General features: G+C 34.6%; 2 protein-coding genes across 4 annotated transcripts; one reads left to right on the forward strand and one right to left on the reverse strand.

Annotated features, from left to right (window-relative positions):
- Nucleotides 1-14453: 14453 nt before the first annotated feature.
- On the reverse strand, nt 14454-21613 carry LOC110896063 (glutathione S-transferase zeta class). Of its 2 annotated transcripts, XM_022143496.2 has the most exons (11): nt 21441-21613; nt 21302-21358; nt 21056-21141; nt 20899-20970; nt 19892-19945; nt 19736-19811; nt 16660-16721; nt 15768-15827; nt 15555-15673; nt 14619-14640; nt 14454-14581 (listed from the first exon to the last, which is right to left on the reverse strand). In XM_022143496.2, exons 1-9 carry the CDS (start codon nt 21529-21531, stop codon nt 15572-15574), a joined length of 660 nt encoding a protein of 219 aa, XP_021999188.1. In that variant the 5' UTR covers nt 21532-21613; the 3' UTR covers nt 14454-14581; nt 14619-14640; nt 15555-15571. The 2 variants fall into 2 exon arrangements, with proteins under 2 accessions (XP_021999188.1, XP_021999187.1); XM_022143495.2 differs by having other exon boundaries at nt 14454-14640.
- A 2393-nt stretch (nt 21614-24006) lies between these two features.
- Nucleotides 24007-44444, forward strand: LOC110896062 (alpha-glucan water dikinase 1, chloroplastic). Of its 2 annotated transcripts, none has more exons than XM_022143493.2 (33): nt 24007-24154; nt 24256-24523; nt 27212-27256; nt 27402-27502; nt 27606-27684; nt 28718-28809; nt 28897-29050; nt 29955-30293; nt 30391-30498; nt 30724-30822; nt 30943-31080; nt 31462-31550; nt 31679-31813; nt 32481-32643; nt 32856-32945; nt 33174-33359; nt 33835-33897; nt 33963-34022; nt 35334-35393; nt 35501-35653; nt 35732-35815; nt 36600-36776; nt 36858-36964; nt 37866-38079; nt 38732-38835; nt 39493-39625; nt 40374-40499; nt 40587-40697; nt 41126-41224; nt 41765-41938; nt 43226-43318; nt 43423-43538; nt 44107-44444. In XM_022143493.2, the coding sequence occupies exons 2-33, from the start codon at nt 24335-24337 to the stop codon at nt 44309-44311; spliced, it is 4086 nt and encodes a 1361-aa protein (XP_021999185.1). In that variant the 5' UTR covers nt 24007-24154; nt 24256-24334; the 3' UTR covers nt 44312-44444. The 2 variants fall into 2 exon arrangements, with proteins under 2 accessions (XP_021999185.1, XP_021999186.1); XM_022143494.2 differs by having other exon boundaries at nt 27215-27256.
- Nucleotides 44445-72089: the final 27645 nt, after the last annotated feature.

A 72089-nucleotide genomic window follows, 5' to 3' on the forward strand; every position in this document is an offset into this window, starting at 1 on the left:
AGTATTCTGGAAATATAAAAATCTCAGATTTAATTTGAAAACCCGAAAACGCCCTTAAATCGCATATTTAGCGTTTTAAGCGCATAGTAAGCGTTATACTTGTTTTAAACATATAAGACCTATACCTACTGATGTGTTTAGCATATTTTCATATAAAAACAGTAAGTATAAGTATATGAACTCAGACTTCCAGTTTTGGCACTTTTAGCCCTTGTGAAATTACTAAAATACCCCTACGGTGCATAGTTTGGTTTTAAATGATAAATTTGATATATGGGTCATACCCTACTGATATAATATGTTATATTAAGTATATTTACTGTATGAGCCAGACCCGAAACTCAGATTTCTAATTTGACTCTTTTATTATCTTTTAAATGACCAAACTGCCCTTCTAAGGCATAAATTGGGTTTAAAATTATTCCGGGCAATATAGAACATAACTTACTGATATTATATCATATTTAAAGCATATTATATCAGAAAACTTTCATTTGAATCATTTGTCTACCCGTATCGCCCTTTTTTCGTTCGGTTCGGTTTACGTAACTAGTTTGCGTAAATTGACCGAAACGGGCCAAACGATATCATTTTTATTCCAAAATCCAGAATGTATTTAGTATACCCATATTATACAAGTAGTCAAACTTGTCGGGTCTAAATCACATTCTATCCGGTCTTTCGCTTAATCGTGCGTAAACCGTATCATTCTTAAAACTAACCGGTCAAAGCTTAGGCTTAAATAAAAGACCCGTTAGGAATCTAATAGGTTAATTATAAACCTTTGTTCCAGATTAGGAGGCCCGGTAAAAGCTACCAACACTTATCATTTGTGACTTATACTTGCTCAGGTAAATACATTTTGACTTATTTTCCCTATACGGGCTTGGGGTACGGTATTTAAAATACCGCTTGATCGGGCGCACAAGTCCTGCGCCTTATGGGTGTACAGTCTTGAATAGCTTGTGCGACTTCGTTTAAACAGTCTTGTCTTACTTAAAGGCTTTGGGGGGTTATTGACCGTGTCCCGGATATCCTTGGCATTATCTTACGAGATGGCCACGACCAGAGCACGGGGTGTAGGCGTACACTCGTCGTGTATAACTCTTTAATGTGGTGTGTCATTTAATTCTTAGCCCGGACAGCAGATCCCGGGCCACCAAAGATACGAGTGCATGTAAATCGTTCACAAGTTTATATTATATAATTATCCCAAGTTAATAAAAATATTTATGCCTTGTGCATTTAAATAAATTTTCAATCATTTTCAAAATGAGTCGGTTGATTTGTATTTACCAGTGTAAACTGACGTATTTTTCCTAAAAGGTTAAGTGCAGGTACTATACGAAAATAGGCTGGCTGTTTCCTAAGAGCGTCCACTATAGTCTCGCAAGCTCGGACGACAAATATCTGTTGAACTATTATTTTATCTTATTTTACTGATCCGCCTGTGGATCCGTTTCAACTACTGTGATATTATTATTGCACTTTATTTTAAAGTTGAAATGTATCTATTCTGCTTCCGCTGTGCATTATTATATTGTGTTGATTGTCTATGACGATGCCAACTACGTCACTGTACCCCACACCGGGCCCACCGGTGACACGTGGAAATCGGGGTGTGACATGTTGACCCAAGTCCGATTATCTGGGGGGTACTATAGTCTGGAATGAACATATTTATTATCCGTTAGAGTGTATACGGGCCAAAGGTTAGTCCCTTTAGATATGACCCAATACTTAAGAATAGGTTCGCTAGATTAAGCATATACCGAATAGAATGTGGTTTAAACCCAACAAGTACTAAGACTTGTATAATATGGGCAAACAATGTACATTCTTGAATTTGAGATAAAAAGGATAAGAATTGACTTGTTTCAGTAAACTTACGCAAATTCGTTACATAAGCTCAACCGTACGCATATAAGCGATATCGGGTAACTGGATGAGTCATAAACAAGTTCTATATGCCAATATACCTTAAATATGTTACCAAGTCAGTAGGTAACCAAGGTTTTATAAACAATATGGTTTAAAATCAGAATATGCACCATAAAGGCATTTTAGTCATTATGTGACATAGTTTGAGAACTTGCATAAGAATCAGAGTTATGATCAAATACCTTTTGTGAAAACACTTTAGTTATGTTATAATATCAGTAGGTATTAAGTTTTGAATGACAGTTATGGTTAAAAACCATACTATGCGCCAAAAGGGCGTTTTAGTCATTATATAACATAATTTACAAACTTATATAAAAAATCAGGTTATGAACCGGTTTTAAATACCAAAATATGTTAGTTATAATAACATATCAGTAGGTAATAAATTTTGCAAGTTCATCATTGATTAAATTAAGTAGCTAACTATGCTAAATCAGGTCAGAATCGAAAGTCAAAACAAAAGTCAAACTGCTCGACTTTCGGCTACGAACCGACCCTTAAACTGGAAATGATGAGCCGAACATGTTCATACATGTTCTAATATTTATTACCAACTGATTAGGTGTCAAAAATATGGTTTATAACATTTATAAGATCAATTTATAACATTTACGAAAAACTAACATTTGACTTTTTACATAACAAAACTTTGACTCGTCATTCGACCTAGTTAACATGATTTTCCGGAGGTGCCCTTTTGAGGGATTAACACCTACCTAATTATGATCACGAAGCTATGTTCTATTCGAACAATGGCTAGACCATAATGGTCTAAACCGAAAGTCAAAGCAAAAATCAATTTTGCTTGACTTTCGGCTATAAAAGCCTATAAAACGTAAAAGAACTGGAAAGGAACACTTACAAGTGATCCTAGGAAGAGACTTGAACTCAAGGAAGCTCCCAAAATAATCAGGAACCTCCAAAGTAGAATATAGAAGAGAAAGATGGAAAATGAGCTAGTGTTCAAATGAAACAAGCTTGCTATTTATAGTGATTAGGAGCCCACAAGATCAAGTGTCCAACATGTGTCATGATCAGAGGGGGGGGTGTTAACGCATGTCAATTGAAGGGAAGAAGCTGGAAAAATCGAATTCTTGGGGACTAAGTGTCGCAACCCCCGACCCCTGCCCCTGGAGGTGGGCGGCCGCAGTACTCGTTGCGCAGAGCGGGTGGTATCGATGTTTATTAATTTGGCAGCGGAAATGAGACATCAGGACCGTAGTTAGGAAATATTTTATCAGAGTTAAAACACCAAACTTTTTATAATAAATAAATGGGATAAAACCCAAGTTTCCATTACAATACATTTATAGGGGTAAACCCTAGTTTATTGAAAACAAAAACTCATTTTTATTTAGGTAACTTTTATAGCCACTTTTCCAAGCCTTCAGTGCTCTCCAGCTGGCTTCTATTAGCTTCACATTAAGTTACCTGAAACGCGTTTTAAAAAGATTTTATCAGCAAGAAATACTGGCGAGTGCATCCCAGTTTAATCAAAACAGTTTTGCAACTTCATAGTATTGAGAGCATCCGCATTTACATTGTTTATATCTATCCAATTACCCCTTTGGTGCTGTCAATCCCGACTTGTGGTCATGCTACTATTTGCAATAGTAATGAGTTTCAAGTAATGTATACAAAACCCCAATATACCGGCAGTAATTGTAGAATTACAAATACTCAATTACTGTTAAGTGTAATTTAAAACATTTGAGATTTTGGTAAAAGGGTAACAAAAAGTAAGATGTACTCATAAAACAAAATTATAAAAGAGGAATGACTCACATTGTTTACTTAGGTAAAACTAAAGCTTCCTGTTGAATCTCCTGGTTATTATCTATTAAAATTAAACAATGCACACGTGTTAGTAAAATAACCCAAATCACATTCTCCGTACAACTCGAGACAGAACTCCAATGACTGAGTCAGGCAGTGCCTTGACATGCATTACGGAGTCCTAGGTCAATCGGGTGTAACACGAGACAGAACTCCAACGACTGAGTCAGGCAGAGCCTTGACATGCGTTACAGAGCCCTAGATCGATCGTGTAGGGTAACAAATAGGGCTATAATACTTACAACGAGGCAGAGCTTCGCTTTTATAGGGGTATTATTCCCGAGAGTTTATACTAACAGAAATTGAGAGAGAATATCAGAAAATGAACGAGGAACAAATGAGGCCTGAGGCCCCTTTATATAGGCCTGACGAGAGGCGACTCGCGGCCCATGAAGCCCCCTCTAACTCTCTCATGGCCCGCGAGAAAGTAGGGTAAGATCGAGCCTTAGTTACTCAGCGAATATAGCCTTGCCACGTCTTGACACGTGGCGTCTATGTGTGTCCGGCAAGTTACTGGGCCTCGTGCCCCGCGACAGACCTTGAACAACGGGTCGATGCCCGCGACAACCCCATTTTTGGGTTTTTATTTGATTTTTAGAAATATTAAGGTATTATAGGTCCGTTTCTCGTATACGGGGTATATGAGGAACGTTTAGGGTGATGTTATGGGTTTTAAGGAGGGTTGTTGTATCCTCCCCACCTTGTTTTAGATCTCGTCCTCGAGATCTACTGGAACAGGTGTGGGTATTTTCTTTGCATTTCTGACTCAAGCTCCCAAGTATATTATGGTTCTCTCTTGGAATCCTATTTCAATTTGACCAGAACTAGTCTCTTGTATTTAAGATTCTTGATCTTTCTATCTTCAATCTGAATGAGTTTCTCTACAAACTTAAGTTTCTCATTTACCTCTATGTTCCACCCCACCCCCCAAAAACCTTAAAAAAAAACTAAACACCCCCCCCCCCATCCCACCCCACCGCCCAAAAACCAATTTTTTTTTTTTGGGTGGGTGATAGGGGTGGAGGTTTAGGTTTTTGGGTGGTGGTGGGTGTTTAGTTTTTTTTTTTTTTTTTTTTCGTGAAGTGAATTTACTTTTAGGAACCTTTGTACACTTTTTATTTTTAGAAGCCTTTGTATTTGATCGTAATTCCATATGTTTATAATCTTCGAAAGAAAATAATAATAATAATAATAATAATAATAATAATAATAATAATAATAATAATAATAATAATAATAATAATAATAATAATAATAATAATAATAATAATAATAATAATAATAATAATAATAATAATAATAATAATAATAATAATAATAATAATAATAATAATAATAATAATAATAATAATAATAATAATAATAATAATAATAATAATAATAATAATAATAATAATAATAATAATAATAATAATAATAATAATAATAATAATAATAATAATAATAATAATAATAATAATAATAATAATAATAATAATAATAATAATAATAATAATAATAATAATAATAATAATAATAATAATAATAATAATAATAATAATAATAATAATAATAATAATAATAATAATAATAATAATAATAATAATAATAATAATAATAATAATAATAATAATAATATGAAAGCCTGGTTTTGCCGATTAGACTTTGTGAATTACAAACACGCCAACGAGTTGCTAATTCACATATTGAAGGGTTAAAGGCTAACAAAATTGACCAATTGATGGTTAATTTGGTCATCTGGTAATTTGAATAATCTGTGTACTACTTGACTTTGTGTACATTTTAAATGAATATTCCAACTACATAAATTATTCCAATTGATGCATATTATAAACTAACTTCATGTTAACATATAAATTAACTTCATGTTATAATATTATAGACAAGTAAATATTAATATTACAAGCAGGGGCGGAACCAATGTAGAATGAGTCGTAGCACGGGCTACGGCTCAACACCATATTCGTATTAGCAGTGTAATTTTTTTCGGTTTTATACATAGCATACCCAAAAACATATACGAGGTAGGGGTGTCCAAACTGCTCGGCGCTCGAAGATCGTTCGACGATCGTTTGGAAAAGCTCGGAAATTTGGTCGTTCGATTCCTTGCTCGGTTAAAACCGAGCCGAGCAGCTCGGTTCGGTTTAAAAACAAGCCGAGCACGAGCATAGGTACGCTCGCTCGTCGCTTGTTCGGTTTCGATCGAATTTATTTTTATTATTATATATATATTATATTTATTAAATATATATTATATTTATTGTTTATCTATACACGTTCAACTTCAAAGTTTGATTTAGTTATACATAATAATATCCAGCATATATAAAAAATTATTTTTCTAATTTCTCAATTTTGTTGACTCCCGGTTACAGGTGACACTTTTTGTTCATATGATTACATGATAGATCAAGATATGTGGACAAATTTCTGCACCTAAAAGAGCTGAAAGATAGGTGTTTTATAGGTTTGAATTGATGTTATTGTATCAAATTTTATGTTTTGAATTCAATTTTTGATTGAAGATGTCTGGAATGACTTCAACGCGTGTTTCTGAAGTTATTTTGCATTTTTGATGTTCTTAAACATTAAACATTTGGATGACATTTTGTGTTTATTTTTGTGGGACTTTTTATGTTTGTATTTTGTTAAACTGTTAAAGTGTGTATGAGATATATAAGTTGGTGAATTTTGGTGAATGAATGGCTATGTAGGAATGCTAAATAAAACTGAGCAAAAGCGAACCGAACCGAGCGGCTCGGTTCTAAACCGAACCGAGCACGAGCATAAGATTTCCGCTCGATTTCCTAAATCCGAACCGAACCGAGCGGCTCGGTTTCAAACCGATCCGAGCATGAGCAGACCTCCGTTCGGTTCGGCTCATGAACACCCCTAATACGAGGATACCCCTAAGAGAAAATTATGAAACTTGATATTATTCATTAAGCCCAAAACTTGTTTAGTAACAAAGCCCAAATAATTAGTTTTATGATAATGAAGCCCAAATTGTAATAACTAATAATGCCCATATAATAGAATAAGTGATATTGCGCATCTTATGGTTGAAATGGAAACACATAGTTCTTGTCCTTTGGTTTATCGGGTAGTGTAGCTAGCTTTGGTTTTACCGGTTGCAACCGCAGCCGTTGAAAGATGTTTTTTGAAATTGAAGATTATCAAGACTGATTTACGCAATCAAATAGGCCCGAAATTTTTGAAGTGCGGTCGAAAAGGATTTTTTTCATAAAGTAAAAGATGACGATGTGATAGAACGATTTCAAGCTATGAAAAAAAAAAGAAGATGTCAAATTTATTAGGTATTTGTTTACTTTATTTATTTATTGTCGGTTTTTTAATATTGTATGATTGCACGGTAAAAAAAATTGGAGATACCCTTGATTTAATGAGCTAGTTCCGACACTGATAAGTTAGTTACTTATATTTAGTGACCATCATTGTACGGTTATGGTACCATTATAAACCTTTTAAAGAACACCATAATAATACACACAAATTAATTTATAGGCATAAATAAATTGATCATATTTAAATATTTAAAGATTATTGTGGTAGGAAACAAAGTTGCTAATTCACGAATCATGCTTACGCTTGAAGGTTAACAGAGTTGACTAATTAAGGTTTAACACATTGAAAAAGATTCTTTGTATACCACATGGATTTGAAATGAATATTCCAACGAAATGAATATTCCAACTAACCACTCAATTCTTATTGTAATATTTTAAACAGATTATATATGAGTAAAAGCTACCAAGTGTTTGCGGTGTACGCATATAATATATATGTGTGGGTCTTTAGTTGGGGCTAGGCAAAGGGAAATTGCATTAATTTTAATGTTATTTTACTAATTTTGTGAAAATAATGTTAAAAGCGGCGAACAGCTAATCATGTATCATGTGGTGACGTTGATAGCCGAAAGACAAAAGAGTACATGCACTAATCGACTTTTGTTCCAATTGTTGAGTGTTATATGTCTTATGTCTAAGGTTTGATACAAAACTACTATCGAGCTGGGGGTTTCATTGGAACCGGTCTCTCTATTCCTATAAGTAGAGTTAAGGCTGTCTTAATTTTACCTTCTTCAGACTCTAACTTAGTTTTACTATTAATGAAATTTACATGATGATATATTGAGTAAAACCTATCAAATAATTTTAAACTTGTAAAGAGTTTAACCTAAGATAAAGTTGAAAATATGTAAGTTGACATGTGGGTTTTATTTCATTTTGTGGAAAGCTATAATATTTTATCATGGTGGGTGAAATAAATACGATAAGCAATTAGTCAACTGTACTTTATTAATATAATATTTGATCATGGTGGGTGAAATAAATACGATAAGCAATTACTCAACTGCATTTTATTTTTTTTAACGGTAAAAATCGACGTGTCAACTATCGTGACACCGGTGTTGTGGTCAAGGTTGAATACTTGACTGTCGCCAGCCTTTTGGCTCTTTCAGATGCACGGAAACCCGACCTCCACCCGCCCGAAGGCACGACAGTGAAATAATCGGTAAAATCTCGGCTCCCATTCAAGACGAACCGGCGCCACCCGTGTTCGCTTTTCACCTGGATGCCGCAGAAAATAATGGGTAGAGTGGGAGTCGAACCTAAATCACAAAAAACGTCAAATTTTTCTCCAATCACTCCACCACTACCTCGTTAACAATCAAACGTACTTTATTAAAACTATTTGCTTTTTATACCCAATACATTCATTTTCGTTCACACAGTTTGTATAGAAATATGAAAGTGAAATGATTATAAGGCTTAATTGGGAAGCTTTAAAATCAAATCGTACATGAAGGTTGAAACACTAATAAAATTAAAAGTAAATGTGAAAAGAGAGAAAATAATTATGACGTGTAGTTTTTTTAAGTTAATTTGTAGATGAAAACTGAACTAATAATTTCAATACTATGAATATTCATATTTAACTTTTTTATCCATCATTAAAAATAAAGACTATATTGTATAGCATGTGATAGTTGATCACTAACACTTGCAAGTTAGATCAATCATAATCATTATTTATATTTAGGTCTGTAAATGAACCGAACATTCAGCAAACAGTTCGTGAACCGTTTGGCGGGAAGTTCATTTATGTTCGTTCATTTAATAAACGAACGAACATGAACAAGAAATTTCGTTCGATTAGTTAAATGAACGAACATGAACAGAGGTCTCGTTCGTTCGATTGTGTTCGTGAACGTTCATTGATTTGCGTTCGTTTATGTTCGTATGTTTGTGTTTTAATTGAAGATCTTTGTACTTTCTTATATTTTATTTGTACTTTTTATGTTATTAAACTTTTATTTATTTTATTACCCTAACAATTAAACTATGAAACCCACTTTCACCTTGTTTATGCATCATTCCCCTTTCATTTCTCATTATTTACATCGACGAATACGATCGACATCCGTTCCACAATAAGGGATTCAAGTTCGAGTGCTACTCTCTGGGCCATCTATCTTTATCATTCATCGCATTCACCAAATTTATTTGTGTTCGTTTATGTTCGTGAACCGTTCGCGAACACGCTCATTTCCTTAATGGAAGAACACGAACATAAAATCTCGTTCGGTAAGTGTTCATGAACCGTGCGTGAACACATTTATTTCCTTAACGAACGAACACGAACAAGGCCTTGTTCGTGTTCGTTCGGTTCGTTTACAGCCCTAGACTACACATGTCAACAAACAATTTTCAAACTTATTAACATCATCGTCATCATACTCATCATACTCAGTAAATCCCACCAATAGCAAAGCAAAGATAAGATCTGAGGAGGGTAAGCTGTATTCCGTAGGAATAGAGAGGCTGCTTCCAATGAGACCCCCGGCTCGATAGTAGTTTTGCATCAAGCTTTGGACATAAGGCGCATAAACTCAGCAAGCAATCGGGACAAAGACCGATTAGTGCATGTACCCTTTTGACTTTCAGCTATCAACGTCACTACATGATGCATGATTGATTAACTGTCCTCGGCTTTCAACGTTATTTTCACGAAATTAGTAAAATAACGAATTAGTGCACTTTCACTTTTGCCCCCCGATGGCCCACACATATATACATTATATGCGCATACCGCAAGCGAGACGTTTTTCAAACTTATTAACAAAACTCATAAATTCACAATGGTCGCAAATTTGCAAGAGGCAAATAGTAACATAGATGAATAAATATTTGATAGATGGATGAATTGATGAATACAGATCTAATTATTTGCCTCATTTGAACTCTAATATATCCAGCACTACAAATGATTGCTCAAATTGCCGAATAGACTCATCCTGAATGTCTTGACAATGACGCTTTGTAGCCAACCAAGTCCCTCAAGAATGCCTTACCCAATGCCACAATACCTTTCATTTATAAAGTTTCATTGGACTATTCTACACTTTAAAACTCATAGAACAAGTACATACAATATTTGACAGAAAATCTAGTAATCAGAATATGCATACAATTTACTAAGTTGTAAAAAAGTCGAGCCACTCATATATCACTTAAGACTGGCCTACTAAAAATCAAATCAAGCTCAACTCAAACTAATTCGAAGATCGATCATGAAATGACCTCGAATCTAACCTTCATATACTAAGTTTGATTAGACTCGTGAACCTAATATTTATATAAAATGAATTTGAAAACGAGTCGAGCTGGAGCTCGTCACAATTTATTTACATCTCTTGCTTGAGAACATGATTTTTAGTTGCATGTGTCAAAAGTTGGTGCGTGACTCATAAAAAACTTAGTGAGTTAAGTACAGTCCTTGAGGTTTACACCCGCTCGCAAGTTCAGTCCATATTTTGAAAAAATCAACACTCCAGACCCCGAAGTATTCAATTGCTCATAGGGCCTGAGCAAAACTACCGTTAGTATAACGTTACGAAATATGTTAAAAGACGTTATTGCCCCTAAGGGACCGAAATTGCAACTTGAAAAACATGATCTTGTTTTATAAACCCTGCAAGTTCTGAGCAACCACCATCATCTTCTTCTTCTTCAACATCCACTTCAATGGCAGCCGCAAGTTCGTGGAATAGTACTACCAGTGGTAGGTCCAATGCAGTATGCTCATGTGGTGCTGCTACTTGCATTAGAACATCGTGTACAGAAGCCAATCCAGGTAGAAGATTTCTTTGTTGTGTGAATGATTCTTACTTTGTTCATAATCGTTTTCTACCTGATTCGTAAATAAATATGGTATAATGTTGAGTTTTACCATTTGCAGACTGATGACTGTGGGTTGCTTCGGTGGATTGATCCCCCAATTTCATGTCCCAGATGTGAGAGGCTTCTACCATCCCTGCCAGAGGCGAAGGATTTAAGGGGCGGGGAGGGGCGCCCGCCCCCCCCGAACTTTTCGGTCAGTAGTGTTATATATGTACGTTTCGTATAGGATTTTGTAGGATACGTTTTCGACCCCCCGGTTTTATAAATTTTTTTTAGGGATATACGTTTTCGACCCTCGGTTTTAATTTCTTTTATTTATAAAGCCCAAATAAAATATTTAATTAGTCCAAATATTATAGCCCAAATCATTATATTTGGTAAAATACTAAAATGTATATTATATAACCCAAACCAAATCATTATATAGCCCAACTTAAAAGCCTACCCTATAAAAAAAACCCAAATTCGTTTACTTTGGGACACCGACCAGAAGAACAGAAGCCACAAGCCAGAACTGCAGAAAGAGGGGGGGGGGGGCAGGTTCCAGAACTGTTCGACTTCAGCTTCTTGTTCGAGAACAGAAGCCAAAACACTGGTCGTTGTTGTGGTCTTGTACTCTTGTTCGACTTCATTAATCTTCATAAAGTTAAAGGTATGTGTTTTTTATCTTTAGGTTTAATTTAGGGCTGCAATTTATGTGATTTAGGTTGAAATTAGGGATGAAATTGGTCCAAATTTTTGCCCTAAACTTGTTGAATCTTTCTGTAACTATGTCTAATTTTATTTGTTTAATCTTATTGTGATTTGATTTAGATAGAAATTAGAGTTTGAAATTTAGGGTGATTTGTTAATTTGTTTTGTTATTAGATTATGCTATGTGAAAGAATAAAATGATAACTTCTTTTTTAATGTTTGTGAACGTTTTTTATTTGATATTAATGTTTGACCCGACCCGAATCGAATCACCGACGTTCGACCCGAACATATACCTCAAAACAACGCGATAGAAAATTTTTTTTAGGTCCGTTACTTTCCGACCCCCCGATTTTTTTTTTCAAGCTTCGCCACTGATCCCTGCTGAGCACAAATAGGTAGAATGCAGAATTAAAGCTGTTGAAGGCAAAGGAAGTTGCTGAGAAGGGGGTTGAAGTTCAAAAACTTAAGTTTCTGTTATGTTTTTTCATGGCTGTTCTTTGTGTTGTGTGTACTAATTTGGTGATGTAGTTGTTTTTTACTTATATTCTGACTTGTACTGTAACTCTGTTTGTTTCCCAACGGCTAGTAATTCTTATGAAACGGTAACCTTTTGAATTTTTCTATCCAATTTTTTATTCTAAAACATTCTGCGAATCAAACGCCAAAAGTTCCTTTTGAGTCTTTGATATTTCCGAAGGCACTAAATGTGCATACAATGGGTATGCTCAGATTTTGACAAACAGCAACTAGCAATAACCTGACCTAATAGAAACAAAACATTGACATACATGTTGATTTAAATCGTTTGGTCCACGTACGTACGCTCACCTTCATTTAACTAGGGCTGTAAACGAGCCGAGTCGAGCCGAGCTAGACCCAGCTCGAGCTCGGCTCGAACTCGATTCAAGTTGGCTTGGCTCGAGCTCGAATTTCAAATCGAGCTGAGATTTGAGGCTCCAGCTCGGATCGATTAGAATTCGAGCTAGCTCGGCTCGGCTCGATCTAGCTCGAACTAACAAAGAACCGCAAAATTTATTACTTAAAAAGCCCTTAAAAATAAATTTCTTCAAAGTCTAAGGGCCATAGTTGCCATTTAATTTAACCATATGGCTAAATATGCAAGCATAAATAGGTAATTCACTTTCTCCATTGTCTTTACCTTCTTTTATAGGGGATATACTCCCTTAGTTTTTGTTTTCTAAGCGATGTGGGACAAAAAAATAAAGTATGTAAACCTTATCGAGCCAGCTCACGAGCTCACGAGCCGAGCTAGGCCAAGCTCGAGCTCGGCTCGTTTACAAACCGAGCCGAGCCGAGCTGGCTCGTTTACAACCGAGCCAATTTCGAGCCGAGCTTTTTTCGAGCTTTTTTCGAGCGAGTTTCGAGCGAGCTGTGAGCCACGAGTTTTTTGAACACCCCTACATTTAACCAACTAAAATAATTATACCATACTAATGATCCAACATTACTATAATCCAATTTCTTTTATTGATATTAAGACAATTTCTATATTTAATCAATTTATGAATTTTTAGTATAACTTAGCTTTGGTGGCTAATCACTTGACGGTGTTCTGAGCTGATATGAAATGTCAATAGCTCGCAGTAGAAGAATGACGAGGCAGGCTTGTTTTGTGGGTTCAACAAGGGATTTTTTTTAAAGAAAAGGTTCCTATATATCGAATAACCAACTATTCATCTTCAAAGAAAAATTTTATAATAGAGCCGGGGGTCTCACTGGAAGCAATTTCTCTATTTCTACGAGGTAGAGGTATAGTTACATAAGAATGACAGGTAAACGGGCAATAAGCTGCACAACAGCCCCTTTTGAATAGCAAATTAGATTCGATTCTTATATTGGCTTGAGGTATCCGTCTGCTAAACTCAAGCTAGGTCTTCGGGTGAAAATGAAGGTTTTTGCGTTAAAACAATACAATGACTTATTTGACGCATGTTGAATCAACATTTTAAACACAAAACTTGTTAAAACAATTTTAGTAGTATAACAAGGGTCGTTAGTTGAAAACCTCACATTAACATAAGCTTTAAGTAGATCCTTTTACTTTATAGCTTTACCATATATGTGGTACAACATATCGTTAAGCAAAACAACACATACAATTTCCAGATATAGCTATGAAATGGGCTCCTACAGGTTTTTACCTTTACTTCTTTGTCAAATCAGTAACTTTTTCTGTTTATTGTCTTTCTATTATTATTATTTTTTTTCTCATTATCACTACTGCTATAATCTTGGTTTTAAAAAGCGGGAGACGCACAAAAGCGACGAGATCTAAAACCGAGGCGCGAAGCGCAAAAGCGGTGGACTTTTCATACCCGAGGCGCAAGCTAATTATATATATTTTTCTATATATCCCATACGTTTTTAGCTTTCCATACCCAAAATTTAGCTACAAGTATGGTTTTTGTATGATTTTAGCTGCATGTACAAGCCAAAAAACCCAGGGTACAACTGTTAGATGCATAAAAACGCCTTGGGTACAAGAGGCGCGCCAAAAAAGCCTAGAAAAAAATCCCAAAAAAGCGCGTTTTTTTGGCGCTTTTTGTAATTACTCTAGGCGCTGAGCGAAAAAGCCCCAGAGTGTGCGCCTCGGGCGCGCTTTTTAAAACCAAGGCTATAATTATTAATAGCTACGTTTTTTGTCACATCTCAAATCCGTTTGGGAATAAAATTTTTATATCTTTTATACATGTTTTTATCTATCTCGTGTTGAGGCGAAAAGAAGTTACTATTGCTAGTTGACATACACAATACTGTTCCAATGAAATAATAACTATGGAATAAAAGTGAGTAACCTTTCCTCCATAAACGGTAAACCATCATACATAAACGTTCACATTCATTATTGATCGTATACATATATTTGAGCAGGGTTCATACATCCAAGTATGAACCATTCTCTTTCAACTATAACTCATCTTGCACATGATTCACACAACTGCAGATAGAAAGTGACAACATATGAAAAGATCTTCTGTCGATAACATGTAAGCATAAACGGGTTAAATACATAAGTTATATATATTTTTAAATCCATTTTAAGCTTAATCTTAGTACAACCCGAACATGACACATTCATTAAGCATGCCATCCCTAAACACATGTATATTTTGGGTCATGTCAGAAATTTGTCACCCGTGTACTATGGGTTGTTTGGATGTGTGGTTTATAAAAATGGAAGTTGCAATAATAAAATGAGTAGAGGCTCGAGTGTTTGGCGGGACTTGGATTATTTTGGGAACCAACTAAATAAAATGGACAAAAGAACAATTTTGTCAAAGCGGGAGTAAAGGTATAATTTCAGGTTAAAAGTATATAGTTTAGATCTCTGTTGTCAAGGCTTACACCCAGGCGCGCGCCTAGGCCCACTTTTCAGGCCCATCCCAGCCTTCTCGCTTTGCTTCAAAAGCCCCACTTTAAGGCCCTCAGGCGCATTTTCAGGCCATGTTCCAACGAAATTCCGGTCAAAAATCGTTTGAACATGTTTAAACGTGTTTGAAACAATTATAAGAACCCTAAACAAGCCTAGAAACAACCTAAAACAACTTAACTAGCCCTAAAGAAGCCTAAAATATGTCTAAAATCCCTAAAAGTTGTATTTTTATACTAAACGACTCGCTTAAAAAAGCCCTCGCTTTTTAAGCGCCCCTTGCATTGAGGCCCAAGGCTCACCCTTTGCGCCTTGAGGGCGCTTTGCGCCTTTGACAACTATGAATAGGTGTATGAATCATATTACCCGATACAGTTTATTTGGCCTATAAATAATCAGATTAAAGGTTCAAACAATCAAACAACTAACTACCGCAACTTGAAATCACGATAATAAGATTAACCGTTCAGAAACTAAAGTACCTGAATTATTATTATCTTTAAGTAGAAGGGTAGTCTGGTTGATTCTCAGGCAAGGCATCTTGGATAGCAGGTACCTGCATATATGCCTCATGCAACCTACCGAGAAGAGGGTATGGTGTCTGGGCCAACCGATACATATAATCAATTTATGATTTCGTGAAACAAAATTAGAAATATGTTAAATTCTCAAGGCATGTAGAAGCAAGACCCTACCATGTCAAAGTTGAACCTCTTTATTGCACCATGGATTTGTGGTGCCAGAAACAAATCAGCCTGCAAAACTTGGAAATTTTAAAAACTTGCTCCTGTCTACACTCCACATGCATAAACTAAGATGTTTGCAATTACTTATCAAGTGGGCCTAATTATAACTAATTCATATTTAGATTAAATTTTATAAAGAGTAAATTACGTTTTTGGCCCCTGTGGTTATATCACTTTTACTATATTAGCCTAAAATAAGAATTTGAGTTAATTACTGTTTTCGTCCCTGTGGTTTGTCAAAAATTACTATTTCAGTCCATTAGTTTAAAAATTACGATTTCAGTCCCTGTGGTTTCACTTTCGTACACCTCGTAACCATTTCAGGCCCTATACTAACAGAATAAATGGATTGAAATGGTTACGAAAGTGAAACCCCACAGGGACTGAAATGGTTACGAAAGTAAAACCACAGGGACTGAAATTGCAATTTATAAACTAATGGACTGAAATAGTGATTTTTGACAAACTACAGGGACGAAAACAGTAATTAACTCTAAGAATTTTTAACATATCTGCCCCCATGGTCTCTATAACTAACCATTTTGGCCCCTAAGTCTAGAGATCATGGGGGCCAAAATGGTTAGTTATAGAGACCATAGGGGCCAAAATGGTTAGACTTAGGGGTCAAAATGGTTAGTTATAGAGACCATGGGGGCAGATATGTTAAAAACTCTTATTTTGGGCTAATATAGTAGAAGTGATATAACCACAGGGGCCAAAAACGTAATTTACTCTTTTATAAATGATGGACAACAATTGGTTGGGATTCTAGACCAAATCTAAAGTTTGAATTAGTAAAGATCAAACATTTAAGAGAAATTGAATAAGAAAAAAACAATACCAGGAAAAGATCATCCCCTGTGGCGTATTTTCCAGCATGATTTTGTAGTAATTTCTCGAGTGCTGCAAAGTAAGCCATAGTAAACTGAAATCAACATTTATAGCATATTAAAGTAAATTTTACAATATACTCATCCTTTTTTTGATAATAAATGTAGGAGGCAGCCAAGACACCATTAGGCGCTATAGGATAGGTAAAAAGAGGTTAGGTTCAGAGGCCAATACTTGTTTGTCCTTGTACTTAATTTGATGAAATGTTTAAAAAAATCTGGGTTTTTGTAAACACATTGTGCGGATGTTAAAACAATCAACATGTTTGGCCCGCTTCCTATTTAGCTGGTATTCCAACTTTATTCAGTGGCGGAGCTTGACCAAAAGTTCCCGGGGGGCGGAAAGTCATGGGACCCAATTTATATATTATATAAATATTTAGGCAAAATAATTGGTGGGTGGGTGGGGGGGGGGGATCTTTTATAATTTTAAAATTTTTCGACGAAAAATCAGAAATTTTACACTTCTAACCGAAACATTGGGCGGGTGCACCCCCGAGTTTAAAGTAAGCTACGCCCCTGACTTTATTCATTCGACTGTTACCATCATTTATAACCCGTTTTTACATAAATTGGTTGACCTGCGCTTTCTACTCGGTATAAGAATGTATTTTGCTCTTTCAAAAATGTCTAGTTATGTAGGATAAAAACTCAGTAGAAGACATATTATCTAACAAATACTAATGAATTTCATAGGGCAGGTTAATTCAGTCGTAACAAGCAAAGATGATCCCAGGTTATCTTGCTGAAACCAAGTTAAGCTACTTTTGAAAAGTCGAAATGGTGTAGAAATCAAATATGATACAAGTGGTTTTTGGCAACATGATTTTAGAGTAGATTACACATCAAGTCCTTATGGTGTGTTCAAAATTACAGCCAGAGTCCTTTATGTTTGAACTTTGAAGCATTACAAGGAGTCAAGGAGAGTCCTTGTTTTGAAACTATGTGCACTTTCAGTGCATCACATCAAAAACAACAAAAGTCGAGACAGAAACTTTACATCTAACTCGTAATTATTATTGAAATTAAACCTTTTCATTATTCAAAATCATGCAAACCCCAAAAGTATCTCTAAGGGACCCAATTCGTAAACAAAAAATCCATAAAAACTTCGATTTTTTTTAACCAAGAGTGTTTGTTTTTAATAATAATCATGAATTTGATTTAACAATTTATGAAGAGTTAAATGCTTGGTTGGTCCCTGTGGTTTTCAAAATTGCAGACTTGGTCCTAGTGGTTTACTAATTACACGCGTGGTCCCAAAACTTGTCAAAAATGAACTCGGTTGGTCCCCAGCCCTAACATCAGTTAAATTTCTCAGTTAACTATGTGTGAAATGACTATATTACCCTTAAACAATTAAAAGAAATAAAAAAACATATTAAAGAACTCATCTTCTTCATCAGGCAATGATCCCATCCCCTGTTCTTCCCTCTCTCTCTCTAAAACCCACCAGCCACCATCTCCACCTTCAATCCATCACCACCACCACCACCTCCACATCCACCGTCACCTTCAACCCTAATAAACCCCAACTGAGATATACAACAACCATAAACACCCTAACATAAACCAATACTCATAACATCTACAAAAACAATGTCTCCACTGATAGCAACAAAACCATTACCTGCTTCTACATAACACAACAACCACATTATCAGGTCTCACATCCTCCACAACTCGTTCAACATCACCAGCCGATTTCTCCGACACATGATTCGTCCCAACCAACCAAATGCACCCCGGCTCCACAAAATCAGCCCGCCACGCCGGAACCGGACCAAATTGGCTCTTTCTTATGACAACTAAGCTCCCTTCGTCTGCTAAATCGAGCAGTTCCGAGTGCGATTCAGCAATTAGGGCTCGAGATTCGGTTAATATTTGGGTCCTGAAGTCAAATTCTGGTGGTGGAGGTTTGATTGAAACTTTTGTGCGAATATTGTGTCTGGTGGTGGGTTTTTAGAGAGAGAAGGGAGGAAGCCACCAGGGGATGGGATTAGGGTTGAAGGTACGATTCAGCAATTAGGGTTGAAGGTGACGGTGGATGTGGAGGTGGTGGTGGTGGTGGTGGTGGTGGTGATGGATTGAAGGTGGAGATGGTGGCTGGTGGGTTTTAGAGAGAGAGGGAAGAACAGGAGATGGGATCATTGGTCTGATGAAGAAGAGGAGTCTTCTTTATATGTTTTTTTAATTGTTCAAGGGTAATATAGTCATTTCACACAGAGTTAACTGAGAAATTTAACTGATGTTAGGGCTGGGGACCAACTGAGTTCATTTTTGACAAGTTTTGGGACCACGAATGTAATTAGTAAACCACTAGGACCAAGTCTGCAATTTTTGAAAACCACAGGGACCAACCAAGCATTTAACTCATTTATGAAATCCAAGTTTGTGTTCTTGCTTTGGGTTAAGAAATGATAATTGAGGAGAAAATTCAAAGGGGAAGAAATTAAGGGTAATTTGGTCATTTGACCCGGGTGAAGTTGTAATGAACGGAAAGTGCCATAATCACAAAAGTAGGGGCTCTCATTGTAATACTTCAAACTTAAGGACTCCAGCCGTTATTCTGTATAACCACAAGGACTCAAAATGTAACTTGCTCTTTTTTTTTAATCATGATGTAAAATATCTCAATTCTAGTTTCTTTAGTGCTGCATTATATATCATACTCATTTAATCTATTATATTCATGGTTCTTTCTTATGTGTTCTTTAGATTTTTTTTTTTTTTGAAAGGTGAGAGTCTACTTTTGGTTGTGAGAGCAACTCCCACACCCCCCAAACCGGGGGGCCCTAGCCAAGTCTGCCCAGACTACGTTGTCTTAACCGGGCCCGCGCTGGTTATCAGACTTGGTTACGGCTTTCCCCCGGAAACCGTTCTGCCTCCACACGAGAAGCCTCGCTAGAGTAACAGCCGGATGAAAACCGGGGGCGGGCTCAGGCTCAGGCCCGCGGTCCTTTGTGTCCATGGGTCCCCTCGCCCGTTTTCTGATAAATGTCACAACAAATTCATGTTGAAGCATACCTGCAAATCCTTTACCAATATGCTTTTGTACCCATGGCATCTTTGCTTCAGGACCAACTTTTTCCTCAATGTAGTTCTGCGAGTTGGTTTGATAAACAATATGTAAAATTGTGAAAGTAATTTCTATGAGTATTGGTGTAAATCCACATTACTAACCAAAACATCTAGATTTTGAAGAGGTTGTATGCTTGCAGAAACAATATTTGCAGCCTACATATATAAAGGAGAAGACTGTTAGTTACAGAAACATAACGCAAGGAACGGGAACCTTAACCAGGGGCACATAAGCAACAAGATACGATATTGATTTACGCCAAAGATTACCTAGTGACACAAGTAACAACAAAAATGTAATTTAACATTGCCACATCAGCAAGTAACATGCAACGCAACCAGTCTTACTTGTAAAGTTCGGTATTCCCATAAGTGATACTTTTTCCTGGTTCATTATTTAAGCTCCTTACAGTGTCAACTTGACTACCAATATATTACTAATGAACATGGAAGATACACGAATTTACTAGCTACTTTTTTTTTTAATAGGAAACCAAGAGCTTGACCTTAGAATGCACTATGGTCTATATGGGACAGTTAGAAAGGCCTAAAGAAGTAAATTGAGAAGTTATCTCAAAACTATATGATGTTGTCATCAACATAGTTGTTAAAAGCCATCGCCTCTTGCGCCTAGGCCCATTTTTCAGGCGAGGCGAGGCAGTTGCGCTTTCAGTCGAGGAAATTGCGCTTTAATTCTCCAGGTGATGGTTCAGGCACACATTCCGGCGAGGTTCCTAGATTCCGGAGAGCTTCCGGCCAAATTCTCTAAATTCCAACAAGATTCTAGCCAGATTTCTACTTTTATTCAAGGAAAACTACTTTATAACACTAATACACTAATATTTTGGTACTAATTAGATGATATAAAGTGTTACATAATAGACTTTGTTTATTTTATTTGAAGAATAGTATTCTTTTTCTAATACATAATCCATTTTTAAATTTTTTTCATTATGCACTTTATTTTTCTCAGGCTCTCGCTTTTTTTGCGCTTTGCACCTAGGCCCTAGTCGAGGCCTGTGCGCCTAGTGCCTTTAATAACTATGGTCATCAAATATTGCATAACTGTAGAATGAAAATACAAAAAAAAGAAGGCGAAATGAGTTGACCTGGTAATTGATTGCCTTTTTCGCAAGGTCTCGAGGCAGCAAAGGATGCTGAGGATACTTCTCTTCAAGGTACTGTAAATAAGAACATGATGGAAAAAAGCAGTAAACACCATATCATTTCAGAAGAAAAAAGGTAAATCAAACAGTAAAAACCCACCATGATGATTGCAAAAGAGTCAGCAATGACTAAGTCACCATCCACCAATGCAGGCACGTATCCAATAGGATTCACCTTTAGAAACTCTAAATCCAATCCAAAAAAAGGTATTATTAAGTTCACATAATATGTTTTCTCTTAATTGAGCATGCAATCCAATAAAAGTTAATATCATCATCAATTAGGGCTTGGATATCTGTTAATTGAGCATGCAAGTAATGAATATCATCATCAATTAGGGGTTACCAGGGGTTTTTTGTTCTCCTTTAAGCAGATTAACCGGCTTGTACTCGTAATCAAATCCTGTTAGTTACGATGAATAAAACAATTAGAATTTAATGATTAGTAGCAAGCATCAATAGAGAAAACGCAGAGAAATGGAAACCTTTCAAGTTTAAAGCGATGCGAACACGGAAAGAGCAGGAGCTCCTGTGATAGGAATACAGCTGCAACTTCTTCTCACCGTTACTCGTCATCCTCTCACTACACTATCAATTTCAATTTGCAGGTGTGTGTGTGTGTGAAATGGAACACACAAGGTTGTTGATAGTTTTCTTTTCATCAAAGTCACCGCCCCATCCGTCAAACATACGTGTCACCAGCCAATCCAAGCCAGCCACCTTACCTCCCCCTCCCCCGGCCCAACGCCAGCGGGGCACCACCGTGGCAAACGCTGGCCCGGTGTGGTTTAGCCAGCATTGCCTGCCATCCCTCGCCCCATACCCTTTGGTCTAAAAGGGTTTTCCTCTTTGATTCCTATTAGGACTATTTTCAAGGGTATCTAGGTGAAGGGACGAATCTGAACTTTAATATCGGGTTTGAACCTGATGGGGGCGAGAGTTTACGGATTTCTTCTGATTCCCGCGCATCAGAGGGCAGGGTCTCATGGCGGTCGAAAAGTCAACATTGGACATATCCCTAAACAGGACGGATAGAGATTTACAAGTTACACGTGAGATACTTTGCCATAAGAAAACGAAATGAAATGTATGTATTTGGGCCTTTTGGGTTTAACCAATCCTACACCCGAAGATACTTACATGCACATTTCATGAGACGGTAAGCATTCATCGATCATAAATCTAATTCATTAAATTAAAATAAAATTCAAATGCAATTTATTCGTTTATGTGTTACATTTCAACGATTTCACTTTTAATATCAATATACATTCGTAAATGTATAGTGAAAATCACCCGCAATAACAGATTTAGATGTGCTTTAAAAAATGTTGTGTGGTGTGGTATTCGATACCATTATGAAAACCAACTACCAACAAACAAGCCAAAACCGATTTGCCATTCTGATCCGCCAGTTAAACTTGTTTGATAGAAACCGGTTTGGGATACGATTTTCAAATTGGTTGTTATAGAATGTTACGTAGCTACTTTTGACTGTTTTCATATTTTTTTCCCTAACTTGTTAGTATATATAGGTACCGGATGTGATAGTTTGATTACAACACTTAAAAACACTCTCTGATCGCTCAAAACTCAAAATACACTCTCTAGCAATGGCATCTGAGTGTAACCAAACCCAAAAAATACTCTCTAGTAACGGCATCCGAGTGTAGCCAATCACAATCTTCCGTTAGTGTTAGGTCTTCATCAACCAACTTCAGTCGTGTTATTATCATGTAAGCCCGATGACCTTGAGATGAGATTACATAAAAAAAATATAGGTTCTTTCAAATCGGGTTCCATCGATTTGATCCAAAATCAACCCAGTTTCACTAATTTGGATTTTTGTTACCACAAAAACCAGTTTTGAACTAAACTCCTTTGGCACTATCCAGTATTGAATTCCCTTGACCCAATCTGAAACCCGGTATGGCTTGCACATCTACATGTTAAAATATTGATATGTAGCATATGGTTTTTATTTAAACAAGTTGGAATAAAATATGTAATCCAACTACCAGCCACTAGCTTTCAGCCACCGGCTAATTTTGTCAAACATACCCATAAACACAACTAACATAGTAAGATTATATTCGGTTATATTATTGGTGAAAATCTGAATTCTATTCTTTTTACTTATATGCTTTACAAAATTGTTTAGAATGTAAGTAACACAAGAGCATTTGTATCTATCCATCATCTTCATCTCTATAATTCATTAATTACACTAAAAATCATTACATTTCTTTCTCCTTTTTAATTAAATAATAAATTTTCATATGTTTGTTCTTACTTTTCCCTCTACTCTCTTGATAACCACTTTCTAAATATATTAAAAATTTATAGGGGTGAATAGTGTTTGTTCATATTTGCAAATGAACACTAACATTTTATTTTTCCTTCACCCACAACCCGTCATAACCATCATCTAAAATGTTAAGGATCTTCTCACATAATTTGATGGACGGGATTAGCGGTGTAAATAAGCCCAGATGCTCGAGAACTACTCGTAATCAGCTCAGTTGAAAGTTTGAACGAGCCGAGCTTCCTCTAATAGAGCTCGTTTAGTTAATGAGCCCGAGCTAAAGCCTGAAATACGAAGCTTGTTTAGGTGTAAACGAGCTCAAACAAATTTTTACTTTATATATATATATATATATATATATATATATAATATAATAAAAATAATAATAATGATGATAACATTGACGAGATGAGCTTAAGCCAAGCTTTGGCTCGTTTAAGCGAGCTCGAGCCGAGCTTAGCTTTTGGCTTGTTTGAGGTTGTTCTCAAAATAGCTTGAGTCGTGTCGAGTTGAGCTCGAGCTTTGAGTTTAACTCATGAGCCGAGCTCGAGCTCAAATAAGTAGGCTCGAACCAAGTCGAGCTCAACCTCGAACTTCATAAAAACATGACAAACCAAGCACGAGCCTAGTTAGGCTCTCGTGCGAGCTCGTTTACAACGGGATGTCAGTGCTACTCAAAACATAACATGTATACATGATTTAGATATTTTTATCTCTCAATCTATATCACTCTCAACAAGCCATAAAAGGACACAAAAGATAAAGTTATGACCAATTTCATATATTTTGGCTTTTTGGGCATAAGTTCCCCCCACCACACTTAACCAATCCTACATCGAAGATATTTATTTACATGCACATAGCATTGCATCTCTCTAAAATCCCGATCAAACGGTAAGCATTCACCGATCATAAATCTAATTCATTAAAATTCAAATGTAATTTCTTTGTATATCATTACACATTCGTAAATTCATGTATAATTGTGTATGCAGATAACCGTATCAGCACTGATCATCGTTCTGTTAGGGTTTGTTCGACAGTGATATTGGATCGATTACAGGAAATCGAGATATGAGTAATACTATAGGGCACGGTTTGCTTCTGCCGACGGTTTTGAAGCATCAAATCAAAACATCACCGTCATTGTTATCTAACGGTTTTTGTGGTCAGAGATTGACTGTGCGGAAATCGAGTTTTCGGAGAAGTTGTGTGGTTTCTGGATCTACACAAGCAGTTTTAGCCACATATACATCTTCTGAGGTACTTTATTGTTCTTTTAGTGTAAGGATTTATCATAATTTAGCTAGTTAGGTTAAGAAAATTGGTAGATATTTATATAGCAGTTTTTGAAATCATGTAGTTGTTTATACTGTTTAGTGTTGTTATATGCACGGGTGAGCATGGTTCGGTTTGGTTATGAGCTTTCACGTTTCACCGTAACTGAAACCGACATTTTCGGTTATTAGAGTTTTATAAGGGTTCAGTTATTTCGGTTTTGATTGATTGATTTTTGTGTCGGTAATGGTTAATTAATCTTATAAAGTGGAAATATATGGACCATCCAAAACTCTAGCATGTTAAATTCAAAAAACAAAAGTAGGCACATGTCACGTGGCACCACAATAATACAAAATGGATAAAGTTTTAAATCCAAAAAACTTCTTAACCAAAACAGTAAAAGTTTAGTGTTTTTTGGTTCAATTCAGTTATTTTAGGTTCAGTTCAGTTATTTTCGGTTATGAATACAAGCATAACCAAAACCAAACCGAAAAAAAAATCAGTTTTCAAATATAACAAAGCCAAGCCGTCGGTTAATTCGGTTTTCGGTTATGATTCGGTTTGTGCTCACCCCTAGTTATATGTTATTTATGTAAAGTAATTTAAAATAGAAATACAATTAGTGTTGTTTTTGAAATTGTGTATGTATATGCATTCTAGTTTATATGAACTGGCTGGCCAGGCCTTATACTAATAGTGAAATCTTGAACGTATCTACGAAGATGTTTTCTAGCTGAATTTGGTAAAGGAATGTACTTCTGTAGCTGCAAAGGCTCATAGGATATTTGAGAAAAAAAGGTGCATTCATAACACTTGGATGTTTTGTATCGTAAAAGGACTCTGATACCACCTTTTTCTGTCACGGCCCCCGCGCCCTGTTCGACCCGGTCCAGGAGCCGCGGGACAGAAACCTGTGGTACAACGGAAGTCTAGCAGGATCATTTAAACTTGAAAATGCCCGAGTATTATTTATTTCACAATCGGGATAAACCCCGTAATTTACAGTAGAGGAATTTCATAGGAATTCCCTTATTTTACAAAACATGTTTAGTTATTTATTTAATTGAGCCACTACTTCAAGCTTGATTATGACTGCTTGCAGTACACCTGTAAAGTTACTTCAGGGGTGTTTGGGTTTGCTTATTTAAGCAACTTATGCTTATAAGCAGAATCAAATAACTAACATACTGAAAACAATCCATTTCACTCTTAAGAGTAAACTTTTAAATTTGAATCCAACAAGAATGAGCACAGATTGGAATAAGCAATCTCACACTGCTTATTTAAAAACAACTTATTTCACCCTAAAATATAAACGGATAAGCATAATCACTTTTCTTCATTCAAAAACTCGAAAGTGCTTATTTGCTATTAAGAAACACAATTATCAGATGAGCTGTAGTAATTCCATACACCCTTAAGGTAGCGTTTGGTATGCAGGAATGAATGGTGGAATGGAATGAACCATTGTGGAGGAATGAAGAAAAGAGTGTTTGGTTGGTCATTAGAATGGAATCGTCCATTCCAAAATGCATTCCATTCCCTCAAAATCATTCCATCCATCCCCCCTGTTTTTTTCCATTCCATTCCCTCTTCACCTTTCATTAACAACACCACTACCCACCACCGTTGCCACCACCCACCACCACCGTCATCCGCCGCCGTCACCCACTCCCGCCGCCACCCGCCACCACCTCCCGCCGCCGCCACCCACCGTCGCCACTGCCACCTCTGATCACCGACACCATCCACCTTTGATCATCGCCGCTGCCACCTTCGATCACCGCCGTCGTCGCCACCAACCTCCGCCACCACTATCAACCGCCACCACCCACCGCCACCGCCGCTACCACCTGCGACCACCGTCACCGCCGCTGCCACCTCCGACCACCGCCGCCACCCACCACCGCGGTCACCCACCACCACCACCACCACCACCACCGCTGTCACCACCTGCCGCTGTCTCCACCCACCACCACTACAACTGCCACCTATCACCACCCACCATCACCGTCCATCTGATTTTATTCCTTCATCTTTTCTCGCATACCAAACAACAAAAAGTAATGTTTCATTCCATGCTCACATGGCAACCAAACAAGACATGGAATGGTAATGATCCATTCCATTACCTCATCCATTCCATTACCTCGTTCATTCCATTCCCTCGTCCCTTCCATTCCCTCGTCCATTCCATTACCCCATACCAAACAGGCCCTAAAGGTTATATTAAAGGAATAGACCCTTAGAGAAGCTAGCTCTTTCTTTTTACCCTCTAAAGTTCTCTAGATCCTCATTTTGATTACCTGTTCAGACTTTTTCTGCGTTATGTTAGAAGTGAAGAAAATCCAGTAGTCAACATCTTTCAAACTCAGCCCATAAAAGGATCCCCTAATATATTTATCATCTTTTTGTGATCTTAATGTGAATCATATATTTTTTTTAATTTTTCATTCATAATATATTATCATCTTTTTTTATGATCTTCTTTGTCGGGATTGTTCTCTGAGATTCCTGAAATCTAAGCTACCTATATTGTCCTATACTCCTATTGAGCAGTTTTTTGTTTAAACTATATATACAACTAATATTCTTTTGAAATACTTTCCTCGAAGACGTATTAGTAGTAATTAAGATGAACAGATTTGATAATGTTTTCTTTCTGTGTAGCAGCTGGGAGGGAGGTTCAAACTGCAAGGAGATATTGAGATGCAGGTATCTACATATAAGAAATTAACAACTATACGTGGTTACATGTATAACTGGACTGCACTATTTTTAGATTTCACTGTTTCAATGAATATTAGATTTCATAGATTTCCATGTGTACTGAAACAGGAATTTCTTCTTAATTTTACAGGTTGATGTAAAAATATCTTCTGTTGCCCTATTAGAGATCCAGATTACTAATAGCACTGACAATCTATATTTACATTGGGGTGGTACGCGCAATAGAAACGAGTAGGTTGTTTTACGTAAATGTAGTTCTTAATTTTGTTTTGCGTAGGATTTGTATTAATATTTTCGTAATATTTCCTAAATTTATTATTTTGTCATTTTCCAGGAAGTGGGTACTTCCGAGTCGCTGCCCTGAAGGGACGAAAGTATTCAACGACCAAGCTCTTAGAACCCCCTTTTTGAAAGTAGGTTACAACTAAATTATAGACGTACTCAAGTTTTTTCATTAAGGCTACCCACCCTTATATTGAAACTGCTTTCTATGCCACGTAAGTGTGTATATGGTCTCATTTATATCAAGTCTGACAAAAAGCATACTGGAAATTTGTGAAATGATGAATACATCTTAGTTTGTTTACATCAAATTGTTACTTTTGATAGATTGTTATAGGGAGTTTTGTCTTTTTGATGTCTATAAAGGCATTTTCATAATTAGGCATGTTTTTGGTGTAAAGAAAACCTGATACATCCTTGAATGGCCTGTAAAGTAGTTTCAATATACAGGTGGCCTTAATAAAAAAGTTGGATACATGAGTCGACTCCATATACATTATCCCGTTGTTTTGTATACATAGGGTTAGGATCATGTGAGAACTGAGAAGCACTAAGGTGATTGAGAAACGCGAGAAGCATTCTGGATCACACATTTTTCCTAAGCAAAAATGCAAAAAAATGCATTTTTTGGATATATACACATGTGTATATTGCCAATCTTTAACTATACATATATTTATATGCGTGTTTAAAATTGAAACAATTGTATATCTATGTTTGATAATGTACATATATGTACAAATGTGTATAAATGATTGTACATATATGTATATAAATGAAAATTATGGTTCTGAACATGTTTTTTTTCTAAGTGTACATATGTGTAAAATACGTGTTTAAAGTTGAAAAAAAGTATCCTACATATATGTTTCATAATATACACATATGTATAATTTAAAAATTGACAATATACACAGGTGTATAATAATAACTCTTAAAAACGTGCGATTAAAAGTAAAAAATAATAATTAATAAATAAATAAATATTTTTTTTTGGCTTAGAGAAAATGTGTGGTCAAGAATCATTCCCACGGTTCTCTATTATCATGTGTTTCTCTTAGGATCCCTACCCTATGCACACACACACAAACAATACTACATGTTTGGTGATATTTGATTCTGATTGGATATGATCATTGACATCTATCTGTTGTTTTCTTATAGTCTGGTTCCGTTTCCCTCCTGAAAGTAGAGATTGATGATCCTGCAATTGAAGCTATAGAGTTCCTAATAGTAGATGAAAGACAAGATAGATGGTAAGTCGTTATCAGTCTGAGGTTTGTTGGGTTTGGAGTTCAATTAAACTTTTACATCATTATTTTCATGGGACCCACCCAATGTAGGTACAAAGATAATGGTCAAAACTTCTATGTCAAGTTTCCTAAAAGAGAGACGTCAGTTTCAAATGTTGGAGTTCCGGAAGACCTTGTACAAATTCAAGCATATTTGAGATGGGAGAGAAATGGGAAACAAACGTATACCCCTGAACAAGAGAAGGTTGGTTGTTTATTACAACTTACGTATTTCTATATGTATGATCTATAATTATCTATGTGAAGCAGCTTAAACATATTGTTGTTAAAAGGTTTGCTTTTCAACAAGTTCAAAAGTAACGCTAGTTTGGAATTAGGATAAAATGCAATTTACAAGGCACACATAAACTTACATTTTTCAGGTTAGTATTGTTGTGTAAGATTAAACAGTGCTGTTTTGACAGATACTTTGGTAATTAGCATTTTGAGTAAAATGCCATTTTCGTCCCTAAGGTTTGGTGACTTTCGTCCAAAGGTTTGTTTTTCCGCATCTGGATCTAAAAGGTTTGAATTCTTGCCATTTTCATCCGGCTTGTTATCTCCATCCATTTTTCTCCGTTAAGTCAGGGGTATTTTCGTCTTTTTTGTTAACTTAAAGGGCAATTCACAATTCGGTCTTTTTCACTTTATGTACAAGCATTTAGCATAATGTGCAAGTAGTCAAAACAAAACAAAGTAGGTGAAAAGACGGAAATACCCCCGAATTAACAGAGAAAAATGGATGGAGTTAACAAGCCGAATGAAAATGGCAAGATTTCAAACCTTTTGGATCCAGATGCGGAAAAACAAACCTTTGGATGAAAGTTGCAAAACTGGCCAAACCTTAGGGACGAAAATGGCAATTTACTATAGCATTTTTCTTTGAAGTTCCATCTTAAATTTCTGCTATTGTCCTTGTACCTTTTTCAAATATAGTACGAGTTATATTAAAAACTTAAGTGTCATTAGTGCTGGCTCAAATACCCCAAATATCTGTTTAGACACGTACTAGAAATTATCATTCCCGAACATGTTTTAATCTGTCACCTTTTGTTTTTTTTGTTTTTTTTTTGTTTTGTGCTTTTAAGTGACTTGTTGCATTGTAACAGAAAGAATTTGAAGAAGCAAGAAAAGAGTTGCAAAGGGAACTTGAAAAGGGTAATTCTCTTGATGACGTACGAAAGAAAATTACCAAAGGAGAGATTAAAACAGAGGTTCTAAAGAAGTTAGGGAAAAAAATTTACCGCACTCCTGAAAGAATTACCCGGAAAAAGAGGGATGTAATGCAACTTCTCAGGAAATCTATTCCAGTCTCGGAGGAGGAAAAAATCTCCGTAAAACCCAAAGATTTGTCCGCACTACAGATTTTCTCTAAAACTGTAGCAGAACAAAGTGACACTAATATTCTAAACAAAAAGACGTATAGACTTGCTGATAAAGAGCTTTTGGTAAGATCAGTTATTCACTTTGTTTCTTTGGTGTTACTGTTAAGAAATACAATTTCATTTTAATATTTTATGTTATAAAGACTTGCTATCTTATTAGGTGCTTGTGACAAACACTTCAAGTAAAACCGGAGTTCATGTGGCAACAGACATGGAGGGTCCGCTCACTCTTCACTGGGCATTGTCGGAAAAAGCTCGGGAGTGGCTGGCAAGTTCCATAATTATCTAATTAATAAAACGAGGCTTTAAAAATAAAGATGAAATAAATGATGTCATCCTTCTCAACAAATCAATCGGAATTTGTTACTTAATAAGTGGTCATCCTTCTAGCTGTGATGCGAATTATTGAATCAAATATTTGTAGCCAATCTTCTCCATAATTTCATTTTTGATGGATATTGTTGCGCCTATACTTATTACGTATATATTGCAGGTACCACCTGCAGATATGTTACCTGTAGGTTCCATTTCCTTGGATAAGGCTGCCGAAACACAGTTTTCTACAATCTCTGTTGACGGTTCTAGTAACAAGGTTTGCCAATAGAAAGTTGGTCTGATTCCCTTTTAAAAACTTTTAACTAAAATGAATGGTCTACTTACTATTATTATTTTAATAACCATTTGCAATGTTACATATTGTGTGATATTGCAGATACAAGTGTTCGAATTATACATGGAGGACAGTATTTTTGTTGGCATGCCATTTGTTCTTCGTCATGGTGATAATTGGGTTAAGGATAATGATTCAGATTTTTATGTTGAGTTCACTGAACCCAACAAGCCGATAAAGGTTTCTCTCTTGCCTATATCAAATCAGAAGTTTCTTTACTTTATTGGTTTTATTAGTTTTATTAAGAGTAAATTACGTTTTTGGCCCCTGTGGTTAAATCACTTTTACTATAGTAGCCCAAAATAAATTTTTTTAACATATCTGCCCCCATGGTCTCTATAACTAACCATTTTGGCCCCTAAGTCTAACCATTTTAGCCCCCATGGTCTCTACAACTAACCATTTTGGCCCCCATGATCTCTAGGCTTAGGGGCCAAAATTGTTAGTTATAGAAACCATGGGGGCAGATATGTTAAAAATTCTTATTTTGGGCTAATACCACAGGGGCCAAAAACGTAATTTACTCTTTTATTAATGTCATTCATGTTTTACCTCGTGAAGGATGCTGGTGACGGGAAGGGTACTGCTAAGGACTTGTTAGACAAAATATCATCACTGGAAAGTGTGGCAGAACAGTCTTTTATGCACAGGTTCACCTGAAATTTCTTATATTTTTATGAACAAGAGGCTGTATTTAACTAAAATAATTATCTTTTTACTTGTTATCTTAGATGCGTATTCACTAACAATGATCATGTGTTCTTCCTGCTCATTTCAGATTTAATATTGCGGCAGATTTGATTGAAGAAGCCAAAGATGCGGATGAGTTAGGTCTTGCAGGAATTCTTGTGTGGATGAGGTTTATGGCCACAAGACAACTAATTTGGAATAAAAACTACTGTGTAAAGCCACGGTAAATCTTGTAGGCTCGTACATGAGCTTCTTTGATCTTATCTTAACATGATCCAACAAAATGGATCATGACGGATCATGATCTGTTCCACGACCCATTAGCTGACGTGTTACGATCTGACCCATGACCCAACTAACTAACGGATACAAAAACAAAGGGCAACTTCGATAGAATCACAAGTCAACACGTACTTTTCAAAATGATCTAATTTGTTAATTATATTATTTTTATTACGACCCAACCTGGTATGTAAAGTTATGACAATGGTCTAATTGATAATTGAAGTTTTCTGTCGCCCCTGTTTGGTAATTAATTACCTTTCTACACTGTGACCATACTAGCCGATTTCAAAAACTGCAAATAACAAGTTAGTACATAAAAGATATATAATTACCCAAACAGATTAGCTTGAAAAGTATGTAGTCAGTCTACAGAATTTGCTAAAAATGAAAGTTTAATTTATAGATTTAAATTAGATCAACCTATATGAATCATGGATCCGTCCACGTATTGATATGCGGCATGCTTAAATGGGTCCATCAATTGGATCACTTACTGGATCAACTTTTTTATCCGTTCGATCATGTAAATGGATTGGTGGGATCAGAACTAGATCAAGACCCAACCCTAACTTTTCACATGATTTTCATTCTTGTATTTGGTGCAGTGAGATTAGCCAAGCTCAGGACCGGCTCATAGACAAGCTTCAAAATGTTTATAGTAGTTATCCACAATATAGTGAACTTTTACGCATGATCATGTCAAGTGTTGGGCGTGGAGGTCAAGGGGATGTTGGACAGCGAATCCGTGATGAAATTCTCGTTATTCAAGTATGCATAAGTTCTTTAGGGTGTTTGGTTTATGGGTTTTTGATGGAATGAGGTGGATACCAATATACCATATACCCATTCCCATTTCCATTCCATCCTGTTATCAAACCCATACTAATAGTAATTGCTGATGTCAAACCAAACGCCACCTTAATCTTTTACCTCACTAAATTTGCATAAACCTAAAGTGAGACTATTTTGGCCAAGTGTAGAAAAACAATAAGTGCAAGGGGGGAATGATGGAGGAATGGCATCAGAAGTTACATAATAACACAAGCCCGGATGATGTAGTGATCTGTCAGGTATAGAACATTTCAAGTTGACTTTTTGTTGTTTATTTGGGCATATTGGACCTGTTATAGTCATTATACCTCTTATTGTACATTTACGTCTTATAAATATGACTTTCCCCGAACTGGTTCAAAAACTCCGTATAATGACCCAAACTGGGCAAATAGCATCTTGTAATGATTATCTTGGAACACATTACTATTTTCAGGAACGATCACCTATTTCTTGCTCCTTTGCAGGCGCTAATGAATTATATCAAAAGCGACTTGGACATAAGTGTATACTGGGAGACACTAAATTCAAATGGTATAACAAAAGAACGACTTCTAAGTTATGATCGGGCCATTCACAATGAGCCAGACTTCTCAAAAGACCAAAAAGAGGGCCTTTTGCGTGATCTTGGAAACTACTTGAGAACATTAAAGGTGGAAGTTATTTTTTGATGGGTAAACCTCATGAAATAGAAGTGAACTTTACAGTCTTTTCTGTTTTTACAGCCAACATTCAGTTAGGCAAAAAATAGCAATCGACATATATTTTCTACCATATTTTAGCAACCACGTTACGTTTTATTGCCTATTGTATCAACTAATGACCTCTTCAACTGGTAGTATGTCAAAGTTTGTTGTCTTATTTTGTTCAGCACAACATCATTTTTTTGCATGTGTCATCTAATGTGACGATTGGCATGACGCCAACCTATGCCACATAGCGCGTAAGAAACTATAATTTGGTTTGTATTTTTTGCTTCATTTAAAGTTGGTTATTAAAATTGGGAAACAAATGTAGATTTTAATTCTATTTCGTGTAGTTTGCCATTTTTTCTTTTATCTATTTTTATTTCAGTACCATCTTCTCCGGACTCTAAGAAACGTCTATTGTAATGTCATCTCTGTGCAGGCAGTTCATTCAGGTGCAGATCTTGAGTCTGCAATTTCGAACTGCATAGGCTATATATCCGAGGTAGGTTTCGGTACCTAGCTCTTATTTTCAATTAAAAGAACTCATCTTTTATTTATTATTGTTAGGGAAGAGGCATGGTTGGTGTGAAAATAAATTCTATATCTGGCTTGCCATCTGGTTTTCCAGTAAGTTTTCTTTCCTATGATGCATCCTCTCTCATCTTTGGGGTCTGTTTGGTTGGCTGGAATGAGATGACAAAGGAATGGAATAGATGATGTAAAGGAATCAGCTAGGTAATGGAGTGGATCAGTTCATTCCATCATCATGTTTGGTTGTCCTGTAGGAATATGATGAGAGCTTTGATATGTATATTTATAATACCTTAAAACAGAAGGTCGGTGGCAAAAACCACACAACCCATTTCTACCCTTAAAGTTTGATACAAAAAGCCACCGATCCATTTCTACCCTTAAAATTTGATACAATGTCCCGTTTCTACCCTCAAAGTTTGATAAAATGTCAAAAGTAATCCTTTAACTTTATAAATGTCACTTTCACCCCTCTAAAGTTCCGAATTTACCCTAGAACTAGTTTCTTACGCTCTTATTTTAATGTACATGTTGGCATAAATTCGAATTCGTCTACGCTTTAAAGTAATTTTTGTTTAGAAACTAGTCGGTTCAATTATATAATGTTTTATTTTTATGTACATTTTGAGTTGGATTACATTTTGACATAAATTTTGTCTAGAAACAAAACGGGTCAAATATAATATGTTTTCATTCAACGGTATAAATTTGAGTTACTATACGTTCCGACGTATATTTAGTTCGGAAACGGGTCGAGTCGATTGTAGTCTATACTTTATGACGCCGCGTATGGCGCCAACACACGTGTTTATTTTATGTACGTTTTGAGTTGGTCACTTGGTCTACGTTTCGACGTAAATATTGTATGGAACAAGTCTGGTCAAATATAATACATTTTCATTCAACGGTATAAGTTCGGATTACCATATGTTTCAACGTAAACTTAGTTCGGAAACCAGGAAACCAGTCGGGTTGATTCTAGTCTACAATTTATCAGGTCGCGTACGACACCGCCACAACACGCGGTGAGTAAAATAACTAGTTATTACTATATATGAAGGCAAGCTATACTATTATCTCTAATTTATAAATAATCACTCAATACAGTCTAGTAGTACAAAGTACACATAATAAAAGTTCACTAAAACTCAATTCAGAGTAAGATAAAAAAGTAGATTTCTAGTTATTTTATCCATTCCTTATTAATTTCCAGCATTCTAGTGATATTATCTTGAATCCCGAAACTCTTTAACTTACAAAGGGTCATTCAGGAATTGCTTACTAAAACTCAATTCAGAGTAAAAAAAAGTAGATTTCTAGTTATTTTATCCATTCCTTATTAATTCCAGCATTCTAGTGATATTATCTTGAATCCCGAAACTCTTCAACTCACAAAGGGTCATTCAGGAATTGCTTCAATTTGTTCTAGAGCATGTTGAAGATAAGAATGTGGAACCCCTTCTCGAGGTATATCATATATGAATATTTCTTTCCAGTACTTAAGTATTTGCAGATCAAAATCACTATAATTTAGTTTTCTCTTTTTAAAATGTTGAATATATCATTTTGTCTAGGGATTGTTAGAGACACGTCAGGAACTGAAGCCGTTACTTTCTAAATCAAATGGCCGTCTCAAGGATCTTCTCTTTTTGGACATTGCTCTTGATTCTACTGTACGGACAGCCATTGAAAGGAGCTACGAGGTGTTAAAGAATGCCAAGCCAGAGGTACCTTTAGCGAGAAGTTTAGTATTATTTGTTACGTTTGGTTTTAAGTATATCTTGACAATTGCCATTACTCCACAGAAAATTATGTATCTCATCACTCTTCTTCTGGAGAACCTCATACTTTCATCCGACAACAACGAAGATCTGATCTATTGCTGGAAGGTAATATCATTAACTTGTCTAGTCTGCCTTTATATCAATTTTCAAAGTTATATTGAAATGAACAGTAGATTCATACTATGTATTAATATTTATTTAGAGTGTTAATTATAGTATTGTTAACTTTAGTTGTTTATATTAGGGTTTTGTTGTATATAGCCCATGTTACTACTCCCGGAACTTTAAGTATTTGCTGTTAATTCTCCCTTCCATTTTCAAGTTTCTTAAAATGACCATATTACCACTGGACTTTAAGTATCACAAAATGACTAAAAAGAACCCTGAATTAAGATAAAATCTGTATTTTTACCCTTTCCAGTTGTATGTTACTTATATTAAAATGAGCAACTTTCTTCTTTATGTTACAATTGCTAGTATTGTTATGACTAATGGTATTATAATTGTTGCTTTATTATTGATAAAAATTAAATAACTTTAATAAAATATGTTAATTTTCAGAAAAATTAGAATAACGCATATTGAAAAATCAAACCCAGCTACATATATTTCAATTTGCAAACAAATAAAGAATACCCATATATATAGATATAGCTAAAAAGGTGGACCCGCATTAGGCGTCATTCTGTTATCTTATTAAATCAGTATACCTAAAAGTATCTACACTCACGTTAACCTTTTCTTAGTTATTTACTAATATAATGTGTTACGGCCATGATAATATTTATTGACATAGAATCGTTGATGCATATCGATACAAATATGTATATATAAGCACGTACAAGTACACATACATAGGTGATATCAATAATTTGTGTGTTCTGTGAAGGGATGGAACCGGCCACTAACCATGGTGAAAAATGGAGAAAATGATTGGGCATTATTTGCAAAATCGGTCCTTGATAGAACTCGACTTGCACTTGCTAGCAAAGGGGAGTTGTACCATCAACTGTTGCAACCTTCTGCTGAGTACCTTGGAGCGCTGCTTGGAATAGATCAGTGGGCGGTATGATGCTCACATTATGATTGTTTTTCCATCATTTGGGATGTCAATTGCTTTTATTTATTACATATCAAAATCTTGCAGGTAAGCATTTTCACAGAGGAAATGATTCGTTCTGGATCAGCTGCTTCTTTATCCTCGCTTGTTAATCGAATTGATCCGGTTCTCCGCAATGTGGCTAATTTGGGAAGGTTGGTCTCCTTGCCATTTGTTTAGGTTTGATACTTTGATTTAGGTCTGTTATGGTGTTTGTGTGTGTATTTAGTGTATGTTCTTGGTTTTTTTGTGTGTTCCAGTGTGTGTGGTTGGTGTTTCTGTGTGTTTACAAATAACATTTTATAAGAGAACCAAAAAAATGATTTCAGAAACCTAATTGATTAAGGCAAATTGGATTTTAATAGTTGGGATTATTATTGACCAACTGAGGAAGGGTGGCACCCTTCCTCAGATGGTCATTAATAATCCCAACTGACGGTCCCAACTTTCTAACTATTTTATTTCAATGGACCCCTGTTAAAAAAACTTAGCCCAGTTAGTTTTTTTTGCTGACGTGGATAGTTTTTGCTGATGTGGTCATAAACACATATTTTTTTTTGTTTTTTGCTGATGTGGACATAAACACATTTTTTGCTGACGTGGATGATGACGTCAGCAAAACTAACTGTGTTAAGTTTTTTTTGAACGGAGGACCATTAAAAAAACTAGTTAGAAAGTTGGGACCGTTGGCAAGGATATTTTCAGTGGTGTAAATATCCTATGTATATGTTGCAACTGTTTTGCCCTTTGCCTGTTTGGGTCGGGGATCTTGTTTGTGTTTGGCCTTTTGCCCGTTTGGGTTGGAGGTGTGTTTTAATGAAGTTTAATTTTCAAAAAAAAAAAAAAACTAGTAAAAGGTGGGATTATTAAAATCCAATTTCCCAATAATTAATGCCATCAATTTCAAATCCAATATAAAATGTGCCATGTCATCATGTTTTTGCCAAATCAGTTTGCCCAAACTCTGAAATCTCAACATCATGCCATGTGTAATTATATCATTTAACCAATCAAGCATGAACAAGATTCTAATGCAGCATCACTTCCTGTGGACAGCTGGCAGGTTATCAGCCCAGTTGAAGCTGTTGGATATATAGTGGTAGTTGATGAGTTACTTTCTGTTCAAAACATATCTTATGAAAAACCAACTATTTTGGTGGCAAAGACTGTAAGTGGAGAGGAGGAAATTCCAGATGGTACAGTTGCTGTATTGACATCTGACATGCCAGATGTGCTGTCTCACGTTTCTGTTCGTGCAAGAAACAGCAAGGTATGCAAATAAATTATCTTTAAAGATTTAGGTTATAATTCTAGTAATATTGACTTTGTAATCATATTTAATGCACTTATTATTAATCATTTATCCTGGAGTAAAATGACATTTTTGTCCTTGAGGTTTGGCCAGTTTTGCGACTTTCGTCCAACGGTTTGTTTTTCTGCATTTGGATCCAAAAAGTTTGAAATCTTGCCATTTCATCCGGTTCGTTAACTCTGTCCATTTTTCTCCGTTAAGTCAGGGGTATTTTCGTTTTTTTTGTTAACTTAAAGAGCAATTCGGTTTTATTCACTTTATGTACAAGCATTTAGCATAATGTGAAAAAAAAACGAATTGCCCTTTAAGTTAACAAAAAAGAAGGAAATACCCCTGACTTAACAGAGAAAAATGGATGTAGTTAACGAGCCAGATGAAAATGGCAAGATTTCAAACCTTTTGAGTTTGGACGAAAGTCGCAAAACTGGCCAAACCTCAGGGACGAAAATGGCATTTTACTCTTTATCATATGAGACTTTTCTTGGTCACCTGGCCCGGACTTGTTTTGTCCCATGCTAAAAATATTGACATTAACCAACCCGCCAGATTTGCAGCATGTTTGCCGCCTCATCTTTTAAAGATGTTTACATATTTACATTGTCCTTCGCAGGTATGCTTCGCTACATGTTTTGATACTGATATTTTAAATGATCTTCGAGCAAAAGAAGGGAAATTGTTGAACCTAAAACCTACATCAGCTGATATTACTTACAGGTATATGATAACTAAGAGTTTTATTATATTTATTATGGAGTTATATGGAGCAAGTAATGTAAAATTTCTATTGCTCTTTCTGATATCCTTATTATCTCATTTCAATAGCAGAGGTGCCACGATGAGCGGGTCAGAAAATTGGGTAACGGGCCAAAATAGATCATTTTCAGTATAGGTCAAAATGGTCTGGTTGGGGTTCCCATAAACTCTTAAAATGTATAAAAAGAACAACTATTGCACCTCTACTAAATAGTCTTAGTTGTGTATTTTGAATAAAATGAATGCATTGCAGTTAATGCGGTAAAATATCGGATATCGGTCAAGGACCGATATTTGAAATATAGGTTATCTCGGTGAGATATCGGTGGGATATCGGTAATTTTAATATAATGCAGAATTTATATATATAGCAATTTAACACCAATAATTCAGTGATATATCAGTTATATCGGTCAAATATCGGTGATATATCGGTCAAATATTGGTTATTTCGGTCAATATCGCCGATAATATCGGTACTGATATTTTGACCGATATTTTAATAAGGGACCGATACGACCGATATGACCATATATCACCCATATATCACCGATATTACCTGCATAGTGTTATAAAAAAGAGCTAACTCTATTTTTTCTTTGAATTATATGATTTTAGTGAGGTGAAAGAGGAAACACTAACACGATCAAACAACTTGGAAGAAGTCGGCCCATCGTCAACTGTGCAGTTGATCAAAAAACAGTTTAATGGTAGATATGCCGTATCGTCTGAGGATTTCACTAGTGAAATGGTTAGGCTTATAATGTCGTTTACATTTCTATCTGACGACCAAAATGTGTACATTGTTCTCACACAATAGGGCAAACTGTGTGAATCAAAAAACGTAAATTACATTCTTTTTCATGATATTAGCAACCAACTTTTTATTAGGCGCAAAATAGAAACCAACTTGCATTTTATTACACCAAGTTACACTTTATTAACGACTGTAACAAGATTATCTGTTCAAGTAGCAGATCATGTTTTTTGCTGATTTCCATAAAAGTGTTGATGCAACATCTATTTGTTATTTTAATGTAGAGTTAATTACTGTTTTCGTCCCTGTGGTTTGTCAAAAATCACTATTTCAGTCCATTAGTTTAAAAATTGCGATTTCAGTCCCTGTGGTTTCACTTTCGTAACAATTTCAGTCCCTGTGGTTTCATTTTCGTAACCATTTCAATCCATTATTCTGTTAAGTACAGGGACTGAAATGGTTACGGAAGTGAAACCACAGGGACTGAAATCGCAATTTTTAAACTAATGGACTGAAATAGTGATTTTTGACAAACCACAGGGACGAAAACAGTAATTAACTCTTTAATGTATATGATATGCCATGTGGCATATGATGTGAGATTTAATATAAGTTCTATTTTGCGCTTAATCAAAAGTTGATTTTTGTTTATATTTCATGCAGTTCGCCCTACTATATATGCAGTCTCTAATTTATATCATAATAGAATTTTGGAACTCACTTTTTTTTTTATATTGATAAGGTTGGAGCTAAATCACGTAACATTGCATACCTCAAAGGGAAAGTCCCGTCTTTTGTTGGCATTCCTACCTCAGTCGCATTACCTTTTGGAGTTTTCGAGAAAGTTCTTTCTGATGAATTAAATCAGGTACTTAATATATGTGAAACTTTTTTATTATCATTTATGTTATTTGTAAATGTCAAAAGATCGTGTAACGTTACGCTACTTTTATAGGGAGTGTCAGAAAAACTGCAAATTTTGAAAAAACAATTGGAAGCAGATGGATCTGTTGTCCTTGGGGAGATTCGCAAGACGGTTTTGGATCTTTCTGCACCATCCCAGCTGGTAATATTTCTTGTTCTTTGAGCGGTTATACTAGTGCTTAGTTACCTCAGTGAAAATAATCTTTACTATTTTTGAAAAATTATTAGAACTTTTACAAGTTAGTACATCTTTGAAGATATTTGTTTTGTTTTTTTTTCTTTCTAATCTTTAACATAACTTTACATCTTTTATAAAAGAGTAAAATGCCACTTTCGTCCCCGAGGTTTGGCTAGTTTTGCGACTTTCGTCCAAAGGTTTGTTTTTCCGCATCTGGATCCAAAAAGTTGGAAATCTTTGGACGAAAGTCGCAAAACAAACCTTTGGGATCCGGATGCGGAAAAACAAACCTTTGGACGAAAGTCGCAAAACTGACCAAACCTCAAGGACGAAAATGGCATTTTACTCATTATAAAATAATAATATTTCTAAGCATACATGCATTGCTTCAGGTACAAGAACTAAAAAACACAATGCAAAGCTCTGAAATGCCATGGCCTGGTGATGAAGGTGAACAACGATGGGAACAAGCATGGCTTGCTATAAAAAAGGTTATGAAAACTTTCCTCACCAGGAGTACTTGCTTGTTTTCTACTTGTTGATTCCAAATTTTATATTATCGTACGGAATTTTTTGATAAACTAGTGGGTTACCACCCGCGCTGTTCGAAACGTAGATAAAAATAAGCAAATCACGAGAGTTAAAGTTGTTTGATGTTTAGTTAAGGGGCTAGACATGTCATTATTAAAGTTGAGAGGCTAAACATGTCATTATTAAAGTTGAGGGGCTAAAGTTGTTTATTATTAAAGTTGAGGGGAAAAAGTCGTTTGATGTAGTTAAGGGGCTAAACATGTCATTATTAAATTTGAGGGGCTAAAGTTATTTTAGTTAAGGGGATAAACATGTCATTATCAAAGTTACGGGGATAAACATGTCATTATCAAAGTTAAGGGACTAAACATGTCATTATGAAAGTTGAGGGGCTAAAGTTGGTTCATGCCAAAGTTGGTTGGTGTGACAAAATCGCATATTTATAGTATATATGATGATTTTAAGTATTGGTTAGTTCTTATTTGCTTGCGATGTTTCAGGTTTGGGCTTCGAAATGGAACGAGAGAGCATACTTGAGTACAAAAAAAGTGAAACTAGACCATGACTATCTTTGCATGGCTGTACTGGTCCAAGAAATTATAAACGCTGATTATGCATTTGTTATTCATACCACTAATCCATCATCAGGAGATTCATCAGAGATATATGCTGAGGTTATAATTTACCTTACTTCTTTCCATGTTGTTCAAATTGTTTTTTTTTACCTGGTTGACCTAAATTATTAAATTGATACTAAGTAGGGGTGCAAACGAGCCGAGCCGAGCCGAGCCCGAGCTCGACCAGGCTCGAGCTCGAGCTCGTTTGACATATGAAAGCTCGAGCTCGGCTCGATTGTAATTTTTCAAGCTCGAGCTTGGCTCGGGCTCGACTCGTTTAATATTTATTAATTATAATTATTATTATACATATAATTTGGTTATTTTTTATATTTATATATATGGTAATTATTATTATTTAAAATATATAAACAGAAAGCTCGTTTAGGCTCGCAAGCATGCTCGAGCTCGATAAGCGAAGCTCGGGCTCGGGCTCGTTTACTAAACGAGCTTGTTTTTAGGCTCGGGCTCGAGCTCGAGCTCGTTTAAGCTCGGCTCGTTCGAATTTTTTTTCGAGTCGAGCTCGAGTAGCTTGCGAGTAGCTCGGCTCGTTTGCACCCCTAATACTAAGTGTGTCAAATATGATTACCAAATGTATATTACTTTTATAACAAGGGCAAATTGCACGAAGTCAAAGGAATGTAAATATTTTTTTTCCTGATTCTACCACCGAACTTCTAACTAGGCGAAATATAGACACACACTTACATTTTGTTACGTATTTTAGCAACCGAGTTAGTAGTTTATTGCCAAACGTAGCAACGAATAACGTGTTGAACCGGTAGCAGGTCTACTTTTTGCCCATTGTTCAAAACTATTGACAAGATTTCTTATTTATCATTTTAGTGTATATGTATATACCACTTGGCAACGGACATGTAATAATCAATTTTAAATAAAAATTTAAAAAACGATCATCTTATAACACTTGTAAATAATTTTATTTACTTTTGTTACATATTCATTCTTTTTGCAATTTGTAATTTTCTTTTGTGGCGACATGTAGAGTGCCACCTTAGCAATTTCAGGTAAAATCAGTTAAAATGAAATCGGTTGCTAAAATCCTTAACAGATTATAAGTTAGTCTTTATTTTACACCGTATTCGAAGTTGGTTGCTAAATCCGGAAAAAAAAGTGTAAGGTTCGTTTCTATTTCATGTAGTTTTCCCTTTTAATAATAATCTGGTTCTTTAAATAAAATAATCTAGGAGGTTCTATGCATTAAGAATACACTCTATGCGGCTTCCAACCCATTTGACCGTTTCCTTTTAAGCGATTTATATAGTTCATATAAATAAATAAGTTAAAATTGCCACCTTTACGTTTTATGATTAAAACTAATAGGTTGTAAAGGGACTGGGAGAGACTTTGGTAGGAGCGTACCCGGGTCGTGCTTTGAGTTTCATCTCAAAGAAAGACAACCTTGACTCCCCAAAGGTATAATGCCTTAATCTACTTTTTCCTATATTACACTGATGCGTATTCTCATAATTGTTCGGTTATGTGTCTGTTTCCCTCGAATCATATTCTCATGTTTGCAGGTTCTTGGTTACCCTAGCAAACCCATCGGCCTTTTTATAAGAAGATCAATTATATTTAGATCTGATTCCAATGGTGAAGATCTAGAAGGCTATGCTGGTGCAGGACTTTATGACAGGTAAGCTTATATATAAAAATCTTTTTTTCATCTGATGAGTTTCCACCAGTTGACCCGTTTGACCTAGGGATGTCAATCGTGTCGGGTTAATGCGTTGGCGGGTTGTGGGTTGACGGGTTGGTGGGTTGAAATGTTCAACTCAAACCGGACACATTTTATTATTCGGGTCAAAGATTTCAACCCTAACCCGCACACATATAAATGCGTGTCAACCCGAACCCGACCCGTTTAACCCGTATTTTTAAATGAGTCATACAAGTTGACGATTTATAAGCGAGTTGTTGGGTTTTAAGCGGGTTATCGGTAACATGTTTAATGTTGAGTATGAGTGTGACAAGTAAAAAATATATTTTGTCAACCCCCAAACCTGACCCGTTTTTTATACGAGTCGTGTTAGTAGACCCAAACCTGTTTATTTCGTGTCAGGTTGGTGGGTCGTGTCAAGAATCGCCGCCCCTAGTTTGACCCATGTCCTTTCCAACCTATTAGAGATAAATGTACCTTGCATTAATTAAAAAATGGGTCAAAATTGACGCCTCTTATTGTACTGGCGTATCTTTTTCTACAGTGTGCCTATGGATGAAGAAGACAAGGTTGTTGTAGACTATTCGTGTGACCCGTTGATCGTTGACTTTGACTTCCAAAAGTCAATCCTCTCTAGCATTGCGCGAGTAGGTGATTGTATTGAAAAGTTATATGGAAGTCCTCAAGACATTGAGGGTGTAGTACGCGACGGTAAAATCTATGTCGTTCAAACAAGACCACAGATGTGATCCTCATGTTGTGTACTTGTAGCATAAAGTAAAGAAAATGTTGTATGATTATGGTATTAAAATGTATCATACAACATAAATTGGATGTGAAGAAACATTAACTGTTTTATAAGAATAAATTTTCTATGATCAAGTTTGATGTAGCAAGAACTGAAAGTATAAATTTTCTAAAAGTCAGTTACGCAGAGTGAGTTTTAGTTATGTAAACATCTGCAATCTAACAGGCTAAGCATATCATGACGTCACGTAACATAACATGCCTAATATAACATACATGACTTGACATTATTATCGTTTGTCTCGTTGCTAACGTCCTTCACCCTAACTTTTTATGGGATCATTGATAATCCATGAAAGCATTGTCCTATAGCATGCTCATACTGTTAGTTGACACTAACGTCCGTTCATACCTTTAGGCATCGACACGTCCGATCATACCGTTGGTTGTTGCTAATGTTCGTTAGACCGTTAGTCGTAGCTAACATCTAATCATTCTGTTATTCATACTCATGCCGCTAGCTATTCGCTAACGTATTAGCCTATCCTATCACATACACATACCGTTAGTCATCGCTAATGTTCATTCATATCATAACATTAGCCGATTCAAAGCTCTACCTTTAATAACACCAACTTTTGTCAGGTTTGCATTTTAGTTCTACATTATACTCTAAAAATATTTCATCGTGATCGAAAACATTATCAACGACATCCCAGTCAGAAGCCAATAATTTCCTTTCATAAGGACTGTTTACTTTCGAAAACGTGCTTTACATTAATACTTTAACGAGTATGCACACCGCCCCAAAACAGTCTAAATATAGGGTCTAGAAACTCAACAGTGAGATTAAGTTTCAATATATTCTACGTTGGATGATCCCAACCCTTGGACTGCTAAGTCAATCTGGTCATTGGTTTACGTGTGAAATAGTCACATTTCACATAAGATGAAGGGGGTGTTTGGGTTACCTTTTCTCCTTCTCCTTCCCAGAAGGACTTTTCAAAATAAAAAAGTCGCAAATTATAACTTCTTCTTTTCTCCCTTTTGTAGACAAAAAAAGCTTCAAAAAAACTTATTTCCATAGTGTTTGGAATTCCTTTTCTCCTTCTCCTGACTTCTAGATAGTGTTTGGATGGAAAAGTCCTTCTCAAAAGTCCTTTTAGCTCTAAAAGGACTATTAAAAAAGAAACCCAAACACCCACGAATACTGTGAGTGACTTAACAAAGTGTTATACACTTTTTACTTAATCCACGATGCATAAGGTCCAGGCGTATGAACAAATTATGGGGCACTCGTCTGCGTTGCGGATGAGTTTCAAACTAGCGTCCACCCTCAATTATATCCTTACTTCTAGTCTTATGCGTCTTTCTTTTTCAAATAAACACATTAACAATGTCAATGTATTGAGCTAAAATAAGCTAAATGTATGGATTTAATGTAATAAATATTGATTTTAGGATAAAAGTGCATTTTTTTTTTATCAAAGTGAAACTTGTTGTAAAAAAGAAACTTACATGAAAACATATACAAAAGGAAGAGCCCAATAATGAAATTCATAAACCTTTTTAGTGTTGGTCGACAAGAATTGTTGGTAATTTGATATAAGCTATATGATTGACCATAGAAACCAATGTTGTAGAAGGCGCTAGGCGCTAGGCGCTAGTCGGGCGATGAGGTACAGCCTAGGGATTAATCGGGATTAATCGGAATGGGATTTTTATATGTATTTTTTCAAAATTATATATATATATATATATATATATATATATATATATATATATATATATATATATATATACCCAATAATATAAAAATAATACTTCAAAATTCACATAAATACTTCAAGTTTCAGATAGTATGGTTCGATTTTAACCGATTTTGACCAATTTTGACCGCCTAGGCCCGATTTTGATCGATTTTGACCGACTAATATTGTCCGATTAATCCGATTTTTGACCGCCTAGGGCCGATTTTGACCGCCTAGGACCGATTTTGACCGATTTTTTTACCATGACCGATTAATTGACCGCCTAGCTCAAAATTAGGCAGTGGATGACCGCCTAGCGCCTAGGCGCCGATTAATCGGCCGCCTAGGTCGATTTCTGCAACCATGATAGAAACCCTAATGTGAAAATGAGACATGTTAGACATATTATACCATAAAGTCAATTCCACTTGTAGTTAAGAGGTTTTAACACTAATAACTAACAAATTAAATAAGTAAATAAAAGATCATCAGAGAAATGTTTGTTTAAATATGTTTTTGAAGTCTTCTAAGAAAATGACAAGGTAAGTCTTTTAAGTACATAATCTACTATTACATTTTGTAACAAACTCTACCATACTTATTAATAAAAATATCTAAATATATAATAGTAGTTATTTCTAAAAGCATTGGAAGGTAAATTCCACTACCACTTACTCCACTCAACCACTTCTATATGGTCAATTCCTAGTGCCCACTTCCACTCAACCTAATGGAACCTTTCCTTTCTTTCATAAGGGAATCAAGAATCAAAAGACCATTTTGACTACCTTATCCTTTTCATTTCATCTTGTCGACAATACATTCATTTGTCTTATTACTCATTGTACTTACTTCAAGGCTAAGACTTACTATGGGCATCCATCTTTATATAATAGGGAAAATAATATATAAAACATATGTTTGGTTTAGAAAATGAGAGAAGAGGTATATGATTGGTCTTTAAAAGAAAAGAGGTTAGTGATCAAGTCGCTAAGATGACCACTTGGTCCAATAGCTACAAAATGGCTTCTAGTCTAGTGGTATTACGGAGTGTCAACAGTGGTGTTTCTTCCTAAGTGATGAGCGTTTTAGTCTCATGAAGGACAAATGTGTAGCTTTAGGAGTAAGATTAGTGAATGTGTGAGTTTTCGTTTAAAAAACATGGTCAAACATTTGAGTATTCTTCCTTTTTCATCAAACAACATATTAATTTCATTATTGACTTTAATCTAATTAGATTCAAATGAACTCTTGACCACTTATCGTTATGGATATAATAGGAAAAAAAATATTTCATAATACCTATAATGACCACCTAAATTTTGTAATGGCGCAATTGTGGGTGTAACACCAGTGTAAGAACTTATGAAATGATATGTAATAGAGATGTAAATATGTGCTCATAAAACCTTGAATAAACAAGAAATAATTACTATGTATTAGAATTGTGGGTGTCACTCTAACAAGAAAATGAGAAGCAATAAGTTGTGTTCATATGGTGTAGTTGACATGAGAGACATCATGATGGTGATCCAATGTCCATGGCCCATAAGAGATTATTCTCTAAGCATGCTAAAGTGGGGAGTTGAAACATTCTTACACCATTCTAAGTCACTTGGGCATGTGTGCATTTATATAATTGTAATTTCTTTAAGAGAAAATACATATCATGTACTTTTATATGTTTATTTACTTTCATGCTTTTAAAATATATATACATGGAAGTAACTAAATATAATGAAGACATATACGCGTAAATTTGTTTGTTCGTGTATTCATGTTTCAAAGATAAAACGAAAGAAAGAAGAATAGATAGTGGTTGGTAATTGTTGTGAAACTATGTTTTTACTTCACCAACTTTGTATCAAAAGGATACCTTACTGGCATTAACTTCAAGTTTTGAGCTCTAATCAAATTTAGAGTAGTAAACTTTAAATTAGTTGTAAAATTTCACCTCTTCAAACTTGATTTACTGCCATTCTAGTTTTCTCTTTTTCCTTTTTAAATGTCTAAAAGCTAATGGTATTATACGGGTCGATCTTGTTCTCAGGTTGACAGGTCGAACATGACATGAGCTTGAAAATTATATATGAACTTGGACACGGCACGACACACACATACACAAACATGGTAAACTTAGTTATGACTCACATAATTCGAACAATGCTTTATTTAACCAGATTTTTATTTACATATTACTATTACTACTATAGTATAAAGTATAAACTAGGTTAAACCCCGTGTATTACACGTGTTGAATAAATGTAATTTTATATATTAAATAATAAAAAAAGTTATATCTTTATGAAACTCGTATATTGTATGGGTTAAATAAATGTAATTTTATATATCAAATAATAAAAAAAATTATATCTTTAAAAACCATGTGTGTTACACAGATTAAATAAATGTAATTTTGTATACTAAATACTAAAAACGTCGTATCTTTAAAAACCCGTGTATAATCAGATTGAATAAATCTACCAAATGATAAAAAATTACATCTTTAAAAACCCCGTATATTACACGTGTTGAATAGATTTAAAAAAAAAGTTATATCTTTAAAAACCATGTGTATTACACAGATTAAATAAATGTAATTTTGTATATTAAATACTAAAAACGTCTTATCTTTAAAAAACCCGTGTATAGTCGGGTTGAAAAATCTACCAAATAATAAAAAAATTATATCCTTAAAAACCCCGTGTATTACACGTGTTAAATAAATCTAATTTTACATAGCAAATGATAAAAAGTTATATCTTTAAAAACTTCGTGTATTACATGGGTTATATAAATGTAACTTTGTATAGTAAATAATAAAAAAAGTTAAATTTTTAAAAACCCTGCGTTTGACACAAGTTGAATAAATATAATTTTGTATACCAAATAATAAAAAAAGTTATATTTTTAATAAATTAGGATAACATTTAATATTAATTTATTATTTATAAATTTAATATAAGATAAGTAGGAAAGAGACGTATTTGTTTTAAAAACATATTAAATTAACAATTTAGATTTGAGGATAATATTTTATTAAAGTATGATAGGATTTAATATTAATTTATTATTTATTTAGTTAATATAAGATAGGTATAGATTTGAGGATACCTTCAATGAATGACACGTGTCCAAAAATTGGTTTTTTTTTTATTATAGTAGATAGATTTACACCCAAAAGATTAAATAAATATAAAATAAATTGTGTGTCATCACACATTTCTCTATTTTACTTTCAAATTGACATAAAACATCCTAATATTGATGTTTTAAGATAAATTACCTCTTAAAAATTTTTAGAATGTACCGTGAGCGAGGTTAATCCGAGACCATTTTGTCTAACTAACTGTCTTTTATGAATTTGAACGAAACTTATATGCACATGTTTTAGGGTTGTTCACGAGCCGAGCCGAACCGAGCGGACCTTTGCTCGTGCTTGGCTTGTTTATAAACCGAACAGAGCGGAGCGGCTCATTTAAAACCGAGCCTCAAATCAAGTGAGCGTTTTTCGAGCCGTAAATATTCCAAGCGAGCGTCGAGCGAAGTTCGAGTAATTTGGACAACCGTGTCGCCCGGTTTAAATTTGCTGAGAGAGATAGTGACAATGTTTGGTCTCAAGTTATTATGTCTTTAAAAACATGCACATTTCATGGTATAATATTTTTCTGATGAATAACAATGTTGTGGCCAACGAGGCGATGATCATATCGCACAAACAATTACGTTGAGAGCAGGAGACGATCGACCTAGGGTAACTACATGAAACATTAAGGCGATGAGTAGCCTTTCGTTTACCGGTTTAGGGTTTAACTTTTAGATTTGATATTAATTTTTTTATTGGCATGGTTGAGCTAGTACGTCTAAATATAGTTGTAAATTTATATATAATGGACCAAAATCTAATATAATGGTACATATAAAACTATAAATTTAATTTATATTTAAATATATATGTATGTGTAATGTGTGTATATATATAGGTGTGTGTATGTATATGTATAATTTATATTTGGGTGTATATATATGTGTATATACATGTTTCTATATGTATGTGTATATGTATATGTATATGTATATTTATATATATACTAATTAAAAATAATAATTCGAGCCGAACCGAGCCGAGCAGACCTTTGCTCATGCTTGGCTCGTTTACAAACCGAACCGAGCGGAGCAGCTCGTTTACAACCGAGCGTCAAATCGAACGAGCATTTTTCGAGTAATTTCCGAACGAGCGGCGAGCGATTTAAACGGCCCTAACATGTTTAGACTAAACGGAATCCCACAAATATCGTGTTAGGTTCGTGTTGTAAAGAAAATCTCTAACCCCTACTTAAAACTCAAAAACTTTTATGTTAATTTTTTATTGTTGGTTATAGTAAAAATGACAATTATATTTGCTACAACTACCATTTATATGTTTGAGCTTTGGGACTAATAGGTCCTGGGTTCGATTCCCATAAGGGGGTTTTTTTCTCATATTTATTGGGATTCCTACTGAATTGGTATATAGACATTATGTCTTGTGGAGATGGATATGATCGGATGGTTCCGCTGGTGGCACGATGATACTCAAGTGGTCCGTCAATGATCCAAATTTACCGTTAAAAAAATTGTTTGCTTTTGTAAGTGTATACCATTTTGAGTATTTCGATGCAAATCATCAACATAAAGTTTAAACCATTTGAAACAATATTCTAAGTTTAAACTTTTTCAATTTATTAGAAAAATAATAGACATAATCATTACATAACATTATACATTGATGGTCAGAAACTTTACCTCTTTCCCATTAATCGATCTCCTTTACAAGATACATCTTTCCCTTTAACCGATCTCCTTTACAAGATGCCCTTTCACAGTGGCGGATCCAGGAATTTTTTCCAAGGGGTTCACTTTTTTAAGTGTTCTAATATCATACATCCGAACATAAAAAATATATTTATTATTATAATATGTGGGTTAGGCTCATCACATAATAAAAATACGATAAAATATTGAAAAAAAACATTATCATGATAAATATAAAAACACGTAACATAAATAAGATGGTCTTTACGAATAAAAAAAACATACCTTCAGTTGTTCCCTACGAGGTTTCATCTTTTAAAAACATTGTATTACATTCTCGATCGAAACTTGTTGTAAGAAGTCTCTTTCAATGTAGCAAATGCAAGTATTGTTCATGTATCCATTATACATCCTATCGTTGATGATCCAATCATAATTTCAAATAGATTATACTAATAGAGAATTGCAAGTCATTATCTCAAAATCAATTCACCCAAAATCACTATGATATCAAAACTAATAGAGAATTGCAAACTAATAGAGAATTCAATTCAATAACTTCTCATGGCAGAATACACTAAAAAGCCAATAATCAATCAAAAACTAAATTCATACTAATTGTAAAATCAATTTTATACGTCATCGATTGTAGAGTGCAAATTTGGATTTTTTGGGAACATAGTTAGTGATGGCATCATCAAACAGAGACAAAATCATGAAAATATGAAAATTATAGAATTGAATTCGTTTAAATTTTTTGGAAACATAGTTAGTGATGACATCATCAAACTGAGATAAAATCATGAAAATATGAAAATTACAGAATTGAATTCGTTTAAATATCAATGTAAATTCATACTAATTCCAGTCTAGAGAAAGGGGTATAACTGAAATCAATAGTGACAACGACTTGCAAGATAATATCATTTTACCCAAAATCACAAATAAACATCATAAACTTTTAGAGAAAGGATTATAAATGAACCTGAAAGCTTAAGAGAGTGATTGAGGGAAGGCTGAAGGGTTGCGGCTGCCGGCTGCGTGACTGCTCCGGCGAGTGGAGACGGTGGATGGGTGGCTGGACAGTTGAGAGACAATGGCTGTGTGTGTTTTGGTTTGAGAGTAAAAGGGAGAAGGGCAAAAGGCGACCAAGGAACCCTAAGTCCCTGATTTGTTTTTCACTTAAAAAATATAAAAAAAAACGCAAAAAAGGAAAAAACCATGGTTTAACAAGACTCGAACTCACAACTTCAAGGTAATCAGCGCGGCCATTAACCAGTAAGCCACTCTTCAAATTTGCTTGAAAGGTTCCTCTACAAAATATTAAGGGGTTCCTTCAGAATATTCTATATACATTAACACTATAAATTACGGATCGAACGGGTTCCCGGGAACCCCCTAACTGAGTGTAAATCCGCCCCTGCCCTTTCACAACACACACACATATGGCATATGAGAAGCATTAACATACATATGATGTCCATTTTGTACTTTATGACAACCAAAACCTCATATTGTACAAACTCCAAAGATTTGTGTCAAAACATTCTCTCATCATTGTATTCTCTTCTTTTCATGTATGTATATCTTGTAAGGGTATATCAAGTCCCACACTTTAAATGCTATTATAATTTACTTGCCTTTCATATGAAATGGTGATGTGATGTCATTGATTTTTGTTATAAGCAAGATTTCTATATTTTATTGATATTGGATTATGTTTAAAGTATTAAAACAGGGCTATTCAATGAGGTAGTGGTGGACTGGTTGGAGAAAGACTTAGTGTTCCTTGTGACTGAGGTACGACTCTCACTCTTCACATTATTTTCTGCGGCATCCAGGTGAATGGCGAATACGGGTGGTGCCGGTTCGTCTTTGATGGGAGGCGAAGTTTTTCCGATTATTCCACTGTCGTGCCTTCGGGCGGGTGAAGGTCGGGTTTCCGCGCATCTGGGAGAGCCAAGAGGTAGGCGGCCGTCGAGTAGTCGACCTTGGCCACAACGCCCGGTGTCACGGTGGTTGTCACGTCGTTCCTTGCCGTTAAAAAAACAGTCAGTATATCGCATGGTTGTCAATTCCTGCCCCCAGGATTTAGTTTCTGCGGCACCTGGTGATGATGGGAGACTAGGCGAGTAGGCGTCGATCGCTAGTTCGATCCTTGAACTGAGCCGGTACCTCACCGCACTGTCGTGCCTTCGGGCGAGTGTTCACGGGCATCAGCCCTAGGTGAGGGTTTTCCCCGGTTCGGAAGACGAGTGTATCCCGATGTGGTGAATTTCGCCAGTAACCTATCTAGAGGATTCGTTGACCGTTAAAAAAATCGCATGAATAAGTTGTGATACACGTATAGAAAGGTTATGAGTAGATTAACACGATGTGTTGGTATGTAAATTCCTATAAAAATTCTTTATGAAAAAACATCTTATAAATATGAATGAGAAAAATTCTTTATGAAAAAAAAAAACTTATAAAAATGAATGAGGAAGTAGAGTTAAAGTGGTTTACTTTAATTAAAAGTTAAAATTCTTTATATAAAATTATAATATTTGTTAACTACCTATTCAGTGACCAGTCACGAAGTAAAGTTGCAATCTTTCGTTAACTAACTAATGAAAAAAAATAAAACAGATACAACATTTCTAACGATATAACAATAGATATAATTTTAATGAAAAAAGATATATTATTTCTAACATATCTCTATACCTTCTTTCAACACTACACAAACACGTACATCATATCAAAGCACTCTCATGATTACATGAAACAGTTTTACTTTATTTGAATACTCGATTGTTATGCTTCCTTAAAGTGTGTCTTAAACAATGTATATACATTCGGAATCTATGTGTCGATTACATACAGGTTGCGACGAATAAAGATTAAAGAAAAATTGTATTTAATACATATCTCAGTTTACTTAAAACGTTATCACATATTTACATTTACTTTATACGGCGTCAGCTTACTTAGGTGTTTGGTGTTGCGTTTTCAAAATAAATTATACGTTTTCAATATAGATTTTGCGTTTTCAAAACTGCGTTTTGAAAAAGCATGTAGGTACATGCTTCTCCAAAACTGTGTTTTGTAGGCAGATAATCACTTTTTTCATCCAAACACTTTTTTAGATTATTTATGTTTTACAAACGCAATAATTAAATAATCACTTTAAAACGTAATCCCAAACACCCTCTTAAAGCGTTATCACATATTTACATTTAACTTTATAGGTTTACTTACATTTATCAAGTTAAATAGTTTATCAAAATAACAATTGTATTTATATTCAGAAATTCAATTTCCAACAAGATTTTACCAACATAAACATTATTGATTACAATACCATGAGAGAGAGAGAGAGAAACAAAAGAGCTTGATTAGTCTTAATTGACGAAATCAAGAATAGGGTTAACCATATAAAATTTGACTATCATTATTACCATGCAAAAGAACGGAGTGCGTCTTTTGTAGTAAATAAACCATGCATTTTATATTATTCTAGTTCAATAATAATAAAATAAATATAACAATGGCTTTGGTAAATTTTACTTACATGGCTTGGTTTCACCATGTAGGATATAGAGATCGACTTTAAGTTCGAGAACGGGTATTAATAATATGTAAATGATAAATGAATAATGGATTTTAATAATCCAAACCGTTAGCCGTTGGCCAGCAATGGTCCCAACTTCAAAAATAACCAGTGGTGGTCCCACTTTTTCACATATTGTAAACTAATGGACCTTTACTAACAGAAACTTAATTTCTTTTCGTCCTCTAATCCTTTTCGGTTTAGTGAAGGTCCATTGGTTTACAATTTACAAAAAGATGGGACCACCACTGGTTATTTTTTAAGTTGGAACCGTTGCTGGCCAATTACTAATAGTTAGGATTATTAAAATCCATTATTCCAATGATAAACACCCCTTACCAAGATCTCTACGTGTTTGTGTGGAAAAAAAAACCTAATTTTTTTTATTGAAATATTCATTAAAATAAAAAGTATATTATATAAATTTAATATATCGGTTGAATATTCAAAAAAATATATATTCATTTGAAAACATTCATGCAAAAGTTGGATGAATTTAGCACCTTCACCTTTGTATCTTGTTCTAAAGTTTAGATGCTTCAATCTGAGATTATTTGTTCTTCAACTTCGACTTTTAAGAATTCTTTTTGGTTGGTTGGGAAAAGGCCAAGTTTTACCTATAACTCAAAAGAGGAATATTTTATCGTGCATCATGATAAATGTTGGCGTATATTAATGCATGGTAGTCGTTTATTTATATGATACTTTTTTATATATCATTATCCATTGGCCATTGACATGGATCAATAAAAAAATAATCTTATGATAGGTTGTTTTCCAATGAAGATAATGTGTATATATAACAGAATACGGTGGTATAAAAAGGATATGGTAATGTGACGTGAGTGATGAAACTAGTTTAAGAAAATAACCGTATTAAGATTTTATGTGGGGTGACAATTAGGGGTGTAGATACAGGTGTATAAATCGGTTTTTTTTTTTTTTTTTTTTTTGAAAAATTGGTCTGGTTTTTTAACCGAACTGTTTTTTTTTTCATCCAAAATAAAAACTGGTTTTTTTAATAACCGGTTTCGGTTCCTAATCGGTTTTAAAGTCCAAAACAGTAACCGGTTGGGATCGGTTTTTAACCGGTTTTAACCAGTTTTTTAAAACCGGTTTTGGTTATTAACCGGTTTTCAGATCAAAAATAGTAACCGGTCACAAACCATCGGTTCGGTTCGGTTCTAAAACCGGTTTTTAAAAAAACTGTTTCGGTTTTTTCGGTTACAGTTCTAAAACCGGTTTTTTTGTACACCTCTAGGTGTAGACGAGTCGAGTCGCTCATGAGCTATTCAAGCTTGGGTCACTGAAAACTCGATTCGAGTTGAGCTTAAATGAGTTCGAGCCTAAAAACAAACTCATTTTAGTTTATTAATTAATTAACTAGTTAATAAAAAATGAGCTGAAATTCAGCTTGAAAAAACACTTACAAACCAAACTTGAGCTTTAAAAACAGATCTAGAAACGAGTTAAACTCAACTCAAGCACTCGTCTCAATTACATCTCTACTAATAATTACTCTACAAATGATCTTGTAGGGTAATTTTGTAAAATGATCTTGTAGGGTAATTATCAAAATTACTCTACAAGTGTATCAAAATTACTCTACAAGTTTATCAAACAACATACAGTTCAAAATTATTTTACAAGATCATTTGTAGAGTAATTATGATACTCTACAAAATTACCCTAAAAGATCAAAATTACCTTACAAGATCATTTGTAGAGTAATTATAATACTCTACAAGATCATTTTACAATATTACCCTACAAGATCATCTGTAGGGTAATTTTGATAATTACTCTACGAGTAAATAATTACGAAAATGTCACCGCGTTTGTTTACCTTTTCACCCTATTCATACGTTTTGTATGATAAAAATATTTGTATTTGATTTTGAGTTGTATATTTGACAAGAAAAAATATATGAGATATCATATCTTGATTCTTAGTATCAACTCAGTAACCTAACATGTTTGCCAATGATGGTTTTTCTATATGACCCTAATGTTAATAAGATTTTTGTGGAAAAAAAATGAGATGTAGTTAATTTAATTACCAGGTAGTTAAACATTGGTTTAAATGATTAATACCATAGGTTGGACACAAAAAGATCCAAGTTAATAACGATCGTTCACTAATGTGGACAATACTAAAGTCACCCATTTGTGTAGTGGTTTTGAAACAGTAAGAAGATAACATGTATTAAAAAAAAACATTACGTTTGAAGAGTGGGTTTAAACTTTTGGATGCTTAAATGCTAGAAAAAGTTGTATTTACATTAATGTCAAAATTTTCGCATTAATGTAAGATAGAGTTTTTTTAAGTCATTATAAAACAATGTGATGATTCAAAACATTAACTAATCACTTTGTTGTCTATTGTTTACAATCATTCTCAAGTGTCATTCATGATGGTTTTGAGACATTCTTCATGTTTCTAAGGAAACTTTTGACTTCCAAATCTCATTTTCTTGACCATTTACAAGTATTTAAGGGATGCATTCATGTGCCCTAAAAAGCTAATGTTTGGCTCTTGTGGGCCTCTCAACCTCTCTTTTCTCCAATTTTTATGCTCATAATTTAAAGATTTGTATTTGAAACTTTACACTATCATTTGTATACATTCTTGATTTATGAAGTATCGGTAGTTAAAGTGTATCTTTTTTAAAGGTATTTTATAATATGTAATAGTATATGCAATTCATGAGCACACGAGGTATATGCATTACAAAATAACTTAAATAAACACACTTAAACCATTAAGCTATCATATATTCAAGATATATTGTTTTATCATTAAAGAATATATTTAAAACATGATCAGTTTTATGTAGAGAACCATATAAGCATTGTTGTGTAACGTAAGTCATATATAACGTGAGAGGGAATGAAAGTTAACTATGTGGCTACATGACTGGCTTATATATAATAGATTATGTGGTTATCACAAATCTCTACTTAGAGTTGATTATGTATTATACATCAAACAAACCTCTAAATGTTTATACTTATAATTTAGCAACCAAATTCCATGTACTATTGAGATCTAAATTATTTTCATCCATCCAAGCCCATGATCCAATTTTCTCCCATGCATAGGCTCGACACCCACGATCCATGTAGCGTTTGGATTGTACCTTACTCCTAGGTCCAAATGAATTTATCCACAATCCAAGTCTCAACATTCACGTAACCTACGACACACAGGTAGGTAATCACAGCCTCCCATCATGAAACCCAAGACGCCGTGATTGCTGGAACCACCCCATCATCATATCTTCATTATTACCACTAGAATTTGAATTCAATAGAACTAAGTAAGAATGAATCAGAAGCGGCCTATAATTGTAGCAATTGTCGCCTGGGAGAAATTGATCAAAATAGAAGTCGACAATCTCATTGACCTTTATCGATGAGATAGAGGGTTAATTGTAAATCTAAATGCCTAATTTCACAAAGCCATTAATGAAAGAAGCATATAGGATAGAATCAGAAGATGGAAACATCTCATTTGAGCCAATGAAACTCTACTGAAGTCACTTGCCACACATTAGTTTATTGTGTTAATTCCATATGTTGTTTTGGTTGATAGCCTGGGTGAACTTGTCTAAATGTATGTTTCGATATGTGTTTAGGTGAGAAACGCGTTTAGAAAAGCAATCAAAGGAATGTGCGTTGAGTGGGTGGTAGCCATAGTTTTGAATGAAAATCTCGATGGCTACTCCTAAATAGATAAATCGCAACGCATCATCACCATTTAATGGTTTGCAATAAATGCTTTCGGCCACCACAAGAAGACTAAAGTAAACAATGATCCAACACTAAACCATCCCATCTTGTGACCCACAGCTCCAAAAGAAACCTTAATTTCTCTGATGCTTGCTATGCCACCACTTGGGCGTCACGGTTCCTAATATCGTTGCCTCGCCCGAAGGATCTTGTGTCATAGCTACCCTGAATGATGGAATCTCGTGGTTCGGAATGGACATCCTGCTTGCCTCACTTGACGATTTTGAAAATAGAATTACGTCTTTTCCTCCGAGTACATAACCACAATCACAGTGGATAACAACAAGTATTCACAACATCAAGTTATAACAGCTTGAACATAACAATCAAAGTCATAACAAGACAACTATGGTCAATAAGACGCCAGACTTCACGATATTTTCCATGCTCAGTGACTTCCTATCAAGCATTAATACATGTTTAACCTGGCATGCATTCTAAAAAACAGTCAACTACCATGAATGGGTTCTAGCTAGGTTAAAAACATTAAAGATATAGTGTTAAATCATACTACATCAATCATGAACGCCACCATCAATCATCTATATAAATATCTAATTATGAAGTGAACTTCACCATCAACTACTTGGCATGAAGGCCAAGAAGGCTTATACCAATATAAGACTTTATCAATCCTCAATACCTGTCACGCCATCGCATGTCACACCCCAACCGATGGCGGAAACATCGGAGTGAGACCAAAATGAGATTGCAAGAGACTTCATAACGACTAGTTGTGACAAGTATTTAATAAGTAAAATTTCATTTCATTTCTAACTCGGAAAATACAACGTTTGAAAGCAAAGTACAACATCTTGAACAAGGAAACAAAGTACAATGCATAAACAAAATTTAAAGTGCATTTCTAGTCGGCCTACTAGATTCTTTCAACGTGTTGTCATCAAGTTCCTGCAATACATATTAAAGTACATGTCAACACATAAAGTATTGGCGAGCATACAAGTTTGAATTACTAGCAGAAGTATAAAAACGGTTTAAACGAATCTACATGGCATAATCGTAAACTAAGACATATCATTATAACTTAACATGACCTCAAAAATACGGGCGGTGTGTTACTCCTATAGCGCTATACATGTTAAGGGAGGCTTGTACGAAGTTAATGACAAAATATAATGCAAGTAAGGATTCTAGCATGTATGAATTTCTAAAGCATCACGTATTAAGCATGTATAATGGATTGTTTGTTTGCGTCAAGCGTGTTTGCATGTGATTGTGTGAGTTTAATAAGTCATAAGTATTGCACCCAAGAGTGTCGAAAATTAAAAAAAAAGGTCATGTATGCTCACAGTTTGCTAAGCTTCCGATGTAAACGTGGTTGACGAGTCGTTGAGGGTGGAGCACCAAAGTTACCCTACATTGGGGAAACGAAGGTGTATGAGTATATGGAGTTCGTGGAGAGTTTGGATTCAGAATTAATATAAAAAGTATATGTGCAACGCAAATATATCTTGTCTAGATACTCGTTTGGACATTATGTTTTCATGTGTTTTCATGGGTTCTAAGTTGCCTATTAGAATCACAAACGAGGTTTCTATAAACTAAGATAATCTAACCTAAGTCCTTGACATCTAACCATAATCCGATTAGTATCAAGAATTTGGTTAATAAGTATATATTGTATATTATAGTATAAGTTATAATTCCGCCCATCATGTATTAACATGTAAGTCAAGCATGGAGGTAGGATGATTTCCATCCATTAAACCTCATTGTATGATTCACCAAAGCACAAACTCATTAACTTAGTTGATGAGTTCGGTTGGTCATGAATGTAAGACTATTTTTTTTAACTATCTAACTAAAACAACCAAGTGAGCAAACTAGATGCGTACATCTCGAGCATGAAAATTGTTCGAGGACGTGATGTAGCCTTGTCACTTTATGGAAGTTGTTTTTGTACCAAAATATACAAGTGAGGTAGTGGAACAAATTTGGAGAGCCAAAGTTTCCATAGTTCATACATTACTCATAAACAAGTCTTCCAACATTAAAGGTTAGAAGCTTGGATGGTTTCAACACTTAGAACATTTTGGGCAGAAATTTAAAGAGGTTTTGAGCCTTATTTCTTGGTGGAAATCAATCACAACACAAACCCACAACTATAAGCATAGTTGGGAGCATGGTGGATACAAGATTCCACTAAGTTCAAGTAAAATATACATGAAATACAAAGATACATCAAAGTATAATTTTTATACTACTTTGAACCTCAAATATGGTGAGGTTCTACCTTGGTTTGCCATGGCAAACTTGTGAAAACCTTCCTAGAGGTTATCCAAGTAGTTTGAAAGAAGAAAGAAGAAGAAATGTGAAGAAAAGTGAGTGAAAACTCACTTAGAACACTTGAATGTTTTTTCCTTGCTTTGAGATATTTGAGAGGATTAGAGAACTTGAGAGAATATTAGGTGTGTGAAAAGTGTTTAGACGGTGGTGGAGGCTTGTATTTATAAGTGGGGATTAGGGTTTGGAAGTTAATAAAAGTGGAAGGTGATTGGAGGAGGAAGGAGGTGGAAAAGCTTTTGGTTTTGCTCACTTTTAGTCCCTGCACTTTGTAACTATGTTATTTTGTATCGTTTTCTTGTATTTTAACTTGTTTTTAGGTATCCAAAGTGTATTTTAAGTCTCGGTTTTGCGTATAAACATGTATTTAAAGATTGATTGCGTATATAACACAAATATGAAAGGTAACACGTATATGTATAAAATGAATTTCCATTATGATCAAAGCCTCGGATTACAAGATTGGAAATGAACCACGAATAAGACAAGATTACAAGTTTCTAAAAATAGAAACACGAATACAACTTTCTAAATAAGGAAAGTATAGAAATGCGAAGCATTACATCGCGCTCACAAGATCTATCACTATGTTTCTAGTAACAAATACTAGACATTAAAAACTCTAGCAACAAATGTTAGTCACCAGTTATCTAACAATTTAACATCAATCATAAACATGTATAATCAAGTATACGCATGTAATAACTAGCAGTCACAATACATGGCTCCAATCATGAACATACAGGATAACATGCATATCAGCCCAATATAATAGAAATGAGCATTGAGAACTCACGTGGGAGTTAGCTTTTTCACTGGTTAGAACGTACTGTCCGACCCTTGTACTCTCAATAGTAATAGTAGGTCAAATATTCACACGAAACTATATCAACTTTTGTGCTAATATATACCATGCGAAATGGTAAGCTTTTCGCACAAAGTGTCTCCACGCGAAAAATTATCTTTCATCTGGATAGAGCTTTCGCTTATCTATAACATTTTGCGAACTAGTTAGTTAACATTACACATAATTTACGTTTCATTTGAATTTTCACGTGTAAAGTTCACCTTTTTTGTTAGGTACTAAGTGAAAGCTATAACTATCTGTGCAAAATGTGTCACATTTTGTATCATCGATCACAAGCGAAAAGGACAAGCGAAAAATTCATACTAAAACCCTAAATGGCATTAATGGCGGCTAATTTCCAGATCTGAATTTGTTTCACATCAAGATCCTATTAAAATGCATCAAAACTTTCGTATAGCATCATTACATGCATAAACCAATGTTAACATGGTAACTTTACGTGATTCTTACCCATTTTAGGTGAGAAGCTTGAACCAAGCTTGAAGACCTTCAAACCAGTTTGATTAATTTTACACTACACCTTTGTCTCTTTCTCGCACAGTGAATGAGAAAGTTTCAAATGAGGAGGCTACAGGGCCGACTTTAAGGTCATTATACTAAAGCAGCAGCTTAGGGCCACCCTTTTCAAAGGGCCTCCATATTTAGTTAGGGTTTTCACTATTAGTATTCGCAGAGAGAAAGAAGAAGACGAAAGCATGAGATGGTATATTCTAGGAAACAGAAATAAAGAAACTATAATCACTCCCTGCTAGCTGTCATTTACAATTAGTGAATCACTTCCTTTTTTAGTAATTAATAATAATAATTATTATTAGTTTTTCAATAAATACAGGATACCTAAACTTAGTATTTATTTTCCTTTTATTATTTGATTTATTGATAATATTGTTTATCTATCATTTTAGTTTGCATCACTATTTCATAAAATTTTTGTCAAAGATTTTTATCATATTTTCATAATATAAAAAAATCTATTACGACCTCTCAGTTAAAAGTTTTGATTTCACCACTGCCTTGACCAGCCACCCAACCCAACCATTTTGCTAGGCACCATACACTATAAGAAATACCTAGCAATAGGGGCGACACCCAATAAGTCGCCGCTATTGCCCTGATCTTATATATAGAAAGGGCCCCACTTTTAGTGTTCGCTTCAGGCCTCCATAAAGGTTGAGCCGGCCCTGGGAGGCTATCATGCTCCATTCCATAGCATGGCTTTTACATGCAATTTACTAATTTGCCCTTTTAGGCCTTCGAACTTCCTTTTTTTGGGCTTTTAAAACAATGATTAATTCTCAAATCCATTCCGTTTAGTATTAAAAATTGGGGTATTACATGGAACCAACTGGTTCCAGCGAAGTCGGCTGTTTCAAACCTCAAAGGTCTTGATTACAATTTTGAATATTGAGAAAAACTATCAAACCAAGCAATCCTAATCATACTTATAAGTCAATAAGGAAACCACGAAAATAGAAACAAAATATTCAAATGAATAAAAAAAAGATAGCGATAACCCCCCTCATTGTGTCCCTCTTTGTACCGCCAATACAACCCCCACAGACCCCTTTTCACGACCAACCCCAACCTTTGCGCCTAGCGCAAACTTCCAATCTCTCCTTGAACCCAACATATGAACAACCCGTAACCCTTGAAGAAACCCGTAAAGGCTCCTACATCATGACCACATTATGTATTTGTACATGTTGGTTTGAACGTGATACACAACATAATTATGTAACCGGATATGTTTCCCTCTTGCACTACTTCTAGTTATCTTAATACACCATGCATAAATGTATTATACAATTCTTATGGTTATCAACATATTACTATTTATGAAATAGGCATGTCTCTATATATAATTGAAGTTCTAGGCTTAAAAGATAATAAAAACATCAACATATTACAATGTATTGTACCATTATACTCTTCAATTGGTTAATGGGTCAGGCTTGTCTGGTCTAATCATCTTCAAAGGCTTTTGCAAAGGGAAATAGTAGTCGCACGTCATAAAAGGGCATCTTTGGCTCCTTTTTCTTTAGAATATTTTTTCAGAAATGTAACTTTTAAAAAAATTTTCAGAAATGTAACTTTAAAAAAAATAGCTTCTTAGTTTACTTTTCTTTCTTTGACCCAATAGCTATAAGTTGAGTTTCATGAAACAAATTCTGATTATTCGTAAAAATGACAAAAAGGTTATATATATACAATTTATACAGGAAATTTTATAGGGAGCATTAACATATCACAATATTAACACAAAATGATCCACAATATCAACGATTGTCGGTCTTTTAGTTTAACCTTCAATTGTTTTTGGTAGAGTACTTGAATTGAAAGTAAAAGAAATTAAAGCATCATTCACAAATTAAAATTAAATATAAAATTGGTTCCACCCGTATTAATTAGTATTTTCACGATGAATTATATTTAAAAAAAATACTATTAACATCATACAGCTACATTTATTTATGCTTTTGAAAAAATGCCATCTATAACACCTACTAATATTCACACATCATATATACAAAACTAACTTAATTGTTTTTTTGAGTAAATTACATTTTTGGCCCCTATAGTTATATCACTTTTACTATATTAGTCTAAAATAAGAATTTTTAAATCTATCTGCACCTATGGTCTCTAAGTCTAACCATTTTGGCCCCCATGGTCTCTATAACTAACCATTTTGGCCCCCGTGTGTTCTCTAGACTTAGAGGCCAAAATGGTTAGTTATAGAGACCATGAGGGCAAATATGTTAAAAATTCTTATTTTGGGCTAATATAGTAAAAGTGATATAACCACAGGGGCCAAAAACGTAATTTACTCTTTTTTTAAACATCAAACTACCCTACTTGGCTACTTCTAAATACTACTATTAACTATCTATTTCTACAGCTCAGCTCACAGAAAACTTGAACTTTGCACCTCTTAGTCTTAGATAGAGGAGAGACGCCATGCCACTAGAACGTTTGGTGATAGGTTTTTGTTTTCTTTTTAGATAGCAACAAATTTTCAATCAGATTCAAATTTAATACTTGCTTGTGCTAGCTAACTATATTAGACCCTTGAGAGTAAAAAGCAACTAATTTTAGTGTTAAAATGGACAAGAAAGTATTTTGAAGGTCACTTTAGGTACACAACTAGTTCTAGGGAAAGCATGAATGCCTTTGCTTTAAATGCCTGAGGTAGGGGCTGCACTCTAGTTTTAGTTTTAATGGTGAGAGTTAGGGGTGTGTAAAAAACCGTATTAATTGAACCATAACTGAATTAAACGACAAAATCGAACCGAAAAAAGCGAACCACATAAAAAACCGGTGGGTCGATTAATGGTTTTTTTGAAAACCGAAAGTAGCCAGTCGGTTATGGTTATCATTTTTTCCATACTCACCATAACTGAACCGAACAGAACCGACATGTAAATCTTTGTAGGATTTAGGACTTTCACAATATTTGATGTTTTTGACTGATGATTTTTAGTACTTTTGGGTTTTTCATATCATTTTGTGGTTTTGGTGAAATGTTTGTTTGAATTTATGGAATGTATCATGTCACTTTATTTGAATATTCGATAATTATAATTGGTATTAATATTATAGATCATATATATTTTTTAATACTATGTAATATATTAATATATACAAATATGCAATAACAATTTATTCCATGTTAAAAAAAAAAGTAAGCTATTTTTAGCTAAGTTAAATGCACGGTTAACCACCCATACCTGACCCGCTATAATCATCAAAACCGAATAACCATAACCACCATAACCGATCGGTTATGGTTATGGTTATCCAATAACCGATATCGCGGTTATGGTTATGGTTTTTGGTCAAATCCCCTAGTGAGAATCACGTATCTATTTATTTTTATTTTTTTATAAACTGATTTAATATGCATGTGTGTGTGAAATATCTATACACACCTCAATGGCAATGAAAATGAAAAACATTCATGATTTTGTATATATAGTTTACCATATTTAAAAAACACTTAGTCAGTGGCGGATTCAGGAATTTTTTCCTGGGGGTGCGGAATATTTTCAAAGATTTTAGGCCCCTAGCTGTATAAAAATATCAGTTCATAGCGGGTCGGGTCGGATCATGTAAGACAAAAGAACATCAAACTAAAATTTATAAATCATCAAAAACCCGTCAAACGTCATTACAAATTATAAACGTATTTAAAATTGTGCCCTACAGGTTTTTTTTTTTTGAAACATATCCAAAATATCATCTAAAGATACTAAACATGCCATAAGTTCATTACATTCTTACTCATTGTTCCTAATACATATAATTTGCTCTACAAGTTCATAAAACAACACTAAACACTTAAACAAAATAAACAATCATGTTCAACCATAGCCCATAACTTTCAATTATATTTTTAAACATTTAAACCCTAATATTAAATGTTGATTACTTGTAACTAATCATTTACACAAACAAAGCTATAAATAAAACAACAAAATCATTTAACTACAAGTCTAGAACAACAAAAAAATCAAAAAAATATAAAAAGATTAAACCCTTACACATCTATATTTTCTCCTAATCATCACATAAAACAAAATAAATAAATAAACCATACTAGTTCTATATTGGAATTCTGACGTAATATGGGTCGGTCCAACCGGAATTTTGGTTTTTCCGGTAAAAAAAGCCACCAGGTCGTGAACAGTGGCGTCAAGTCGCTGGGAGTTTTTTTTTGGGCGGGATTTGGAAATGGAATGAGTGAATGGGTTTGGATTATTTTATTTAGTTCAAATTTCTTTAGGTTGGGTTTGGGCTTGGGCTTGTGTTAATAAAAATATTGGGCTTTGATTGGATTAAATAATTAAGTGAATAAGTGGTTAATAATTATTTTTTTTCTAAGTGGGCCGGTTGAAAATTTTCAAGGGGTGCGGGTGAAAAATTACAAGGGGTGCGATCGAGATTTCCGGCGAAAAATAACACTAAAAAATATTTTTACAGGGGGGTGCGCCCGCCCACCCTTGGCTTAGGGTGGGTACGCCCCTGCACTTAGTAAATGTCTCACTAGTCAAGTAAAGTGAGTCATATTTTTCTATTTTTAAGAAAGATCTTAATATCATTGACGTTAAAAAAATAATATAAGAATGACAAGTAAACGGACAACACGTTGCGACACACCCCTTTTTATTAGCAAATTCAATTTTACTGAAAACAAAACTATGGTTTCTTGAGGTCCAGGTTTTTTTAGACCTTTAGACCTAGCCCACTTGTGAGACATTTTGATTATAAGTTTCTTAATTAAATCATAAAAGTTACTAGGATATAATTGCATTTAAGGGTAACTTTAAGCATGTTTATTCCTTCCACAAATGGTTCGCTTAATCATAGTGTTTCTACCTTGACTTGACTATAGGACAAAAGATTGAGTACACATAATTGAATTTAAACAGGTGATTGATAAAAGATTTTACGTAATAATTAACCACAGATATTAAAATTTATATGCTTGTATTCATAAACAATAAAATCATGTGTAGTGGGCAAAGTTTTGGGGGTGGAGTGGGCAAAAAACGTCCAAATCATGGGTGCACACCGCCCCCGTGGGCATTTTGAGTGGATTTTGGGTTAGGGCGTTTCCCTTAAAACGTCTGATTCAAAAGTGGATGACCAATAGAACTTTTGCGATGTTTTTTTATTTAATTCAATTATAATATCTAATTATTGCAAGAGTTCAAGCCCCACTACACCCCGTTTTTAACTTCAAACCCCTTTGTTGACTAGGCGCCACGTGTCGCTTCATACCCAAGGGTGGAGGATTTGTTTCACTCACCACTACACATAGTCTAATACAAACGGGAACAGTATATACACACACCTACATGGTTTTGGATTAAACTTAGAAATTAGAATAATAAAATTTGAGACTAGAAATGTTAATTTTTTTTTCTTTCGATCATGAAAGAGATAAAAACAAAAGAAACAATCATGATTCATGGGTAGTAAAAAAATAAGAGAAGAAATATATCTATTAAAGTTTGATTCAGACAATTAAACACCACAAATAAAGATTTTGAAGTATAGAAATGTTTGAAACCACTTTTTAGACACCTTTAAATGTTTACCAACCAGTTTTTTCCTAAAAATTCAAAAAGGTCAACATATATTATTATTATTATTATTATTATTATTATTATTATTATTATTATTATTATTATTATTATTATTATTATTATTATTATTATCCATTGATCATTCGTTAAACATGCCAAAAGACAACGATTTCATGACAGTGTCTGAAGTAAATCTAAAATGAAGTAGTTTATAAAACAAGAGAAGATACATCTATTATAATTGATTTGTTACTAGACATATGAAAACGATTGAGAGAAATAATTGTTTTTCAAGAATGTGCTACCTTTATCGAATAAAATAATATGTGTGAGAACTTAGACAAATCTTGCATTATGTTTTGTATTGCCAGCATGACGTGAACAAGGGTGTATTGATTTTTATTATAATTTTTTAGTATTTTTTATTCTTTTATCAAACTTTAAATTTATATAAAATACGATATAACACTATCACTCTCTACAACACGTTAGAGCAGGTGCACCTATCGTTGGCGTAGTATAGTGATGGTAAGATATCGAGGTCGTCCAAGAACACAAGAGCTTTTAATACCGGATTATCGTCAACGTCTAATCGACCCACATTTTGAGAAACAGTTTTTTAACAAGTAAAAATAAAGAAAGAAACTAAAGTAATAAAAGAAACAAATAAACAAGAGAGAATCACTTGATTCTGACTCATCTTTTATGCATCCTTTAATGATTGGGGAATTGGCCTATAATAATCTCACCTAGACCTTATTGGCCATTAATAATCCCACTTCAGAATATCCCCCCCACCAGTCCCACATTTCACCTATTTTTCCTACAATGGTCCCCCGTTTGCTTTTTTCCAAATTACAAACATATTTTTTAGGGCTTTTGATCAGAATGATGATACGAGTCCATTGATGAAAATCTTACTTCGAAATGGTGCTCCAAGTGACTTGGTTTTGGTTAATTGAAAATTTAAACACCTGAATTGAAGGGTCGTTTTCATCGTTTGGAGCACCGTTTCGAGGCAAGTTTTACATCAATGGACTCGTATCGTCGTTCTAATCAAAAGCCCTAAAAAATCTGTTTGTAATTTGGAAAAAAGCTTAACTCCGTTAAGGTTTTTTTAACGTGAGACCATTGTAGGAAAAATAGTTGAAAGGTGGGACTAGTGGGGGGAATATTCTGAGATGGGATTATTAATGGCCAATAAGGTCTAGGTGGGATTATTACAGGCCAATTTCCGTTGATGATTTCCGCAATTTGAGTTTTTTTAAGAGATTATCTTAGTTATAGTGGCATGTCCCTCTTTTGGAGTCAACGCTACCCTCAGTCATATTGGTCTGAGTCAGTAGGAATATAGTCCCATAAGGCCAGAATATTGAAAGATAATTAAGTAAGTCATTAATGCAAAATGTGACATGTCCCTCTTTTGGAAGCAACGCTACCCTCGGCCATATTGGTCTGAGTTAGCAGGGATACAGTACCGCAAGGCCGGTTTAAAGTTTTAATAGTAGTTTATTTATAAGGGATTCAAGTCGTTCTTAAGTCCCTCGATTTGATGCTATCTGCCTCAAAAGAAGTCCTAATAAGCTTGAATCAAGTCATCACAAGATCTATACACTGAACAAGCCAAGAACTTACCCAAAGCACTCTTCTAACCCCTTCCAGGCAGTTAACGTGCTTTATATAGACCGTAAAGACACGAATGAGTGAATCAACTAAACATGGAGAGACGATAGGATAAAATTCACTTTCAATATAAAAAACTAGTTATTAAAGTCACTAATACAAACCCAATTAAAAAGTTAACCAAAGATTGGAAATCAAAAGTAATACATAAAAGATTTTTTTGTCTTCACCAAGTGATGTAAGAGATTAGCCAAACATGCACATAGTTTGACAAAAGCTCTTAATATGAATCTTGGATCACGAGACTACTACCCACTCTAACTCTAATGATTGTGGTGGATAATAGTGGTGTTTAGGGATGAACATTTGGTACTGGGTATATTCGGTACTGGTACTGGTACCCACTTTCTCCGTTTTTCGGTACCAGTTCGGTACCGAACGGATACTGTGCTCATCCCTAGTGGTGTTGTGGTGGTGGATGTGAGAGAAATGGTTTACCAAGGGATGGATTGCTATTGAACCAAACACCTCTATTTATAGCTGAAAACATAAGCTTTACACGGCCCAGTGGCTTCCTTCTTCTCTGTCTCCGGATGCTCACACGGCCCCGTGGCCATTGTACTCGCTGTACTATCCAAGATTTGCATATCTGGAAGTTGACCACGGCCCATGTCCATGAGACACTGCCCCGCGTCTCTTGTCTGCTTCTGTTTTTCTTATTCTTCTGGAATCTTGGGTAGGGCACGGTCCCATTCCCGGCAGGCACGGCCCGTGCTTGTCTTCTGATTTGTTGTTTTTGTCCTTGGGGTGAAACTCGGAGGGTTAGTATATTGTATCAACTTCCCTTCTTTTGTATTCATGTTGGTTTTGCCTTTTTTTATTTCATTTTGTACATTTAAGCTCTTTTAATCCTGAAAATCAAAAGTATACAAAGAAACATATTTTTGTCCAACATTAGTACTAAAAATTGATGTTTTTATACCTTATTTGATATAATTTATATCTTGCATTTGACGCGTATCACAACATCAAATATATTGTGTCATAAGAAATGTTACATCTAAAATATAGTTCAACACGTTTTTGGGCGTATTAGTCATAGATGAGATGAGAACATAGTTAGGTGAACTTAAATGAGAGCAGACTATGACGGGTGACATTCTAAGAAATTTTCATTCGGATAATAAAAAAACAAATTCGACATTTTTTGGTATGTAAAGTAGACAATATTAGTTGTTATGAGAGACCAAAAGTTACAAATAGTGTCGTAGCTATAAACAAATCCATGAGCTCCACTCAGGAAACTATAAACATGAGCTTCTATGCAAGATGGAAAATATTGTTTGGTATAAGAAGTACGATGTTACATTATGTATTAAGGAAAACAATGTTTAACGTGGTGTTTTGATATAACGAATTAACAAGGCAACTCAGGTACGACACTTACACGATGCATATATTTACATGATTCCCTTGATCGATGTAATTAACTTATGTTCATAGCCACACTAAAGAGATATATTTTATGATTTTAATGTAGGTTTACAATTACAAGAGATATTTATATATGATCTTTTACTAGCTAAACATGCAAGAATGTCATCATGGTTATAATTTGAAAACCAATACTAATATTAATAATAATTGTACTAACATCTTATCCTCTTCGGACTAATTTGAGTCGGGGGTTTTACATGAAGCAACCTCTATGTTCCTACGGAATAAAGGTAAGATTGTCTAGATCTTACCCTTCTTAAACCCTATTTTTGTTTTGCTATTAGTGAGATTTACTGAGTATGAGTATGATGATGATGATGAGTAGTAGTACTATAACATGGTTATATGTATATTTTTTAATATGTAATGACACTTCAACTTCTTTTCCCTTGTTAGTTGATAAGTGTTACTCGTATTAACATATTTTGTATTTCATTGGTTAGTTATGACCAAGTTCCAACCAACTTCCAAGCCAAGGTTCGAAAAGAATATGAAGAAAGTTGGTTTGAAAGTGTAGGGGAGGGGAGGGGAGGGGGGACCGTTAAACATGAGGAGGCTACATTTTGTTTTGAATATGTCTGCCTTTAGACATGTTACAACCAAAACAACCTCAGCTTTTATAAAAAGAGAGACATTTGACCATGTTTTGAATGTAACAACACATCATCAATTCTTTCAACCATGTTTTTACCTTGAGTTTATCAAATTCCACGCACTATCCTTGCATCATATCTAACATCATAATTCTATAATCTAACATCTTAATTACATTATTTCAATTTGTTAAATACCAATAATTCGAATTCAAAATGGAAAAAAGAAGTTGCATATAATTATTATTATCACATGTAACCCTCTTAGGAAACCAAAATGAGTATCAATCTACTGTTTCGATTCCATAGAGCTTGATTGACCGGATTTATCTGATATATTATTATTATTATTATTATTATTATTATTATTATTATTATTATTATTATTATTATTATTATTATTATTATTATTATTATTATTTAGTTTTTAAGTGAAATGACGTAAAATAAGTAAATGAAAACACTGAAATGTTGGAAGAAGATAACAGGGAAGTGTAGAAGAAATAGCCGTTTTCATTATGTGAATAGGACTTTAAAAAACTACAGTCAAATTCAATCAAATTATCGCTCATTTATTTGATTTCAATGGAAATTAAATTCGTACGAGATCAAACACGAGCGAAAACAAACCAAAGTACATGAGGAAATCAAATTCGAACGAGAAATATATTGTTTTGATTTTGATCATATTTATCGATCCGAATATGATGTAATCCAAAATCGAACAAGAATGACCGAAACTAGATAGGACTCACATATGACTTCTCTTCCTCATGCGCCTAAACCTATTCACAAAAATCAGATAGAAATTGACTAAAAACAAACCGAACAAGAAAATATCGCGAGTAACACATGTAGTGAAAGTACTAATGCGTGC

This window comes from Helianthus annuus, chromosome 12 (genome assembly GCF_002127325.2).
Source record: "Helianthus annuus cultivar XRQ/B chromosome 12, HanXRQr2.0-SUNRISE, whole genome shotgun sequence".
In the NCBI taxonomy this organism is placed as follows: domain Eukaryota; kingdom Viridiplantae; phylum Streptophyta; class Magnoliopsida; order Asterales; family Asteraceae; genus Helianthus; species Helianthus annuus.

Excerpts from the sequence above, each read along its gene's own strand:
- LOC110896063 (XM_022143496.2), bottom strand. The coding sequence starts at position 21,531 with ATGACGAGTAACGGTGAGAAGAAGTTGCAGCTGTATTCCTATCACAGG. Across the intron at positions 21,359-21,440 it reads CATCGCTTTAAACTTGAAAG|GATTTGATTACGAGTACAAG; the intron begins GTTTCCATTTCT and ends CGTAACTAACAG. Across the intron at positions 16,722-19,735 it reads TATTGGTAAAGGATTTGCAG|CACTCGAGAAATTACTACAA; the intron begins GTATGCTTCAAC and ends CTTACTTTGCAG.
- LOC110896062 (XM_022143493.2), top strand. The coding sequence starts at position 24,335 with ATGAGTAATACTATAGGGCACGGTTTGCTTCTGCCGACGGTTTTGAAG. Across the intron at positions 30,499-30,723 it reads AAAAAGCTCGGGAGTGGCTG|GTACCACCTGCAGATATGTT; the intron begins GCAAGTTCCATA and ends TATATATTGCAG. Across the intron at positions 30,823-30,942 it reads TTGACGGTTCTAGTAACAAG|ATACAAGTGTTCGAATTATA; the intron begins GTTTGCCAATAG and ends GTGATATTGCAG.